Genomic DNA, 72089 nt, shown 5'->3' with positions numbered 1-72089 from the left:
GAAATCTTCTATCTTTGAGAGTAAAAACCATTTTAGGACATTTTTATGGGCTAAATTGTATCCAGAAAATTCATATGTTGAAGTCCCATTGTCTGGTACCTCAGTAAGCATATTTGGAGAGACGGTCTTTAAAGAAGCGATTAAATTAAGTCCAGTAGAGGGAGGTCCTAATTCAATATGAGTGGTGCTGTTACAAGAAGAAGAGACACCAAGGTCATGGGTATATTGAGAGAGGGCAATGTGAAGAGGCAGCAAGAGAACAGCGACCTGCAATTTCAGGAGAGAGGCCTAGAATAGACCCTGCTCTCAAGGCCCTCAGGGAAAACCAAACCAGCCAACACCTTGATTTTGGACTTCCAGCAGCCAGACTGAGAAAAATACATTTCTGCTGTGTAAATACACACAGTCCGTGGTACTTTGGCAACCCTAGCAAACTAATATAGATGTCATCTGCCATAGGGAAGAACCATATGCCATAGGAAAATAGTTTTTAATTTTGGTGATAGCTCAGTGTGAATAAAAAACAATTGTTTTTTCATCTACTATCAGTAATTAAATCCATTCCATTGGATTCTCAGGTATTCAGTTATGATAGGATGGGATTAAACATTTTAAAAACACGTTTTAAAGCCTCTCTAATGAGTTTTGACCCTAAAGTCTGAGAACTTAAATTATAAATCTACTTTTAATGGTTGACCATAAAAGTTCAAGCAATTAATTGTAGTTTGGTGAATTTAGATAGTCACATATTGAAGGTATAACTGTATAGATTTACTTGTAATCAAGTTCATTGATTATAAGATTTAAAATGTGTAGAGTATCTAATTCTTGATATGGCTGAACAACAAAAGTCATATTATAATGTTACAAACAAATAGATAAATAAAAGTAGTCACTTTGTCAGCAGAGTCCAAAATCTTGCTAGAAGGTGAGCGAACACTAAATGTATTTTTTAGCATAGGTGTTAGGTTCTTTGAAAATAAATAAAATTGACTTTATAATGATAACTTCTTGGGACCTAATTTAACCCAGTATCCTATATTGGGATGTTGTTAATTTTTTCAAGGAGAACTTTTTTATTTTTATTTTTTTAAGATTTTATTGGGGAAGGGGAACAGGACTTTATTGGGGAACAGTGTGTACTTCCAGGCCTTTTTTCCAAGTCAAGGTGTTGTCCTTTCAATCTTAGTTGTGGAGGGTGTTCAGCTTCAAGTTGTTGTCCTTTCAGTCTTAGTTGTGGAGGGCGCAGCTCAGCTCCAGGTCCAGTTGCTGTTTTCTAGTTGCAGGGGGCACAGCCCACCATGCCTTGCGGGAGTTGAACCGGCAACCTTGTGGTTGAGAGGACGCATTCCAACCAACTGGGCCATCCGGGAGCTCAGCAGCAGCTCAGATCAAGGTGCCGTGTTCAATCTTAGTTGCAGGGGGCGCTGCCCACCATCCCTTGTGGGACTCAAGGAGTTGAACTGGCAACCTTGTGGTTGAGAGCTCACTGGCCCCTGTAGGAGTAGAACCCGCAGCCTTCGGAGTTAGGAACATGGAGCTCTAACCGCCTGAGCCACCGGGCCGGCCCTGTTTCTTGTTGTTTCTTTTCTTTAGTTATTTTTACAATCATAATAAATGGAGTTGTCCACATAAACCATAGCTCATAATTTTCTTTTATACATTTTTTTAAAAATTAAATAATTAAATATTTGAATCATTTATATATCACATGGTTCAAAGTTCAAAAGACGTAAAAGACTGTATATTGAAAAACCTCCTTCCCACTTTTGTTCCCCAGACCTTTAGTTTTCCTCATCAGGAGCAAGTAATGCTACCAATTCTTTGTTTATTCTTCTAGAAGTTTTATATACATACAAACAGTGATATATCTCTATCTCTCCATTTGTTTTTTTAAAGCATAAATGATAACACACATTTCCCTTAACACTTAATTCAGCAATAATTTTTGGATATCATTTAAAATATATCCAAAACGCAAATATGTCTTACCACTTTCTCTGTTACCACGGTGCTTTGAGCCAGTGGCATCTCCTGATTCTATGAAAGCAATAGCCTGACTGAGGAACAAACAGATGAAATAGAGCAATCCTTTCAAAAAATTTTAGAAAGTCAGATCATGTCACTCATCTGTTCTTAACCCTTTGATGGCTTTTCATCACACTCAGAATGAAAGTCACATTCTTTGCCTTGGTGTACACAACATACTCTTGTCCTCCTGTTACCTCTCAGGTCTTATCCCACACCTGTCTCACCTCATCATCGTATATTTACTTATTTATTGCTGCTATCCTGTGTGAACAAGATTTATTTTTGCCTAGAACAGTGCTTGGCATATAATAGGTGCTCAATAAGTTTTTGTTGAAGAAACAAAAGAGTTGCCATATTAGTACATAAATCTCATTTTTCAAATGGTTGCATGGTATTCCATTGGTGTGTGGAAGATATGGATGAACCTTCATACAATTCACTAGTTCCCAGTTCAGGGCTATTTAGGTTGTTTTCAGTCTTTTGGTAACAAGACAATACTGTGAAGAGTAACCTTTTACATATACCTTTGCTAAATATTTAAGTGATGTAAATCTCTGGGGTAATCCCTATAAGTAGAAATGCTAGGTCAAAGGGATATGCCTTTGTGATTTTATTAGATATTGTTAAATTGCCTTCCATAGAGATTGTATCAATATATAATCTCATCAATCATGTATAAGAGTGTCTATTTCTCCACAACCTTCAACAACATAATGTGTTAAATGGTCTATATTCATGTCATATTACTTCTTTCCTAAGGAGACTATCCTGTCCCCCAAAGTTGAGTGAATTCTAAGGGACATATGGAGAAATGGTGTTTCCAAAATTAGCTTCCTAAGAAGGTGAAATGATTAAGGACAAACATGACATGAGACATCAGATTAAAAAAAAATTATTTGAGGAAGGTGATAAATGAAAAATAGGAGTGGAATTATTGGAAATATTTACCAACATAAACTGCATGCAAATAGGTATAGAAGGAATGAGACGAGATTTAAAAATTTTTAAGGTGTTACCACCTTATTCAGAGGGATAAAATCATTCTATAGGTCTAGATATTCCCCTTAGTTTTTATCACCATCCCCCCCATCTGTCACCACCCATGACTTTGAGGTAGACTTTTAGAGACTGACAGCTTCTCTTGGATTTTGTGCTTTAGCCATATACCAACAAGCTTTCTCAACTGGTAATCTATGGTAGAGTTATGCTTTAATTACCTAAGGCAGAGGTCAAAACAAACTTTCTGTAAAGGACCAGGTAGTAAACATTGTTTGGCTTTGAAGGCCATGTGGTTTCTGGTGCACCTGTTCAACTCTGCCATTGTAGCTCAAAAGCAGCCACAGACAAAACATATGAACATGGCTGTGTTACAATAACACTTTATTAACAAAAAACACATGAGTGACTGGATTTTGCCTGTGTGGCTGTAAGTTTGTCAACACATTCCCAAGGCATCGATTAAAGTAATGAATGAACTTCTCTCCTATGCAGTTAGATTGGTCCTAGCTGTCTATCACCCTTGGAGAAATTGAGAAGTCACTCAAATATTTTCCTGTAAGGCTAATTCTTTTACAAACCTAGATGAGAAAGGCTGTGGGATCTAAAAAACCATTTTGTAACTGATGTCAACTGGTTCCTTTGAAACCTGAAAGCTGTGCTCTGGAATAGCAGGCAGTGGTTCTCTTTATCCCTCCTTGGTGTCTTTAGTCTGTGGTTCCTGTGCTTGCAGTCTAGCTCTTGAAGTCTGGTTGGGAGCACCTATAGCGACTTCCTGTGTTCTCTTTCTATTTCCCAGGTCACCCATGGCTTTGTGTTCTCATAACTTAATTGATGCCAACAGAATTTTTAAATAAACATCTGGCCCCACTAGTAGTTTTTGTTAGCTTTGTCCAGTGGATAAAAAACTAATGGATGGAGCATTGGAGATATTTCTCTCTCTGGAGGATGCAATATGTGATTTCCAGGAGAAAATGAGTGACCAGAGACTCATGAGGCAAGCACAGTAGCATGGCATATAGGGTCCAGGTGGGCACACAGGTTGGGCACTGAAGAGTCACGAAAGGATTATGTAGGACAGGATTAGTCTGAGACAGGGGCGAAAAAAACCCCAACACTGTCTTTCTACATTTTCTTTTCCATTTTTATTTTCTGCAAGCCTTCTAGTCTTTTCCTTGTACTTTTGTATCTTTTCCAGAAGGACTTAAGGTTGAAAGAGGAGGAAGTTAAAACTTAAGCTAGTTGGTCTAGTTTCTGGTTAGCTCTTCAAATAATAGATTAAGTTTGAGAGAAGCTCAAAACCATTGAGTCAAGTTGTCTTTTGCTGTATTTATAAGCTTTAGTTATTCTTTCTCTATTTTCCGGTAGCACAAGTAATGGATTATTGGTTTACTCTTAGAAAAATTTACTTCAGTCTTCTAGTCATTAGGCAATGATTATTTTATTTGGGTGGATAAATGCAGGGATATCATTTTGAACCCATCTGTGTATTTTGTCACTGTCTGTAAAACAATGTGCCTAAAAAGAAAAGGTTTTCTTACAAATAAAGTGACCTGGAATTCCAGTCCTTGGCCTTTTTTCCCAAATCAGACCAAAGAGAAATAAAATACTTCAGTCTTTAATCAGTTAAAATACTGATAGTTTGGAAAATAACAAACAGTAGGTTGTTTTCCTGTCTATTGTAAAGCAAAATAAAATGTTTACTTATCGGGAACACTATATCTTCTTTAAGTCTCTCTCTCTCCCCTATCTTTTCTTCTTATTTTCTTGATGGAATCCTTCTCTTATCTGAGCAAACATTTTTCTTTGTTTGGCTTTTATTCTCTGAGTGGACAGGAGAACAGCCTATTAACTCCAGGGTGGGCTCTGACTGTTTCAGGAGTACAAGTTTGAAATACAGTTCTTATCCATCATATTTCTCCAATTCTTAGCTCTCCTATTAAGCCATTTAAACCCTTCACAAAATGGAAAACCATTTGAATAAAAACAGCTAATTCTTTTGGAGATGCACAGGGAAAAGCTGTGAGGAAAGGAAGGCTTTCTTTCTTTAGTATGTGGCTGCTTGAAAGTTGCCATTAAGTCAAGAGAACTTTTTTAGTAAGTGTGATTAGAGTTCGAACAAAGTCTATTTCTAACATTCTCATTAGGGAAAAAAACACAAGGGGTCTATAACTATATATTTATACTAAATGCCAGAGGGCAAATATATATTTAAACTTATATTAATTGCGCACATCAAAACAAGAGACAGAAGAGAAGGGTACAATTCAAAAGGTCTTAGGGGTGCAATAAATATTTCCAAATTCATATACTTATCCAGGATGGGAAGCTATGAGAACAGAATTTTTTGAGAGGATACTAATACTTTTCAGCCTCTGGGAGACTCCGAAGTTTCTCATTCATTTTACTATTAGTCTGGCTGTAAATCAGAAATGATAGAATACTTAAGGTAAAATGTGGAATGTTCATTAAAACTATTGAAATAATAATTTTGTGCCTGATGGGGATAAAGTTTAAAAATATGTTATTTATGTGAGATAGTTTGTTCATAATTTATGTGTAGGTATGAAATGGCATAATTCCTATTTGCGGTATAATATTTTTGTAATACAATCATGGTAATGAACAGTACGGTTGCTTCTGAAGCACCTTGAATTGATTTGGTAGATTGGTTATTCTCTAGGTAACAGGATCATAGCCTAAGGGTTTGCAGTTATTCTACACATGTTAGGGAGACTTTTATTTCCCATCTCCCCTTTATGCTCTGGCCTGAAAGAGTCTTAATTAATTGCTAAGTGCTTCCCATTTTCAGTCAACGCAATATTATGGGAGATGGGTTAAGGGAACTGAACTAGGCAGCAACCAAGTATTTGGAACCATGTTGTAGATTTTTCTGCTTTCCTGGAAAATCATATCAAGTATACTTAAAGGTCTGAGGGAATATCAATGCTTTCTAATAATAACAGCTAGCCTTATTGAGCAACTATCCTAGCACTGAATTATACATTTTATATACACTGTCTCTTATCTATTCATCAATCCAGCAAAGCAGATTTCTTTTTTTTAAATCCTCATTTCCCAGGGGGAACAGCAAGGCTCAGAGAATTAAGTGATTTGCTCAAGGATGTATATAATAAGGAAAGCTTGGAGCAGATTCAAACCCAGATCTGTTTGTCTTTAAAGGGCATGCTCTGTCCCTCTCTAACTTAGTGCGTCTTTTAAAATGTTTAGTATCCTGACCTATGACTTGGATAACTACTTGGTTAAATGCTAAATAGTATGTTGACAGTAATATGCATATCTAATTATGACAGGGAACCACTTTTATTAATTCTTGCTTGAGAGTGAAATGTACAGGGCAGGGATAAGTATAGATGAGTTGGATCTGTCACATTTCTGGAACTCAGTAGCCAACAGCAATATAGACCTAAGCTATTATACTTAGTAATTGCAGCTTAGGTATCTTGGGCAGTATTGTAATAGACACAGAATGACACTTTTTCCTCTACGGTAACACTTTACATAGTACTAGGATCAGAGATTTACAAAGACTGCCATTGTAAACCATATTGCTCTGGAGAACTTAGACGTTTGTGTTTTAAAATTCACTGAAGCAATGATGGTATTTCCATTTAATGTAAACACTTTAACATTTATGCTTTAAGCCTATAAAAATATATAGTGTTTTTTTCTCTTTTATGTTTATTTTAGATACAGAAGCAGTAATATAGTTAATTGAAGTTTTTCACCATCATGTGTTAGGAGAATTAAGGCTTATATGTTACCATATGAGCCTCAAGTTTTTTAAATAAAGTGATTAAAATGTATTGTTTTTTTCTCTTAGCAAATTGTAACACATGTATAATAGTTTGGGCTCTTTTTGCTCTTTGTACTATCTTATTATTGTGACCACTTTGGTTATATTCCTTTGTGTACTCTATTGCCCCTTGCAAGGTGTATTGCTCTTAACAAGTATAATAAATATTTTTGCATGAAGCTGAGTGACTAACATGTTATGAAACCCTTTCCTCAGTATTCAGTTCATTAATGGTTATCACCATCTTGTCTGATCAGTCAGTGCATGTTTTAACTTTCTTGACCCATCCCATCCTCTTGTTTACTCTGGGTAAGTAGCTCCCATGGATCAATCCCTCTGTCTCTTTAGTGGAAAATTGCTGTGGCTGAGGCATCATGGATGACAGCTCTGAACCTTAAATAGCTTCAATTTTGTTCTCTTCTTCTGAGGAATTTTTCTTCTTTCCAGACTTTTTAATTTTCTTTTTCTCTTTCTTTATTTGGTAGTCTTCCTCTAAAAAAAAAAAAAAAGAAAGAAAGAAAGATTGGGAATTAGCCATTTGCAAAAGTATAAATTAACTTTGGTTCTAACAGGACTTGGGCACTCACTAACATAGTTTTCCTTATTGGCTAAGGAAAGGAATTGTACCTAGGGAAAGAAGACAGCAAAAAGAAAGAAGAAATCTGACCACTGAGAAGAGACTATTCATTTCTTCCCTGGTCATGTTTTTGTTCAATAACACAAAGTCTAATAAGGTCCTTTGTAAGATGTGAACTGCCTGTGAACTCTGCGATCACATAAACTGATGTTAAAATTAACTGCATGCGAGCAACATCATCTGTAAATACAGAGGAGGCTGTGGAGGGCTGGGTGCTTCAGATAATCAGTGATAAATTCAGGGAGCTCTTGTGCTCAGATCCGTAAGTCTGGGGTCATTACCGTGTTTCCCTGAAAATAAGACCTAGCCAGACCATCAGCTCTAATGCGTCTTTTGGAGCAAAAATTAATATAAGATCCAGTCTTATTTTGATATACTATAAGACCGGCTCTTTAATATAATATAATATAATATAATATAATATAATATAATGTAATGTAATGTAATGTAATGTAATGTAATGTAATGTAAGGTAAGGTAAGCTAAGGTAATATAACATAATATAAATAATATAAATAATATAAATAATATAAATAATATAATTAATATAATATAATATAATATAATATAATATAATATAATATAATATAATATAATATAATACCGGGTCTTATATTAATTTTTGCTCAAAAAGATGCATTAGAACTGATGGTCCAGCTTGGTCTTATTTTCCGGGAAACACTGTATCATTTGGTCTGGTGTCTGGTCTCAGCCTGCTATGCGGTCCTTGGACCTACTATATGAACTATCAAGATATCATTTATTTAGATACTCATTAATATTTCTTGGGAAAAATAAGTTAAACACTATTTAGATGTAATTATGACAGTCTGCCAGAGCCTCAAGAAGTCTGGGCTGAGCCTAGGGAATAGGCAAGAGAATCAGGGAAAATTGGGGAAAACCACTAAGATAAAAGATCCAGATTTGCTTTCCTCTTTGCCATAAACTAGCAGTATGATCTCTGATAACATCTTTTTATTTCTCTGGTTGTGTTTTTTACATTTTTTAAATGGATTGTATTGGGTGAGCTTTAAAGCACCTATGACTTTGAAATTCTACTTCTATCAACATTGATCATTCTTACTATCCATTTACATTATTTAGTGCTAATGTCAATTAGCATCATTAACATTCATTCATTCATTTATTCAGCAACTATTATTGAGCACCCACCATGCATCAGGCTCTGCGGTGTATCAGTGACTAAAACTGACAAAGATTCCTGCTTTCTTCTCCCCACATCCCCCAAGTTCACATTCTTGCAGACAGATAGAAAATAAACATAAAATTATAAATAAGAAAGTGTACAGTATATTCGTAAACACTGTATAAAAAAAGTAGAACTTGATAAGTGGGGCCAGGAATACTGAGGTAAGGAGATCAAAATTTAAATGAGAGTTGAGGTAAACTTTATTGAGAAGGTGACATTGAGTAAAGACTTAAAGAAGGCAAAGGAGTGAGCCATGTGGATATTAGCTGTAAGAGAGATCCAAGCAAAGATAACGACCCGTGGAAAAGCTCTCAGGTAGGAGCATGTCTGTGTGAAACAGCAAGGATGGCCGGGTGGTCAGGGGGGTCTGGGGGACTGAGATAGGAGAGGAGATCAGAAGGCTGCCGGAAAGACATTCGGCTCTGTGGCCATTGTAGAAAGTTTGGCTTTTACTCTGAATGAAACAGGAAACCATGACAAAGTTTGAGCCAAGCAACGATGTGATCAGGTGAGAGATGGTGGTGGCTTGGACGAGGCTATTGGTAATGGAAGTTTAATAAGATGTGATCAGATTCTGGTTATGTTTTGAAGCTAGAGCCAATAGGATTTCCTCACAGTTTGGATATGGGGTCTGAGAGGAAGAGAGATTTGTCTTGAGCTTCTGGAAAGATGGAGTTGCCAACAACTTTGAAGGAGACTACAGGCGGAGAAGGTTTTGGGAGAAATGTCAGGAATTAAGTTTTGGTATTAGACTTTGAAGTAGAGATGCTGAGCAGAAAATAGGTCTAGGTTGGGGATGTAAATCTGTGAATCATCACTTTAGAGATACGGTTTAAAGCCAAACAGACGGGATGAAAGAGATCACCAAGAGAGTGTGTGCAGATAGAGAAGAGGTGCAAGGATTGAGTCCTGTTCCTAAAAGGAAATCTGCAAAGGAAACAGGAGGTAAGGGAGATGTTTTCATATATGTGTATATTGTGAAATAATCACACCAAGTCTAATTAACATCCATCAATGCACATAGTTATATATTTTTTTCTTTGTGGTGAGAAATTTTAAGATCTACTTAAACTTTCTTAGCAACTTTCAAATACAAAATACCGTATTATTATAATTTTCAAATACACAATATCTTATTAGCAACTTTCAATTATACAATATCATTTTATTAATTATAGTCAACTACTTTTCTGAAATATAAGTATTACACAGTATTAAAAAAGTTCTTCCAAATCAGGACCAGTGGGTTCAATGAACACTGGTGATATTTGTATTGTACTTCTCAAGAAAAGCAAGGATTTGAAAACACACCTGAAAAACACTTATGTAATCTTAAGTCTTCCTAAGAATACAAGAGTAAAGATTGGTAGGTTGAATTTTGGAAAGGATTCAACCAAAGAACTGAGCACGGAGCCTAGCCTGGGAATGGTATTATAGCCCTGAAAAATTGAGAATAACACATGCTCCAAGGTGGTGCATATGTACAAATGTACATTGCCAAAGATGTTAAAAGTACAAATATGTGTCTAAATGAGAACTTGATACTATGTTTAAAGACTTTCTCTTAAATGGCTGACTTCTTAAGGCACTAAAGAAACTAAAACAGAACAGGATAAAAAGCAGACTTATATCCTTGGGCAGCTGATAGTGTGCCTATGTTTATATGAAATGCATTTTCTAAAGAGGTAGGGATTTTGAGGTCAGGATTAAGAGATCTAGAATTTCCATTACCCAAGTAAAGTAAGTTCTAGTTCATGACATTTGAGATTCAATTGTCAAGGAAGAAAGAGCACAGAGAACATTGGGCCCACTCTGACTTATCCACAAGTTTTAGCTTTTTAAAAAGTGTTTATTTTTAACTTGGACCAAAAAGAAAGATATAAAGAAGGGAAAACAAGATAGTAAGGAAGGAAGGGGGTGGGGGGAAGGAAGGAAAGATGGAAGGGAGGAAGGAAGGAAGATTAAAATATCAAGGAAATACTAGATTTATTCTCTGAAAATGTTCATTTCTTTCTCTAAACACCTTATAATGGATATAAAATATCTTGGTACAACATTTAGTATCCACCCTAGTATTGTCCAGAGAATAGTAATATTGATTTAAATTGATCACAAATACCATTATTTTATCTTTTAAAAGTAGTTTTAAGAATTATTTAACGAAAACTCTGAGATATAAACAAAGAAAACTGAAAATTATTAAAATATAACCAGCTATCCCTGAGGGTAGGACTTAATGTTACTTCTCTCCCTTAATTTTTTATCCTCGAAAATTTCTGGAAAACGTTCTTTAGTTTGTGCTAAACATAATTGGTGTTAATTGCAACCTCATGGTTTCCCTAGAGATTCCAAGGACAGTTTGAGCTACGATTCCTATTGGTTTATGTATGCTAATCTAAGATCCAACATTTTTTTCTTAAATATCTTTGAATCCTATACATACTCATTTCCATTTTTACTTCTGAGTGAAATCAAGCAGGCCCTAAACTTTTTAACCCAATCTAAGCTGTCAGTTCAAACAAGGCAGTGACAAAACCCTTTGAGCAAAATTCAGTGCAGCTTTACTGGTTTGGATTCCCAAAAAAACCTACCCAGAAAACCTTGCCACTAGCATTTAGGCACAAAAGAAGAGAAACTCCAGTGGCTAAAGAGAGTACATTTTCTAGATAGGCAGCTTTTGGCTCAAGAATACCAGAATAAAGCCCTGGAATTCTAAAAGAAAATATGCCCTTAAGCTAAAATGTTCAAAAGTGAACAAATCTCTCTATTCCTAAGTCCTAGAGTTTCTGGCAATAATTCTGACTATTGAGTGGCAGAATTTTAATTACCCATAAGGAAATGTAGTTTTCAAAGTTTTTACATTTGGAAGATGTCATTGATGCATCCTTTTACCTATAACGTAGACCGGGCTCTGAGAATAGCTTCCAGTTGGCTCTTGACTAAAATTTTCAGTATCTCTTAGGATGGCCTAAGTATAACCCATTACTTAAAACTGGAGCCACAAAGACTGTAACTGCTGGTGGGTGGAAGTTGGTTTACTGGGCAAATGATTTAGCAAATGTCCTTCAACTAGGATTAAGTTCCTGGGAAATTGTGTCATAAAAGTAAATTTACTTTCCTCAGATCTGTTAAGTTGATTTTTCCTTAGGGTTATAATTTTTAGATATGGTTTAGATATGGTTTATTGTACATATATACTTTCTTAAAAATGCTTGGTCTCTTGACGATCTCAGATGGGGAACTATATATAGTTTATGCGGTCTTTAGGGACAACCGCTATCCTTTATTGTATACCATTTTTACTATCTACAAATTGAAGTTTGGGATGGGATTTAAGAAGCTGAGAGGATATGTTATCTGTTACTGTGATGTTCAATAACCCATTCCAAATGGTATTCTGCTTCTATCATTGTAAGAAAGTATCTCATTTTTATAATTCTCAAGACATTTGTTTCCATTTGTTAAAAAAGACACATGTAAAAAGCGTATGGAAAATATACATTGCCTAATTGAAAGTTGGATCTGATCTCAAGAATCTCATTAATGAACAAAATATTATTGAGTGCCTATATAAATAGTCCGTTGAACACGATTAGCATTATAGTTCCCAAGGATCACTTAAATGCATCATTTCATCAGATCCTTGCGTTATCTCCGTTTTGTAGAGTAGGAGATTGAGGCTTATGGATGTTTGATGATGGACCTTGAATTTCAGAGTTAATGAAGTTTTTGAGAAATAAAGCAATGTAAACCAACAAAAATAGCAAAAGAAACTCATTTTGGAGTGATTTTTAAATTCCTCTGTCCTGAAGAAATCTTTCTTCATTTACTAAATGTTACAAGACTATTTGTACTATTCAGGAGGTGAAAGAAAAAAAAGACACCACCCCCCCAAAAAAAAAAAAAAAAGAAAAAGAAAAGAAAAAGAAAAACCCTCAGGAACAACTGATAATAGCAAAGATCTTTTTGTCCAAAACTCAGCATTCCAAAGGTACCCACGGCACTCTATCTAATGAGTCGTATGAGGCAAGCTATGGCATATTCCTCTGACATGACCCCACATTGATCCTTTTTATGATTCCCAGGTGCAAAAATAGGATGTCGGATTTCCAAACTAGGCTTTCCTTATTTGCATCTCAATACCTGAGTAAGTTTGTGGCTATTTCTCACAATATTTTGACTTTGTTTTCAACAGGCGTCAATAAGCCATATTCTTCCATTTACTGGTTTAGTATAGGATTTCCATCCTTAAGAAATTCATTATGTAGAAGCTAATTCCTCCTGTTTGCAGTTATTTTGCCATCTTCTAAATGTTTTCTTATACCCAGCAAAAGTTTTTGTTTGCATTAGAAAAATACTTTATCTGTATATGTGAAATTTTCTAAGATTAAGGACCAATGGCGTGGAACAGTTGTATTTACCAACCACAAATTACACTGTTGTTTGTTTCAGAGTTCAAGCAGAAAGGTAGCCAGGCTTCGGTCATTATCTATAACTCGAAGCAAGCTTGGGAGTCAAGCTTGGTATATCTTTTGTCCTCTCATCATATTTTACATCGCCCTAGGGAGTGATGAGTAAAAAATTGCATGTTTTTTTTACTACTCCCACACTATTAGTCTCATCTCCCAGCTGGGTTTCTGACCCCAGCTGTCTTTCTTCATAGCTAGATCTACTTCTAAGTTTTATTTTTAGGGCCACCATTTTTATTTTGCTTTTCAGCAAATGGTGGGTGAGCAGGGAAATTTATTATGCTCTGGTGAGGGGAAATCATGCCTGGAATTCTTGCTATTTTCAAATTGCTGAAGCAGTATTTTGGTAGGTAATTTTAAAAATTCTATGTCGCTAAGAAAATAGATTTTAAAAGTTCTCATTACATGAAAAAAAAAATTGTAATTATGTATGGTGACAGATGTTAACTAGATTTTGTGCGGAGATCATTTCTCAATGTATGCTTGTATCAAATCGTTATGTTGTATGCCTGAAATTAATATAATGTTATATGCCAATTATACCTCAATAAAAAATGCATGTTTTCTGAGATTACAAAAATAATGTCATATATATGAAGTATGAATAAATGGCACAAAGTTGTTAACACCTTTGTAGACCTTCATTCGGTTCTTCCTCACTGTAAAGCTACTGATCTTTTTACAGTTCCTTTTTTTTTTTTTTTTTTTTTACTGTTTCTTTTCTCATCAGTTTACCAATGTTAGGACTCTTGATATACAAAGGCCTTTAGGACATGCCTGGCCCAGGACTTTGAGAAAAGGAGGAGGAGAAGCCATCCTCATTTTTAATATTAGGTTGGTGCAAAAGTAATTGTGGTTTTTGCAATTATTTTTAACCGTTTAAACTGCAATTACTTTTGCACCAACCTAATATAATTAAGGGGTTGTCTGTAAGAGTTGCATGTATTGCTCATAGTTTACTGGGAAAAAGGACAAAAGCTTTGATGTTTCCCTTGTCTAACATGGTGTCTGGCATGAAGTGAATTCCACAGGAGTAGCCCCTGAGCACAACAGAGCAAAATTATTATTATTATTATTTTAAAGATTTTTTATTGGGGAAGGGGAACAGGACTTTATTGGGAAACAGTGTGTACTTCCAGGACTTTTTCCAAGTCAAGTTGTTGTTCTTTCAAGTAAAATTATTATTATTAATTTTTAAGTTCTTTTATTTTTATTTATTTTAAATTTCATTTTATTGGGGAATATTGAGAAACAGTGTGTTTCTCCAGGGCCCATCAGCTCCAAGTTGTTGCCCTTCAATCTAGTTGTGGAGGGCTCAGCTCAGCTCCAAGGCCATTCATCATTTTCAATCTTAGTTGCAGGGGGTGCAGCCCACCATCCCATGTGGGAATTGAACCGGCAACCTTGTTGTTGAGAGCTCGTGCTCTAACCAAGTGAACCATCCAGCCGCCCCAAAATTATTATTTTTGTATTCAAGTGTTTGTAAAACATTTCCCTCTGCTGGCTGGCTGATGAAATTACTTCTAAGAAATCACATACAGGAAGCAATTTTCTACCTGCTCTCAAAATTCTCTGCATTTCCACCTCTAGCAACCCACTATTAAATGCTGTCTTGTGACTTTTCCTTCTTTTTAAATATAACTTTATTGATCTCCCTATTTCCCTAAATTAGGGGTGTCAGGAGTATTGATGCAGAGAGGATATTATGATTTGATTTACGACAAACTTGAAATTTGCCCTCAGAAATAAACAACTTTAGCCCTGAATCATTCTAGCCAAGTTCAGGATTTTCAAGGGAGAGAAACAGATAGGAGGATGTCAGACTCACTAGTGGCCATGCCTTTTTATCTTTGGACAATTTGGTTCACCAGAGCAGAAGGCTCATGGAGTCCAACAAGAACAGAAAATTAGTCTCAAAACTATGTGTAATAATAGTCAGTCTATAGATTGTCCGCAATCTTCACTTGGTCTTTTGCTAACAGGGACTTTCCTCACTGTTATGAAGGGAAGGCAGAGGCATCCAATTTGGGACGCAGACAGTTTGGCATTTTCCTCCCAACAATTTAACTGGAAATCCTGGTGCCTGTGGTCTTTGGCACCCACGGGACTATGCCGTGAAGTATTAGTTCAGCGTGCCCAGCAATTCACCCACGTAGTACGGAAATAGCCTGGGGTGACCAAAATGCAAACCCAACTCTAATTACCAAAGAATTGGAAATGAACACACACAGTCTTTATCTACATTCTTTAAGACCACACTGTTTTTGTTATACGTATCCTAATGCTGAACTTCTCTGGGACCAAAAGACATTTAATTTATGTTCCAACTTAGGTCATTTACTTCCAAACTTAAGTAATGGCAAACGCGGTCTTAAGGGAGGTAAGGAAACCCTCAGTTGACAATAACACAGTTGATGCTCTGGATTTCCACTTGTACCTTCCATTCTCAATATTATTTTACATTTTCTCTGAGTGGGAGGTCACTTTTTATTCGCAGAGTTCACTGCTATAGTCAACAATGGTGGATTGTTTTTGCTCAAGGATACCTGAGTTTAGATGTAAGGGTTAATTTGGCAGCTCATCCTCAGTCACACAGTTTGTTCTGAATCAATCTCACTTTCCACACTCACAGCTGACTCACCCATGTGGGTCCTTCACTCAGATAAAGCTCCTGCGTCTTCCTAGCTGGGGCCTTGGGCACATTGCTTCTGGGAGTTTCATTTTCCTCATCTCTCAAGTAGAGATAATAACACATCCCTACTATACAACGTGCTCATGCAGATCAAATTAGGATTGAACGTGTTAAGTGCTCAGCATGTAGTAAACACTTAAACTATTGTTACTATTTTCTCTATAGATTTCATCAATTCTTGAAAATGCATTATTTTGTAGACAACTCAAATTGTGTACAAAGGGGAATAATCTTGTATCAAGTAATCAAGTATAACTCCCTAAGTGTGTGTTAGTACCATCAAATTAATTTAGGATTATTAGAGGCATATATGACTGTATGTACACACACACATACACACATACTGTATACACACACACAAATGATATATATATGCTGTTGTTTTCGGTTTATTTGGAAAAGGATGTAGTGTGAAAATTTTTTTTTTCTCCATTTACATGGATTAAATCTATATTCTCCTTATTTTGGTTTTGCCTCATTACTCCTGAGGTAAGATCTTTTGACTGCTTGTTGACTCTGATTTGTGAGCCAGGTCTAGAAAAAAAATACTAGGAATTTTCTTAAATGACAAATGTGCTTGGTGCTGTTTAACATGGAAGCACTGAGGTCATTTTCTTTTGTGAACAGATATCTTTAAATCAGACCTTTATGACTGGCAGATGCATAACACGTGTAAAGCAGAGGAAAGTGTTCTAAGATCAGAAATATATTTACTTTACGATTCTCTGATTTCACGGTACTTGAAATTTTCAATGAAATTTATTTTTATTTTTCAAGGAAATTTCTTTCAAAATTCCATGGTGCTAAGTGGAAAGGCATCTGTTGCCCCTTCCTCATCTAGTCTACTTCTTGCCTGATGGCCTCCATCTCCTCGCCTTGCATCTCCTCCTGCCTTGTCCAGCATTGTCTTTCCATGATAGTCTGAATGAGCTCTTACAAATGTGTATCTAATCATGTCTCTCCCCTGCTTAAAATCATTCACTGTTGTCCCTGTGCTCATGGGATAAAATCAGAAATCCTGACCTTGGCCTCCAGCTCCCTTACTTCCTTTGTCCCAGCCACTCTGCCTGACCCTCTATAATCAAACCATACTTGGCATCCTGTTAGCTTCTTGTGCCTCTTTCCATCGAATGGCCAACTCATTTGGTCTTTGCATAGATGGAATGTGGTTCTCTTTCTTCCTTCTCCCCGCCATTGCCTTACATTAATCTCCATCGTCCTAAATGTCATTTGCTCAGAGACGTTTTTCTTGGTCGCTTATGGGTGATCAATGTATTGTCCATTTCTTGGCACATTGTATTTCTTCCTAGTAGCATTTATCACAGCTGTAATTAAATACTTATGTGGTTAGATAGTCAACGTCCCCAACATTTTGTATGCAAGCTTTAGGAGGGCAATTTTATTGATCAAAACAGGCATGAAATGAAATGAAAATGTTTTTCTATTCAGAAAGAAAAGGAGACTTTTCTATTCAGAAAGAAAAGGGGACTACTGCTCCTCAGTAGTGTGGAGCGGGTTGTAGTGAATCACAGCGAAAGGACACATGAGGATGAAGAATACCCAGAGAGAAAATGGCATGGACTATCTGAGTGACTCTCAGCACACCAGAGTTTTCTGAGTGGAGAGTTCCTCAAGTTTTGCTTATTTAGGAAGTGGAGAGGTCATTGCACTTGTGTCAGGATATGTGGTTCTGTCACTTGCTGGCTGTGTAACTTCAGAAACTCACGTATCTCCATTTCCTAGATACGGACGAACACAGGGATCCTCCTGCCTCCCCAACTAACACAGGTTTATAAGAGTCCAATGAAAAATGGGGAAGTACTTTGTAAACTCTAAATATCTACAGATGTATGATGATTTAATTGTGGAAGGATTTATAACATGTTGGTAGTAAAATAGTTAACAACCAGTTCAGAAGGGTATAAAGCCCCCTCTCCCAATTCTTCTCTTCAGAGTTACCCACTCTTGTCAGTTTCTGTGTATCGTATCCTTGTGCTTTTAACTACAATCAATAGATTGATCTATGTATATAGACGTATATACATACGTGTGTATATATGTATATTGTGTGTGTTTATATATATATGTATAAACTCAAATTCGATCTAATACTGTTTATCATTATAATGTTCCACTTACTGTATCATCGACATTTTAATGACAGTGAATATAAAGTTCTTTTAAGTACCGCATAGTAATCCACTGTGTGCATCTGCTATGATTTATCATTGCCACATTAATGGACATCTAGCTTGTTCCTATTTTTCTCTAGGATAATCAGGGCTTCAATGAACACCCTTGCCCAATTTGATTTCTTATCTTCTCTGCTTAAAATTATCCAATAGTTTATTTTTACACTGTACACTCACATCTCATGCCGTACGGCAGAAGGCTGGTGTTTATAGAGTAGCAGCAGAACCAAAGTTGTCTTTATGATATTACCTGTAGCTCTGGGGCAGTTTCAGAATTGTCTCTACTACAGCCTCCCTGCTCTGGCAAAGCTGACCTGTTCATAACATCTGACTTTCTGATTCTATCTTTTTACCTTTACCACGTAAATCCCTGCTTAAACATGTTTCCTTATCTCTCTCTCTCTCTCTCTCTCTCTCTCTCTCTCTCTCTCTCTCTCTCTTTCTTTTTCTTTCTCTTCTTCCTTCAAGACACAGTCAAAAATCTACCTCTTCCCACAAGTTTGTGCAGGCTAGTTCCATTACAATTTTTTGATGCCATCAATTGTCTGGTTATTAACTTTTTTTAAACAAGCATTTGTTGAGTTGTTATGGTGTCCATCTCACTACAGCAGAAATGTACATGGATATATGTATTTTGTAAGATTTATTTAGTTATTCCTTCTTTATAAATTGCCACAATCTACCTTAACAATGAATAACAAGTATGCCGTTGCCTACCCTTCGGAATCCTACTGCCAGATTTTGATCGCTATGTCAGAATTTGCTTTTGCTACACCTGAGTGCTCATAATGCTGCCTGTGAGATGGTACGATATGGTTCAAGTGGGATAAAACTTTTCCTTGTGAGAGGTAAGGGGAATTCCTTAACATCAGATTGGTACTGAAAGACTATGTGGTCACTGGAATATGCAAGAATTTTGTCTCATGAATATTTAAAAGATTGTGGTCAGGGCAGTGAACCCATCTGGTCAATAGTGACACTCATACCCGATGACCAGTCATTGAGTGAAGTAACTATGGAGCCGCGACTGTGTTGGAGTAATTGCTATTTGTTAATGCTGTTTTGTATTTGTTTAGTTTTCCTTTAAGGACACAGTCACACAAATTCCAGGATTTAAAAACGTGCCTGGAACAAATTTTTGCTTTGGCCAGTCAGCATGTCTTTCCAGAATGAAGGAGGGGTCTTTTCTTTTTTTCGAACAACTGTAATGTCTGCTACTGAGCTGAGTAGCAGGTACTCAACAAGTACTTCTTAGTATCAACTGGCCCGAGGGTCACCAAGAAAACCAACCCAACACACAAAACTACAACAAAAAGCAAGTTAGAATTAGTTTACAAGCCACTATAGAAGTGAGACTTACTTTAACATAACTCTGTTTGTTTCGGGTGAATAAACATCCTGTATAGGAGAAATGCCAAGAGTATTCTGTTATCAACAGCACGCTTATCAGCATAAGAGACAGCAGTCACCCGCCCTGCACCAGGCTGTCAGAGTTACAGAGCTGCGAACAACCCCACCTTACAAAGGGCAGGTTAGAGACACAAACCAAAGAACAGTCTGAATCACAACAAAAATAACAGTAACATAATAATGGTAGCAGCTATGATTTAATTCTTACAATAGGCAATCTTTGTTTTATATATATTATCTTATTTTAATTTTCACGACAGCATCATGGGGGTAATTATTATTATATAAATGAAGTGAGCCTTGGAGCGTTCATACAATTTACTCAAGTCACACTGCAAGCAAGTAGTAGGGATGGGATTCCAATCCATTCCTATCTGACTAACACATATATTCTAACCATTATTTTCTACTCTTCAGGTGAGAAGGGGGATAGAATTGTAGGGCTGTTTGGTCACATTGACACAGGTGGATAACCACAGCTGAAACATCTAACTAAATTCTTAACAGATACCAAGTTTGGGAACTAACTAAGGAATTCCAAGATAATTTAAAATTTATCTTAATCAGGAAGGGGGTGGGAGGGGTTCACCCTGTGTGGACTTAATTTCTCTCTCTAAAGCTCTGTGTATCATGGATGAAATCACCAGGGCTGTTCACCTGGCGGTTCCCATAGTCATCCTGGAAGGCAGGGTCTGGCACAGGGATGTTGGAAGGCTACTGTTTGTCAGGAGGCTGGACACACCTTTGATCATTACCTAACCCGAATGTCCTTATAATTCCCTGATGGGTCACTTACATTTTATCACTTCCTAGTGGTCATTAGTCCAGACAGCTTTCAAAGACAGGGCCTGGTGTGCAGGTGGACAATAGTGTAATTCAGGCAGGAAATAGCTGCTACTTCTGCATCACAATGTGCTATTCTCTAACGATATAAGGAGGCGTTACACGAATCTCTTCTAAACTGGAACTGCAGCTTCCCAGTGTTCAATTTAAAAACTGAAGAACAATGAAGTGCATGGAAAATGATTCCTCAGAATTCAAGGAAATAAGAGGAAGCAGTGGTTTGGATGATATAAAAAAATGGGAAAAAAACCATGTATATTTGACTTTGCCATGCATTACATAATTTCTTCTGTCCAGCACGCATACCCATTGTAGTTATGTTTTATTTGACTGAGGTTAGACATATTTTCAACTCATAGGTATGTCAAACCTGAACATTACAGATGGATGACCAGATGTACATTGAGTACAAAGAGCCTCTCTACATTGTGTTGTTAATCTGTGTTGTCTGTCACTGAGTTTTTAAGAAGAAGGTTTATAAATAGTTCAAATATTATCTTTACACCCAAACCAGCCTCATCAAGGCAGTTCTGCTCATTCACAAGTTCGCGGGACAGGAATCTGTTTAGAGACAGGATTCCAATTGATATTCTTTGGGGATTTTAGATACTGTATAGTAGAAATATCTACCTCAGAGGTTTACTATGAGGGTTAAATAATGAATATACCTAAAACAACATAAGCTATTAGTAGTAGTAGGAAAAGCTATAGAATAAATGAGAAAGACATGTATTATGCTAATAATATTTGGAACTCATATGTTGAGTTTGTCTAAAAATATAAGTTGTAGGTATTTATTCATTCAATATTGAGAACCACCTATGTCCCAGGCAGTGTTTTAAGTGTTGGAAAGAAGCAGTGACTAAACCAGACCAAATTTCTGCATTATGGAGCTTATATTCCAGGGGACGTGCAAAATGATTTTCCTTATTCTCTTTAAAACATTGCTTGTGGTGGTTTACTATCTTATTTCTTTTTTTCACTTTTCAAGGAAAAGCTTCATATAGACATGAAGAATTTCATTTTGATGTGAACAAGAATTATTATTTTGGGGGATGGTTGGTTAGCTCAGTTGGTTAGAGCGCAGTGCTCTTGACAGCAAGGTTGCCGGTTCGATTCCCACATGGGCCAGTGTGAGCTGCGCCCTCCACAACAAGACTGAAACAACTACTTGACTTGGAGCTGATAGGTCCTAGAAAAACACACTTAAAATAAATAAAAGTTTAAAAAACAAACAACAAAAAAAAGAATTATTATTTCGTATTTTTATCTATCTACATCATCTCTCCTATCAGATTCTAAAGTTTAAGGGCCAGACTGGCAGTTGGTTAATTTTTCATTCTTCACTGCCTAGGACAGTGTCTTCTTGTAAATAGCATGAAATACAAATATGTTTGCTGAATGGCCAACCAATTCCAATAACAAATTATGGAGCTCTGTCTCATTACTTTGTAGCTGTATTTTCTGTACATGCAAAGATAACTAATAATAGAAGGTGATAAAGTGCCAAGTTAATGGTATATAAAAGACGTGCTATAAAAGATCCACAGGGAGAGAGCTCATTTTGCATGAGAGTGATTACAGAAGAGAGGAAATAAATTTAGCCTTGAAGAATAAGATTGAGGTAAAAGAGGAGGAAGGCATTACTACTAGATGAGTGGAAATTTCCCGCTTGGAAGAATACCAAGAGCCTTGGGAATTTTTACTTTGTTCTCTAGGCAATGGTAAATTAGTGAAGGTTTCTCCCTCGGAAATTGACGTGTGGTTTGTGAAAATGGTCTTCCCAGCTATACTTGGTTCTATTGCCTAAATTTAGATTTTAGAAATGATCAGAATTTAATGAAATTTAATAGAATTTCATATGTCATGCAGTCTATTAGGTGGATTTCCATCAGCATTAAAAAGGTGAAAAATAGAACAGAATACAAAGTATTAAAGTATATCACTTATAGTAGGCTAAGTATTGTTTTATGAAACTTCCATTTTAGTTGTGCACATGTGGTTAAGTGTGTACGGAGGGCTCTGGAAGTGGATTTCAGCCAAAAATGTTTAAAATCACTGAGCTAGAGTCCTTAATTAGGTTCTTAACCTAGTGAGCACATCTTTCTTTTCTCCGTAGCAGAAATAGTTGTATTCCTACTAGCAAGTATATATATATTATCACATACATGTCAGATTCTCATATACAGAGGCCAGATTGTGTTTTGTCAAAGACAAAACCCAAAAAAGTAATGATATTGATTTTATTCAGGCTGTTACAATAGGGAGAGCACCGTAGATGTGAAGTCAGTGTTTTGGTGGTGTGGTTTTACCTGACACGGTTATAGGGAGAAATAGAAAAGTTACAGGTGGGGTGCTTTACAGTTGTTTTGTAATCAAGGGGAGTCTCAGTCAGTTATCTGTGCAGGAAATGTTTATCCGCGTGTCTAGCTAGTTTGGGGGTTGGGGGGGCAAACAGTTTTAATCTCAGCTAAATCATTTGTGAGACAACAGGGAGTTGAAGGGTCTGTGTCTGTTCTTGTCAGCAGGTTCAGGCAAAAGGGGAAAGGTCTGTGTTTGTCCCTGTCACAGGTAAACAAAGAAGTCATTGAGAGTCTTATGGAAGTCATCAGGAAGAGTGAATCTTATCTATGCCATATGGGGAAAGGTGATTTTTTTTGTGGTAAACTATTTCCCAGAACACAAGAGTGGGGGGATTTTTGAACTCTAGCTGTTTTCCAGAAGCACAGAGCTCAGGTAAACTTTAACATTGTCAGTTTTCTCTTCTGGGTTGGCTTTAAAGAAAGCGTAGAACCAAATTTCTGACCACTTGCTACAAGTGGTTATTCTTTTTTCTTAGATTTTTTTTTTTTTAATTGGGGAAGGGGAACAGGACTTTATTGGGGGAACAGTGTGTACTTCCAGGCCTTTTTTCCAAGTCAAGTTGTGCTTTCAGTCTTAGTTGTGGAGGGCGCAGCTCAGCTCCAGGTCCAGTTACCGTTGCTAGTTGCAGGGGGCATAGCCCACCATCCCTTGCGGGAATCGAACCGGCAACCTTGTGGTTGAGAGGATGTGCTCCAACCAACTGAGCCATCCGGGAGCTCAGCGGCAACTCAGCTCAAGGTGCCGTGTTCAATTTTAGTTGCAGGGGGCGCAGCCCACCATCCCTTGTGGGAGTCGAGGAGTTGAACTGGCAACCTTGTGGTTGACAGCCCACAGGCTTCAGAATTATGAGCATAGCGCTCTAACCGCCTGAGCCACTGGGCCAGCCTACAAGTGGTTATTCTTAAGAGTATGCATCCAACCAATTTCTTGGATAATAGTTGATGGTGACTAACACTGTTGAGCATATAATTTTGTTACAGGAAACTTCTTTTTGCCCTGAGAATAATTGGTACTGAAAAAGATCATTTAAAGTGAATCTACTTTCAGGGCAAAATGTAATAGAAAACAGCAAAAACAAAGTTTGAACGGATCTTTTTCTTGAAAAATGAAACTTAAAATGATGAAAATAAATTGACTGTATCAATTATTTAACAGCATGCAATTCGTAATCACAGCTATAAGCTAACTTTAGAACAAAGAATGGGTGAGATGTTGATTTTCCTGACACACTTGTATCATAGCTTCACAATATGCTTCCCTTTGTGATTTTCACTGCACAATTTTATAGAGGATACCATTGGCCAAAAATATTCAAGGGCTTCATCAATTTTATGAAATGTTTTTCAATTCTTTAATATTCACTTTATTCTTTTTTGAAGTGCCTGTATTTCCTGCTCTTCCTCTTTGATAGGTGGTCTAACTCTGTTAAATGCTCATCTGTCAATGGCTTTGCCTGAGCAATTCCAGCAGTCCTTACCTTTTCCTGCCATCAGATTTATATTTGTTGTATGTGATGTCACCTTGTAGTTGATTTGTATTGAATGTATGACATTGTTGGATATTTAAAACAAAGACATTGACCCAGTGTGTGGGTTATTTAAGTGACTACAAATTGTCTTGGTTCTGTAGTCAGTATTTTCCTTTACTTTATGATGACCCTCCTTGCTGTATCTAAATTTCTAATCATGAAAACTTCAAGAGAAAACTCCAATAAAAGCCATTCTTCTGCAGGTTACATTCTTTATTTTATGTAATTCTCACCTCGACTCTATGATGCAGGTGATATTATTATCCCCAGTACACAGATGAAAAAAAACAGTCTGAGAATTTGTGTAATTTGCCCTAAGCCACAGAGTTACTAAAGGCTGGGACTTGAACTCAGGAATGTTTAATAACACAGTTTGTACTCTTCAGTGAAATGGTATGCTAGCTTCCTCCTCACCAAGCCCACCCATTTTTATTTTCTCTACCCTAATTTTTCTCTTTGCCTTGATTTTCTTATCTACTTATTAGAAATTTAGTTCAATCTTGTTACATAGTATTTTTAGCCAATTTAAGTCCCTTGTAGGAATAAAGAAAGGTATATATGCATTTTTTCCCAAAGTAAGTATCCTTTTTAAGGTAATTTGGAGAGAAAGTGTGCTGGTTACGTACACAGGTTCTGGAGTCCTATAAACTAGAGTTCAATTTCCGACTCTGTCACTTATTGGCTGAGTGATCTAACGTTCAGGTTTAAAGTTTCAGTGTCCTCACTGGTAAAATGTTGAGGTTAATATTACCTGTCTCATAGGGGTGTTTTAAGATTAAATACAGTCATACAACTAAAGTGCTTGGCAGCCTGCCTTTTACATGGAAGGCACCTAATAAACATTGCCATCATCATTGTTTTTATGCTGACAATAAGACGAAAGGGGATAATCCAGGAAACAGTGACCTGGACTGAGGAAAAGCAGCCCTGCTTCGTTCTACGTCCCGCCACTCCTATGTTACTTTTATTTCTCTCCATTTTTAAGTCATCAAGAAGAGACAACCATTATTTTTTCCAGGTTGAGTGACTTCTTAACACTTCTTTGGAAAGGCATCATCTAAACGAATTCTTTTTTTTATTTTATTATTAAATTTATTGGGGTGACAATTGTTAGTAAAATTACATAGATTTCAGGTGTACAATTCTGTATTACATCAGCTATAAATCCCATTGTGTGTTCATCACCCAGAGTCAGTTCTCCTTCCATCAGCATATATTTGATCCCCCTTACCCTCATCTCCCACCCCCCACCCCCCACCCCCCTTACCCTCTGGTAACCACTAAACTATTGTGTCTATGAGTTTCTGTTCCTCATTTCATCTAAACGAATTCTATCAAGTTACAGATATTTTATCAGTTTAAAGATAGACAATATAGCACTGAAGTAGGTACTACCTATGAATCTCAAAGGAAAACGATAATGGTCTTGGGCTGACTCATTTTGGGTGCTTGTGTAATGCTAGATTATGTTGGTGTGACTAGAAAGCCCACAGGGGACAATGCTTTGGATCACGGTGGTATTAGATGAAGCTTCCTTGCATAGTCAAGAAGATTTCTTTTGAGCTACATGATTCTATGGTGACTAAATTCTGTTCTTACTTAGACCCAGATTTGCAAATAAGAACTATATTTTAAGTTTCAACTTTAAATTTTAAAACATATTATATGGTCTTGAACAAAAGCAACATTCTTAAGGATGTCTGGAAGGTCCAAGATGATTTCCATGTGTGGCCAGATTGCTCAGTTGATTAGAGTGCGAGTTCTGAACAACACGGTGGCCGGTTCGATTCCCACAAGGGCCAGTGAGCTGCGCCCTCCACAACTAGATTGAAGAAATTAACTGCCGCTGAGCTGCCGGAGGGGTGGCCAGATGGCTCAGTTGGTTAGAGTGTGAGCTCTCAACAAGGTTGCTGGTTCAATACCCACATGGGATGGTGGGCTGTGCCCCCTGCAACTAAAGATTGAAAATGGCGACGGGGCTTGGAGCTGAGCTGCGCCCTCCACAACTAGATTGAAGGACAATTACTTGGAGCTGATGGGCCCTGGAGAAACACACTGTCCTCAATATTCCCCGATAAAATTAATGAAAAAAAACAAAAACCCAAAACCCTATAAATTATCCTACTCAAACAGTTCCAGTCATGAATTTAAAAAAATAAAATGATCTACATAAATTCATTTAGGGATCAAAATAGCCAGACCACTCCTTCCAGTGAGAAGATTGTTGAATTGACAGTCTTTGAAAGTTTTCTCTGGTGACTCCTTATGGTAACAGGGACTGAAATGTGGGTTTTGGTCAATTTCTCCACAAATAAACTTTCCTGAAATATCTAAAGTCTTTGTCATAACTTACACCTTCGTTTAACAAAGACAGTTGTCTTAACTCTTCCCTTATAAAAAGGTGTAGAGTAAGAAAATTAAGAATGTCAATTACAAATGAGACAGTGGATTCATAAACTATTAAGAGTTGCAGAAATCTGGCAATACGAAAATATTCTCACTTTTAAAAAATGACTATCAACTCTTCTTAACATATAAAATATTTTTTACATAACATATGTAATTAAAATAACATATAAAATGGAGGCCCATGCCCCCTTCTCTTCCTGCCTCTGTCTCTATCCTGCACCATGTAGGGTCTTGCTTGCAGGCATGTGGACACCCCAGCCACATATCCAAGGTCACTTCTCACCTGCTGTACACAGATGAACTTGGCCACCCCTGGGGACCAGGAGTATGCACAGGAGTGGCTTGGCTCATCTTCTGGGCATTGTCATCACTTGGAAGCTTGTTAGAAATGCAGATCCCATCCGGACCTACTGAATAATAGTCTACTTTTTCATAAAATCTCTAGGCGATTTGTATGCATATTAGAGTTTGAAAACCTCTGCTCTAAAGTGGAGGTAGAGGACAGGGGCCTCCATATCTTAAGTGTAAGCGTGGCACTATTAAAATACTCAGTTCCTCTCTTGACCTCTGAAGGGACTGAGAAGTCTCCAGCCAATGAACAGTTCTGTTCAATTTCTTGTTGTATTTATATACATTTCAAATTACAGCTGATTTTCTATCACGTATATGTTTAATTTTTCCAGTTGGGTAATTTAACCTAAGCTGTTTTCTTATGTGGAATGTACCCCTCCCCGTCCTACTCTGTCAATATCCAATTGCATCAAGATGGCCATGTCTTCTGTGAAGCCCATCTCAATGCCCCCTAAAGAAGATCATCCCATTGTGACCCCATCATCCTTACTAGAAACCTAGGAGACCATTTATTGAGCTCTGCTCCGGTTATACGACTGAACCTCCCACTAGACTGTTGCTTCCTGAGGTAGAAACTGATTCCTACTCGTCTTTGGATCTTCCACGCTTCATAGCGTGAGCCCATTAGATTTATAATGAACATGTGTGAAATTAAATCTGCATCTTTTAAGTGGAGCCTGCAATTCTCTGCTTGTGCTGAGAAAGGAAATTGAAATAGCCCTGCTATTTTAGTGAAGGTAGATTTTTCTCCTAGATCTTACCACATTTGGGAAAGTGTATACCTTTCGTATTCTCGTGTAAAATTATGCTTATGTCTGACTGGATGGTCATGAAGACAAGCAAGTGCTAAAATGTGTTCTCTGATGGGAGCTCTTGAGCAGCTACCGTGTTTCCCTGAAAATAAGCCCTAGCCAGACAATCAGCTCTAATGCGTCTTTTGGAGCAAAAATTAATATAAGACCCGGTATTATATTATATTATATTATATTATATTATATTATATTATATTATATTATATTATATTATGTACCTGGTATTATATTATATTATATTAATTATATTATATTATATTATATTATATTATATTATGACCTGGTCTTATATTATAGTAAAATAAGACCGGGTCTTATATTAGTTTTTGCTCCAAAAGATGCATTAGAGCTGATGGTCTGGCTAGGTCTTATTTTCGGGGAAACACGGTAGTTCTAGTTCTGTCAGTGTGATAGTATTCAAATGGAGGACTCTCTGGAGCTTGGGAAATAAACAACAAATATAGGAGGAATGGAGTTGGAGAAAAAATGATGGAAAATGAAATATGAAAATGTAAAGGAAAGCTAAATTTCTATGACTGGTCTAATCCGTTGGCTCCTCATGCTTATGAAGTACAATTAGGGAAACGAGGTGGTATAGGAGATGAGGAAGTAAACTTGAAATTGGGGGACCTGTGCGTTAGCTTTGGCTCTTCAGTTACTTTGCTGAGTGCCTGAGAAACTCACTAAATATTTTTGGGTCTCTGTTGTCACACCTGAAATATAAATAGTTAGATTCAGTGCTTCTTAACCAGAGATAAAAGCTCCCCACATTACGTGGGGAGTTTGTTTAAAGACCCATGGCCCAGTGTAACACCAAGAAATACGTACTAACTAGGTTTGTGATGGGCCCAGAGCATGATGTGTCTTTCTGATATTCGTTTCTGGTTAAGAATTGGTAGGTTAGATGCTCCCTTAATGTTGCTTCTAGTTCAGCTATTTCCTGATTTAATGACTACCAGCCCCACAACGACTTTTTGGAGTTAGGAGTGGTAAAGAGTCTTATGTATCTGGCAGACACTGCTGGTTGTACCCTTCTTCCTTTAGGAATACAAACCTAAAATTTTAGCTGGGTACAGCCTTCCAGAATAAAAATTACGTTTCCCAGATTTCCTTTGGGTATGACCATAGACTAAATTCTTGCCAAAGGGAAGTGGTATGTGCAAATTCTGAAAGTGCTCTTAAACAAAAGAAGTGTGCCATTCTTCCTTCTTTTTCTGACAGCCATGCATAAATGATAGCGAAAGATGGGTCAGCCGTGTTGGTCCATGACAAGGGAGCTGCGAGTTGAAGATGGAAGAGAACCAAGACAGAAGTAGCCTGGATCCAAGACACATGGAGTGCCATGTCAGTCACGAACTTACTACTTCCAGGCTTCCTTTCCATGTGAGAGAAATACATTATTATCAAGTTAAAGTAACTGCTATTTTGGTTTTACTCTTTCTTTCAGCCAAACCCATTTTTAACTAACACAATGTGGAGCAGGAAAAGACTTTATGGACTCCAATTCTGTTTCCCAATGTACATGTCAGCAAGAATTCGAATGTCTATTTTACTGTGGCTTTTCTCCCCCTACTTCTATAAGTGTTGCATAGCTATAAGACAGAGAATAAAATTTATTTCACAGAGAGCACTTCTTTTATAGCCAAAAATTGATGGAGGGTATCACAATTGTAGGAAACAATTTTCTACTTATGATTTTATCTTTTTATCTAGGAATATGTATAATTTCCTTGGCCTCTCTCTCTCTCTCTCTTTCTCTGTCACACACACACACACACACACACACACACACACACACACACACAATTTGGCCTCAAAAATGGCTAGTTATCATCAACTTGTATGAAAATTGGTGGGCCCCGAACTACAGCGAAACACCCTTTAAATTACATACTCTGTTGCTAACAATTGTTATTACTTGAAAATGAGCAAACATGTGGTCCTGAGTTTTTAAAATAATTCTATATATTTTTCAAAATTTGGGTTTGACAAAAACTCATTAGAAAAAATTTTAATCCATTTCCTGCCCGTGTGTAGTTGAATGAACACACACACACACACACACACACACACACACATTCACACCATATATACTATAATGAAATTTGGACTTTTTGTACCTTTCAAGTTTCTGATTAGGGACAGGGATGGGATGATGGTGAAAGTAAAATTAGATAAATGCATATGTATATATTAAATTTGGCATAAGATTTGCCAAATTCTGGGAACAGAAGTCATGTGAATGACTTTTGCTATTTCCAAACCTTTCTTAGTAAATAGTGGTAGAGTGTGACAGTGGGTATTTCAGGAAATTTAATAAGCTCATTCTCTCTCTCTTTCGTACACACACACACACACACACACACACACACACACACACCCTAAAACAAACTCATCCTCACATATAGAATAGAAACCAAACCATACCAAACCATACAAAAAGAAGTAAGAAAGGGGAGGAAAAAGAAAATAGAGACTAAGCCCGAAGAGCTCTCTCTTTTTACCTTCATTCCTCTCGTCCGGGTTAGTGTAGATGGAAGCCACAGTAAATAAGGAAAATATAACAAAGGCCAATAAAATGAATGCTACTTCCAGGTTGGTGAATGGAAGCTCCATGAACCACCACAAATGTCTTCACCTTCAATAGAAACCAAACATGGGCTTAGCACACTCTCATCCAGAGAAAGCTAGTTCAGCGATTATTTATTTTAGAGTCAAAACACATACGAGGTTTATAAAAACTTGTTAAACTACTTCTGTGCACCTGGAACAATACATTTGGGACTAGCAAAAATGAAGCGTGCTCTCATTTCTTAAAATTTGGCATAACAATCAGTGTGTGTGTATTTTCACCTTTACTAGGTAGACTGGAATTCTGAATGGCAGAGTCAATTTGTGTTTATACACACTTGTGAGTTTTTTGGACACAACTCTGGAAGTGAAGACAGAGTATATTTCATTTCATGAAGAAAGAAGTAAGTAATGTTGATATCTATCTGGCATGACTACATTCAGATTCAAAGTAGAATCTCTGGTTCCTGTGCCTGAAATGACCTGCCATTTGGTAGCCAGGTGATATTTGTATGTGTGCAGGTGCATGTGTGTGTGTGTATTTTCTTTTTTACATAGAAACTTATTTTGTGGAGACTATACAACAGTTCAAGCACTTTTCTTCTTGTTAATTATGAAGTTACCTCCATATTAAGTATTTTAAGAAAGGTGAGATGTCTCAACAATCTGATGCCAGCTCTTAATCCTGTTATCAGTCTTCCCCCTGGAGAGACTCTGTGCATATCTCCTGTCATGATGGGTAAAAGCAGCCCCCAAATTCAATACTGAGCCAAATAGTGATCCTAGTTTAGGAAGGAAAGAAGGCTTCAGGGGGAAATTTGGATCTTCAGGTTGGCACTAAAGAAACCCCAGCTTTCAGTAGAGAAGAAAAGCAAAGTCAATCCAAAGAGAAAGGATCAATTAATTCAACACATGTTTTTTTGGCCTTGGCATTATGCCAGATTGTTTGTGTGGTGCAGTGAGGTGATAGGAGGAGAAGGCAGCAGCAGAAGGACTTAGGTGACATGTAATTAGCACCCAAAAAAGATCAGGCATTATTTCAAGAGCTTCACAGCCTTTATCTCTTTAATCTTCATAATAACTCTATATGGTAGATACTCTGATTGCCTCCATTTCATAAATGAGGGCCCTGTAATACTGAGACATAAAGTAACTTATCTTAAATGATAAAATAGGATATGGCAGAGCTGGAATATCAACCTTGGCAGCCTGGTTCCAGAACCCTCACTCTTAATGTACTCTACTGGCACTCAACCAACTAACTAAGCAAGCAAACAAAACAAAACAAAACAAAACAAAACAAAACAAAACAAAACAAACACTCTCATAGTAAGAATCCAGTTTTGCAAAGCATTAGGTGGATTAACTAGAAAGAAGTGTTTATGTTAGATAGTGGGAGAAGATAATATTGGTTAGGCAAAGACAATTGAAAGAATGTAATGCCAAGGTGATTTGATTCAGACGCTATTAGAAGATGAATAGAAGGTTTTTAATACTTATAGTACAATGATATGATGCAGCAGTGTTTTGAGACTATTAATTGCATCTCCATGTGAAGAATAGATAGAAGGAAAAGAATGATAAATGGAAAAAATCTCGGAGTCAGATGTTTAGCCCTGTATTAGGTCCTATCTACAGTGGGAGCAGAGAGGGAAGGCCGAAGCTAAGAGTCACTTTCAAGGATGGGCACGAGGGTCTAGAAGTTTGCTGGGTATATGGGGTTCACAGGGTGCCCTGACACTAGTAAAAATCCAGTACAAGGAAGAAGAGGAGAGAGCAAGATCTCTAAAAAAATTAAAAAAGAAAATTAAAAATCTACAGATTCTTGTGTAAACCAACAGTAGAGAAGATTAATTCCTCAACTTTCCTCCTGATTAGTAGAGATGTAGACTATACTTTCATAAATCTTGCAACCCTTCAATATTTGGAATTAGGTTGATCATGCTTGTGCTTCTCCAGAGAATATGAAGACTACTACGACTGGTAAAGCGGCTCAGGAAACAAACAGTTGTTTTTATTGCCAACATCCTATGAGGACTATTTCCTCATGAAAAAATAAAAGAAAGCAAAGCAAACTGAAACAGAGCAGAACGAGAAATGGTGCCATCTCGTGGTGACTACGTGCTATAGGTCAGAGAAAGAAACGAGGATGAATTACTCAAGCTGTCAAATGATGTTTCATTACCATGTACATGGTGTCGTATGTGGTATCACACACCTCTGCCAACCGGTTTCCCATATTCTACAGTTTTGTTTCAGTCCCAGAATATTCACTAATTTTAAGGTAGCTGTTTCTAGAAGGAGGCATCCATTGATGTTTTCTATACAGATACATCAAATGCGGTGAGTTATTTCTAGCTCATCATACTGGATGCTGTTATTCTAGGCATAAAAAAACATAAAGCAATGACCTTTGGATTTTCAGTAGAAACTGACAGTTGGGTGAAAAGATGTAGTGGGATAACATATACTGTCAGATATCTATGGCTATGGAACATAGAACCTACTTATCTCCTTGTCCTGTGCTCAGGGCTGAGCCCCTTAACCAGGAGCTCTGGGTCTCAAAACCCGTCAAAAGTTTATTGTCTAAAGGCGAAGATGATGTCTTTAGATGATGGTGTTATCTGCACTATCCCTACTCTTGAGTCTTCTTGTGGGAGCATCTGAAAAACAATTGGTTGTACAGCCTTCATTTTTTTTTTTCTGGGTTTTGTACCTACAGTCTGATCTCTCGACACTTGTCTGCCTCAGTTTACTTGGTTTATAAATAAATCACTTGTCCCTTGTAGCTTAGTACTGGGTAGGACTAATTGCAATCATTATTTGGTAGCAGACAAAAGAACTCGTTTTCATTTTTCAATAATAAAAAATAAATCTTACCCCTTTTATCATATTGTATATCACATCCTATCACATATAAGCTTATCTAAATTTATTTAAGTTGCAGTCATTTACTAATAACTAAAGCATAGTCACCTTAACTTGTCATTTTTACTTAGATAATCCCCAGAAACCGATTAAACGCACACATTATCTTCTTTTTTTTGTTTACTCTTTATTTTATTTTATTAAATTGTTTGAGGTGACATTGGTTAGTAAAATTATATAGGTTTCAAGTGTACATTATAAAAAACATCATCTATGTACGTGTACTCACCACCCAGGGTCAGTCCTCCTTCCATCACTATGTATTTGATCCCCTTTTCCCTCTTCTACCACCTCCTCAACCCCTGTACCCTCTGGTAACCACTAAACTGTTGTCTATGAGTTTTTGTTTCTTTGTTTGTTTGTCTTGTTCCTTTGTTGCTTTCAGTTTTTTTTTTTTTTTAACAGGACTTTATTGGGGAACAGTGTGTACTTCCAGACCTTTTATTTCCAAGTCAAGTTGTTGTCCTTTCAATCTTAGTTGTGGAGGGTGCCGTTCAGTGTCAAGTTGTTGTCCTTTCAGTCTTAGTTGTGGAGGGCGCAGCTCAGCTCCAGGTCCAGTTGCCGTTGCTAGTTGCAGGGGGTGCAGCCCATCGTCCCTTGCGGGAGTCCAACCGGCAACCTTGTGGTTGAGAGGGCGCACTCCAACCAACTGAGCCATCCGGGAGCTCAGTGGCAGCTTAGCTCAAGGTGCTGTGTTCAATCTTAGTTGCAGGGGGTGCTGCCCACCATCCCTTACGGGACTCGAGGAGTTGAACTGGCAACCTTGTGGTTGAGAGCCCACTGGCCCATGTGGGAATCGAACCGGCAGCCTTCGGAGTTAGGGGCATGGAGCTCCAACCGCCTGAGCCACTGGGCCGGTCCTGCTTTCAATTTTATATCCCACATATGAGTGAAGTCATATGGTTCTTGACTTTTTCTGTCTGACTTATTTTGCTTAGCGTGATAATCTCAAGATCCATCCATGTTGTCACAAATGGAGATATTTCATCTTTTTTATGGCTGAGAAATATTCCATTGTGTATCTGTAACACATCTTCTTTATTCAGTCATCTATCAAAGGACACTTTGGTTGTTTCCATGTCTTGGCCACCATGAATAATGCTGATATGAACATTGGAGGTACATATATCTTTATGTATAAATGTTTTCAGATTTTTTGGGTAGATACCCAGGAGAGGGATTGCTGGGTCATATGGTAATTTTATTATTAATTTTTTTCAATTTATTTTATTTCATTTTTAAAAAGATTTTTATTAAAATATAGCTAACATAAACATTATATTAGTTTCAGGTGTACACAATAGTTATTGAATATTTATATACCTAAAGAAGTGATCACCATGATAAGTCCAGCAACCATCTGACACCGTACCACGCTGTCACAATATTATTGACTCTATTCCTTATGCTGTACATTACATCCCCATGACTTATTTGTTTCATAACTGGAGATTTGAACCTCTTATTTCCCTTCACCTTTCCCCCCTTTTTAAATTTTTCAACTACAGTTGGCATTCAGTATCATTTCATAGTAATTTCATGTGTACAGCATAGTGGTTAGACATTTATATAACTTAAGAAATGATCCCCCTGACTAGTCTAGTACTCACCTGTCACTATGCATAGTTATTACCATATTATTGACTATGTTCCCTGTGCTTTACTTTACATCCCCATGACTATTTTGTAACTATCAGTTTGTATTTCTTACTCCCCTCACCTTTTGCCTCCTGGCCCCCAAACCCCTCCCATCTATCACCCCAACAAATCTAGTACCCATCTGACACCATACATAGTTATTACATTATTGACTATATCCTTATGAAATTTCCTACATCCCCATGACTACTGTGTAATAACCAATCTGTACTTCTGAATTCCTTCCCCTTTTCACTCATCTCCATCAGCCATCCCCTCTGGCAACCATTAAAATGTTCTCTATATCTATGAGTTCGTTTCTGTTTTGTTTGTTTATTTTGTTCTTTAGATTCCACATATAAGCAAAATCTCATTGCATCTGTCTTTCTCTGTCTGACACTCCACTCAGCACAATTCCCTCCAGATCCATCCATGCAGCCGTAGATGGCAAGAACCCATTGCCTTCTCTGGCTAAGCAATATTCCATTGTATATATGTACTACTTCTTTATTCATTATTCCATCAAAAGACACCCAGGCTGCCTCCACACCTTGGCCATTGTAAACAATGCTGCAATGAACACATGGATGCACTGGTCCCCTTGAAGTAGCATTTGAGTTTCTTCAGATAAATACCCTGAAGTGGAATTACTGGGTCCTTCTTTGTCTATTGTTGTAGACTTTGTTTTAAAGTCTATTTTGTCTGGTGTAAGTATTGCTAACCCAGCATTTTTGTTTGTTTGTTTGTTTGTTTCATTTCCATTTTCATGACATATCTTTTTCCATCCCTTTACTTTCAGTCTCTGTGTATCTTTCAATCTGAAGTGAGTCTCTTGTAGGCAGCATATGTAAAGGTCTTGTTTTCTTTTCTTTTCTTTTTTTTTTTTAGGTCTCATTTTCTTATCCTTTCAGCCCTACCAGGTCTTTTGAGTAGAGTATTTAATCCATTAACATTGAAAGTAATTGTTGATAGATATATAACTATTGCCATTTTATTATTCATAATTTTGATCTTTTTTTTTCCATCTTGAAGAAGTTCCTCTAACATTCTTTGTAACACTGGTATGGTGATGATGAACTCCATTAGCTTTTTCTTGTCTGGGAAGCAATTCATATATTGATATCCTAGCCCCCAATGAGATGGTATTTGGATGTGGAGCCTTTAAGAGGTGATTAAGGTCATGTGGGTGGAGCCCTCATGAACGGGATTAGTGCCCTTATAAAAGGAGACCCAGAGAGCTCCCTTGCCCCTTCTGCCGTGGGAAGACACAGTGAGAAGACAGCCATCTATGAACCAAGAAGCAGGACCTCACTGGGCACCGAATCTGCCAGCATCTTGATCTGGGACTCCCCAGCCTCTAGAACTGTGAGTAATCCATATTGTTTCAGCCACCAAGTCCGTGGTAGTTTTATTATAGCAGTCCCAATGGATAAGATGCTCATACAGGCAGAAACTGGTCTTGGTTGCACTTGCTGAATGACAAATGATGCTCCCCAGCTCCTGTCGCTGTTGCTTCTACTTCACATTTTAACCTGCTACGTGTCTTGATTTTCTTGATCTTAATTTTGGATTCCCTGTCATCTTGACTTCTTCTCTTTCTTGGACAACTCCATATTTTAAGCCACCTTCTCTTCAAACTTTGGCTGAAAACCCATCTCCTTCCTGAGAACTTTCTTCTAAATACAATTTCAGATTTGGAAAGAAAATTAAAGATCAATTGTCCAAACACCATACAATGACTGAATTCTCCCTAAACAGTTTTGGCAGAAGAGATACCCAGTCTAAGCTTGAATTCCTCTAGTAAGAGGGGACTCGCTACCTTTGGAAGCAACCCACTTAACCTCAGGATAGCTCTGCTTGTTAGAGAACTTTGTCTTCAGATGAGCTAAATTCCCTCTCCTTGTTACCATTACTCTTCAGTTCTTCAGAGCAGAACCTGTAAGTTTCCCTTTCAGGTGAAGACTCTTCAGCTTGAACTTCCTTTGTCTTAACAAACATTTCTCATGTGACATAGTTTGTATTCCTTTTCCCTCATGATTTCTCTACTTTGCTTCCAAATGCTTCCAAAGTGGAGTGCCCGATTGCAGACAGTGTTTCAGATGTTTCAAATTAGGTTGCCCTGGGTCCACTAGGGCAGCAGCACCCACTGCATTTCAACTATTCTCTTTTGTCAAAGATCTGGTTGCCAGTTAGGCCTCATTTTTAAATATTATACCTACTGTCAGACTAAACCCCCTAAGTCTTTTTTCATCTGTATTGTTACCAAATTTCCAAATCATAGTTTCCAAATCATAGTTCTTTTTTTTTTTAACTTTTTAAAAAAAATTTTGTTGGGGAATATTGGGGAATGTTGGGGAACAGTGTGTTTCTCCAGGGCCCATCAGCTCCAAGTCATTGTCCTTTAGTCTAGTTGTGGAGGGTACAGCTCAGGTTCAAGTCCAGTCACCATTCTCAATCTTTAGTTGCAGGGGGCACAGCCCACCATCCCATGCGGGAATTGAACTGGCAACCTTGTTGAGAGCTCGCGCTCTAACAAACTAAGCCATCTGGCCACCCCTCCTGCAGCTCAGTGGCAGCTTGCTGTCTTCAATCTAGTTGTGGAGGGTGCAGCTCACTGGCCCATATGGAAATCAAACCAGCCACCTTGTTGTTCAGAGCTCGCACTCTAACCAACTGAGCCATCTGGTCGCCCTTCCAGATTGTAGTTCTTGTATTCCATACTTTCATAGTTTGTTGCTTGGTCCTTAATGTTTTTACCCACTCATTTCATATTATTAGATTTAGCCCATTTATCCTACTTAAGACCTTTTTTGGACCCTTCTTTTACCATTCTACATATTTGCAAATTCTTTCAGCTTTGTATTACCCACAAATTCCATGAGTGAGTCTTCTATGCCTTAACTTAAATCTGTGGTGCAAACACTGCCTAGAACAAAGTTATCTATTCCATAAGAACAAGCCAAATATACTGTGATTATTGGATTTGCTTAATGTTTGACATCAGAAGTCAAATTTTGGGAGTTTTAGGAAGACCACATGAGATAGAGCACCCACCTTGAATAGTGTCTCACATTTGGTAAGTGCTCAACAAATGGAGTCATTGAGATATATTCCCCCTTCCTGAAATTCTTAAGTTGAAATCACCTTTGCAGATCTGTTCTTTATGAAAAATAATCCTTTAATTTCTATCTGAGTCTCTATTTGGTCCATTTTTAAAAATTCTCAGGTTTGAGCAACACACTTTAAAAAAGATTATTCTCATCCTTTCCAATATGTTTATTGGTTTTCAATTTATTTATTATCACTTTCTGGGTTTCTAAAGGATGATTTAAAAAATAACATTTGTTATTTATTGTGATTATAAAAGGTATAATATTTGTTGGAGAATTTTGGAAAATTAAAAAAATAGGAAAAAGAAAAATCATGGAAGGGTCTGTGTTTTCATTTGGATATTCTCAGGGAATTCTTTAGGCAGTGTGCTTTATACTGCTGAAAGAAGCGTTGCGAAATTTGCAATTCTCTAAGGTGTAGGTTTTGTACGGATTTTCCCCCCTCTCCTAAGAGTATGTACCCCGTATCTAACTCAATTTCATGCTAGGAATACTAATTATTTTTCTCTTTATTCCTTTTGTCTCTAGCTAAATTTGTCTTTACCTAAGTAAAACAATCAGAATCCCTTCATGATTGCAAAATAATAGATCTCCAGAGTCTTTTAAATTCAGGGCCATTTGAGATCTATTTTTGCCCAAGGAGAGCATGAATGCCTGGATCTTTAGAGTTTCCTCTTTGCTTGTTCTTCAAAGTGTTTCACTCCTCCAGGTCGAAAAGCATCACATAAATCCACCTATACATGAGTAACTCCAAGATGAATTGTGCACTACATATAAGCAAATATTTTATATCTGGTTTTATGGCAGTATCATGAGGTCTGACTGGGTGCTGTTGAATATTTCCAATTATTTTGCTTAAATTAAACATTAATTCAATCATTTTGGTTGTATTAAATATTTATTAAAGTAGAAGAAGCTTTTATTTAGGACATTATATCAAACTAGTTCCAATGACTCGAATTCCAGGTTGATGTTTGGTGTATCTCCAGTCTTTGGCTCCCTAAGACTTTGCAGGGGCTATGCTGGTTTTGCCCATGCTTCTTGCCATTTTAAGGCAGACGTATTTATAGTCACCTCCCAGACATAAACTTCAGATTGAAAGTTTCTATTTAAAGATAAAGATGTTTTAACCCTTATTTACCATACATTTCCTAGTCACCTTCCCACAACTTACCCCCTCCCCAGAAGTTCAAATCCCGTCTTCCTTTGTGTTGTCTCTTGTTTATACTATATCACCCTTTGTTAAAATGGGATATAAGTCCCTGAGTCTGACAACATATTTGGGGTTTTCACCTCTTTCTGTGAGGCCCTCTTGTGCATACAAAATAAGCATTTTTCCTGTTTTTTTTTTTCTTCCAAAGATAAAGATGTTTTCCCATTTTGTGACCACTAGGCTATGCAGAGTGTGCACTATGTGACTGGTGGGGGTGGTGAAGTTGGGGTGGGGTGGGGTGGCTTTCTATGCATGTTCTCCCTCCTGTTAACCTTGGCTGAGCTCACTAGAGCCCTGGAAGTGAGAACCAAGACAAAGCATTAGATACCTCATTAAAATAAGTCTTATGTCTAGGGTGGAGGTTACATGTCGCACCTCAGGCGTAACTGTAGTAGTGGGCCCCAGGGCTGATGAACAGTAGAACCTTACTGACTCCATTTTGCAACTACAGAATCTTACTGACTCCATTCTGTGCAACTATTGTAGGCATTCGTAATTGACCTTGGCTTCTGCTATTGTGAGTTGATAATGTGATTTCTAGATTGGTAGATTCCAAACGGCAGAAATTGTGTCTATCTTTGTAACGGCATTTGTAAAATTACAAGATAAGCCCTAATAATATTCAAGAGCAGTATATAAATAATTTATGGTGGTAACAATGATGGCTTAATAATAGACATAAGATGATTATGTGAAGAATAGAAATCAATTCAGGAAAACTATTCAATTTGTTATATGGAACTCTTAAAATGAAAATTTTAGTTTACTTCTTTGTATTAGTAATAGTCATAAGAATATTTCTCTGATAAAGTTATACTATGGCATGAAGCTCAATTACTAGTAAATCCTGTGATTTGTTTTTTAATGAAAAGTTGGCATTCCAATACTATAAATGAAAATGTGGCAGACCTCAAAATGGACAGAAAAATAATCAAGGCACTTCAACACTTTGGCTAATAATAGCAATAAAACTTATCATAGATGAATAATTGTGTTTTGAGAACATATGTAATAACAATATTTCTAGGCTGTAAGAAACGTAAGAGATTTCATTAGACGATGATCTCACGCATCGTTGGACTATTTTTTTTAAAGATTTTTTTTTTAATTGGGGAAGGGGAACAGGACTTTATTGGGGAACAGTGTGTACTTCCAGTAAAGTTGGGGCGGCTGGATGTTTCAGTTGGTTGGCACGTGAGCTCTCGGCAACAAGGTTGCTGGTTCGATTCCCACATGGGCCAGTGAGCTGCACCCTCCACAACTAGATTGAAGAAAATGAGCTGCCGCTGAGCTGCCAGAGGGGTGCTGAATGGCTCAGTTGGTTAGAGCATGAGCTCTGAACAACAAGGTTGCTGGTTCAATTCCTGCATGGGATGGTGGGCTGTGCCCCATTCAACTAAAGATTGAGAACGGGCGACTGGACTTGGAGCTGAGCTGCGCCCTCCACAATTAGATTGAAGGACAACTACTTGGAGCTGATGGGCCCTGGAAAAACACACTGTTCTCAATATTCCCCAATAAAAATTAGAAAAAAAAAAAGACCAAGTAGTGTTTATCCCAGGTTATGCTAAGGTTGGTTTAACATTTGACATTCAATTAATGTAATATTTTATATTAACAGAATAAAGAAGAAAAACCAAATAATCATTAAGATAAATGCAGAAAAAGCATTTGGCAAAATTAAACACCATTCACAATAAAAAATCCCCAGCAAATTGAAATAGAAAGGATCTTTCTCAATCTGATAAAGTGAATCTCTGAAAAAAACTATAGCTAACGTCATACTTAAAGGTGAAATATTGAATGCTTTGACCCCAAGCAAGAATATCGACTTCAACCACTTCTATTCAAAATTATACTGGTGATCATAGCCAGTGCAATAAGATGAGAAATAAAAATGAAACAGCCCGAAGATCATAACAAAAGAAGTAAAACTATCTCTATTTGCAGATGAGATGATGGTTTAGGTAGAAAATCCTAGAAATTCTACAAGGTAATTATTAGAATTTATGAAAACCTCAGAATACAAGGCCACTATACAAAAATCTGTTGTATTTCTATTAGCTTCAAAAATTGTAAAATAAAATATCAAAATTTCATTTAAAATCGAATTTAAAAGCTTAGGAATAAATGAATAAAAGATGTATAAGAGCTACATTTAAAACTAGATTTCTCTGAGAGAAATCAAATAAAATATAAATAAATTGAGATATGTGCCTTGTTTATGGATTGGAAGACTCAATATTGTAAAGCTTATTCCTAAATTAACCTATAAATTCAAGGTCATCATGGTCATAATCTTACTATGCTGTTTCGTACAAACTGACAAATTGATTGTAAACTTTCCATGGAAATGCAAAGGAGGTAGCATATCCAAACACTTTTGAAAAAGAAGAGTAAAGTTGGAGGACTCATATTACCTGATATTAAGACTTACTATAAAGTTACAGTAATCAAAACAGTAGGAAGAGACAAATTGATTTATTGAACTGAATAGAGGATCTAAAATTAAGAGCCACCCTTTATGGTCATCTGATTTTCTACAAAGGTTCTAAAGAAATCCAGTGCAAAAAGAAAAAAAAAAATTTTTAATGGTAGTGGAACAACTAGATATCCATATTAAAAAAAAAAAAAAGAACCTCTTCTCCTGCTTTACACAACACATAAAAAATAAATCCAACATAGTCTTAGAACTAAATATAAAAGCTAAAATGATAAGGTGTCTAGGAAAAAACCATAGGAGAGTATCTTTGCAACTTGGGGATTAAAAGAACACATTTTGAGATAGCACCCAGAGATTAATAGCTATACAAAAAATAGGTAGCTAGACTTATTCAAAATTTAAAGTTAGTGGTCATCAAACTATACCTTTAAGAAAAAGAGTGGGAAAGGCACAGACTGGGAGGGAATATTTGCAAAATATATATTTGACAAAGGACTTGTAGCTGCAATATATACTTACAAAAGCTTCTCCAACTCAATAATAAAAAGACAAAATATCAAATTAAAAAAAAATGGGCCAAATATTTAAATAGACATTTAACAAAGGATGATCTGCAAATGACCAATAAGCCCATGGGAAAATGCTCAGCAACATTAGTCATCAGGGAAATGCAAATAAAACCACAATGAGGTAGCATTACCCAGGCTCCAAAACAGCAAACATTAAAAGGGCTGACAACCTCAAAACTGGCAAGTATGTGGAGTAACTGAAATTCTCATGCAATGTTGGTGAGGATGATAAAATGATAGAAACACTTTGGAAAAGTCACTCTTAGTGTCTAATAAAACTATACTACAGTATGACCCAGCCGTTCTACTCCTAGGTATTTATACAAGAGGCTGAAAACATATGTCCAGAGAAAGATTTATGTAAGAATGTTCATAGGAGGCTTATTCATAATAGCCAAAAACGGGATAAAGCTTAGTGTTCATCAACAAGAGAATGAATAAACAAACTATGGTGTATTTATACAACGTAATACTACTGGAATACTACTCACACAAAAAGATGAATAAATCTTAAAAACCATCACGTACATGTACTGTACAAAGGAGACAAAATGTTTGCCTGTAGGGTTGGGAGCAGGGACTGACTGGGCAGAGGAATGAAGATGATGTTTTGTATCTTGACAGGGGTTTGGAGAAAAAAAAAAAAAAAAAATATATATATATATATATATATATATATATATATATATATTTATCAAAACTTATCAAATGATGTACTAAAAATGTGTGCATTTCACTGTATATAAATTTTTTTCGCAAGGAAAAAGTTAAATAAGTATTGAACTCTTGTTAGTGATATACACCCCAAGTGTTAGGTAAAGTAGGCTGAGGTCTGAAACTTTAAAATACATCACAAAAGTAAAGGAGATGAATTGATGGATGGATATTGGATAGTATGTGAAGAAGACAATATAGCAAAACGTTAATTGTAGAACTGCATAGTAGGTATTTGAGTGTTCATGGTATAATTATTTTAATTATTCTTTATGTTTGAAAATTTTCATAAGTAATCGGAACAAAAAGTCTTCGCTGCTGAAGTCCTAGAGAAAATGACTCTTGGTTGGACTTCTAGATATGAAGTGTATGCTTACATAGATTAGTTATAAATATTGCATCCCAGAGAATTTTTGTTTTTAATTGTTGATAATGTGATTACTGCGCTGTCTCAGTAGAAAGGAGCCTCATGAGACTGGGTGAATTTTCTACACCTTACTATACGACACAATATATGACTCAGTAACATCAGTTTGACCCAATTTGAATTTTCGAGGTATATCCCATGACATTTTTTTACCTTAGATAGACTGGTTGAACATCTAGAATAAAATAATGTTAGTCACCGATTTATATAATCAGATTTATGTTTTAAAAGTCTTTAGAAATAGTCAGGAGGAAATGTTAGCATTTCTCTGGTTTTAGTCTTAAATTAAAAATAAATACATACTTATTTAACTGTATCCCTCAGAAACATTTCCCTTGAATTTATTTCTTGTATTTACCAAATTCAGTACCATATTTTCAACTATAGGAGAGTGTTAGAACTGAGTGAGGTCTTGTGATTTAATTTAATTTGCTTAATTCTACCTTGGAATTCAAGGAAAATATATATCTTCTAACTTGGGGGACAAAAAAAAAGCTAGCACAAAGAAACCAATCATGGCAAAGGAGAGTGTACCACAAAGTAAAGATTTCTTCTCCTTCCCCTTTTTTAGCCGTATTTGTTTTACACTAAAAAAAAAAAAAAAAAAAAAATCCCCAGGAAAGAACAGTAAGTGGAGTTTCATATACGACAATGAAATATACATTGCTAGTCAATATAAAAGGGTTTCATTTTGAGGCAAAGAAGATATGAGGATTTCATAAAAACTTACCAGAAGCATTCCTGTCCCTGAGAGTGGCTAGGAAAAAACCTGTGACCCCGACTCAAACAGTCTTCAGTGTCTTGGGGAACAGGCTGTATCAGTTAATAAACATTTTCACTGAACTCGACCAGGCCATGAAAACGTAGGCACTCCCTGAGGCTACTTTATTAACCAAGGTTTACTATCCCTCTAGCTGGACTTTTAATTAGGATTTGTTCAAAGAGAATATGTACCTCCGAAGGGAAAAAAATAAAATCCCCTTCTGAAGAATCAAGAAGGAAACAGGAAACATGAAGTTATTTACTTTCTCTATCACACACCCTTCTGTAAATACCACTAATATATACAGCTCTGAGCAAGCAAAGATTGTCCCCGGCTGACACACACTTGAGATTCAACAGGTGGTTTATAGGAGTGACGTAACTGAACACAGGTCAATTTCTCTAGCCTTCTTTAACAATAGGCCAGGCTGAACTAGAGTTTAGTCAACAATTAACTTTCCTATCACTGTTTATCTTGGGATTTTATAGCTAGTTTGCCTTGGTTTTCATTGTTGTATTTTAAGTAGCCCTTGTGTTTACTCCACCAGGAGACCTCATTCCTTTACTTTCTCCTTTTCATTATTATTATTACTTTTTATCTTAAAAGCATTAATTCATTAAGGAGTAAGAGCAACACTTGTGGAAAGACTTTCGCAATATATAAATGTTTCTAAACTGAGGCCTTTGAGCAGAGGGAGTTTTTATAAGTGGCCGCTAAGCTCACGTCTACCACAGAGTATAAGTTGAGAATTCTTGGTCATGTGTACTCGCCAGTCTTTTAAATGCGTGAAGATGCTGTTCATTAGTTATTTAAAAAAAAAAAGCATTTGGGGCAACTGATGTTCTGAGTAGCATGTTTTGGCATATGGCGCTTAGCATTCCCTTTCTTCCTCTTTCATGGCTGTACCATTCCAAGCAGATGACTGTCTAAATCTCCATAGACCAACACTAAGCATCTCCCTGCATTTTAGTTCTATACCTCCAAAGATTAGCTTTATAGTTTTACATAGGTGTCCTGTTGGTTCCTTAAACTCACTATTTTTTTTTAGAACATGCTATTTTCTCTTCAATTCAGTCTTTCTGTGCTGTCCAGTACAATAGCTGCCAGTCACATGGGACTACTGAGAATTTGAAATGTGGCTAGTCCGAATTAACTATGAAATACACAATGGATTTTTACATTGAAATTGTATTTTGAATTAAAACGTAATATTAAAATTCACTTTTACCGTTTTCTTTTGCTTTCTTGTGTGTGGCTACTAGAAAAGTTAAAATTACTTATGTGCCTCTCATATTGTTACTGAATAGCACTACTGTAGACGTCCCTGTATCTCTCTCACCCAGGATCAAAACCTGATGCCATCTTGAATTTCTCTCTTCAAACCCAAGACTTTTCTCCTGGTTTCTCTCAGATTTAACCTGTCTTGTAATTTACATTGCTAGAACTCAGCTCTGTGATCGTCACACCTGGGCAATTAGTCCCAATATTCTCATTCTGTCCCTTACTATTTCAACTCTAGCTCTGACATCCATTGCTATATTCAAAAGGTGTTCCTCTGACATTCTTCCGGAGCTATTGCGATGTGTATATAATTTATGTGCACATGGAGGTACATTTTTATATATTCTTACTTAATGGATCTATCAATAGATTTTTCCATGTAAAAAGTTTCTCTTCCATCTGATAGCTGTAGACTTATTTTCTCCATTCTTCCTTTCTAATATCTTTCCCTGTCCCCCTCTCTGCCCATACTAGGGCTCATATTTGGTAAAAAGCATAACAACTCCTCCTGTGTTCCTATTTGTGGCTTTCATCCCAAGCTGAAGGAAGGTGGTACCTCATTTAGTTGTGATGGTGATTGACCTGGAGGCACCTGAGTTGGTGCTAATGTTTACGGATCTAAAGAGAATGGCATGGGTGGATTAGTCAGGACATACAAAGTGAGAAATCATGTCCCATCACATTTAATCTTAAATTACAAAGTTGAAATTAAAGTTTAAGTTAAAAAAGTACACACCCACATAGAGTATATTTTTTAAAATGCTCAGGTTTGTAAAATTTGGAGTGTATGAAAGTCTATCTCCTAAAACACCAGAAATACCACATTGGTGTCTAAAAAAGCAAGAGAGGTTGAGACAGAGAAACTTGAAGCCCTGTTATAGCCCAGCTTCTGTGGGATTCTAATATCAACCTCCTCGACAAAAGCTCCGAACAAATAGGAGCATATGGGATATTCCTCAATTTGATAAAGGGCATTTATAAAAACCAAGAGCCACCATCATACTTAAAGATGAGATATTGAATGCTTTTCCCCTAAGGTAATTCAGCCATTTCTTTTCAACCAGGTACTGAGGTTCTAGCCATTGCAACAGTGTGTGTCCTTCATAACATTTCCACATAGGTGTTCCCTTATTTCACGTGAGCTTTGCAGTGTTGAGGGATACGTGCCTTCTTGAGATCGTCCACTCCATCTTTGTAGAATTCTGACTGTTAAAAAAGGTCAACTTAAATCAAATTTTGTCTTCCTGAAATTTCTACCAACAGAGGTTATTTTTATGCTTTTAGGTACACAGACCATTTCTACTTCGTCTTCCAGCGGAGAGCAATTAGGATATTTGAGGACAGCGTCACCATTCCATCCGAGACTTCAGTTTTCTCGTCCTTTTATCTGCTTGTGCTTTATGTCATGAACACAAATTCCCTCAGAATCCTGGTTGTTTTCATTTAAATCATTTCTAGTTTGTTAAGTGTCCACCTAGGAAATGTGGTGTCCAAAAGTGTATGCCCCATCCATGTGGGTTCTGCTTAGACACAACAGGAATTTTGCCTCTTCATTCTAGGTAATGTGTTTTTTTTTTCCTCCTCCTTAAGCAGAAATATTATTCTTACTATGCACTAATATCCTGAGTCTCTTTTATGCCTGCTGCAGACAAACCAGACCTTCCTATCCTGCCCTAGTAAAACTTGTTTCTTTGGAAGTAAGTGGAGGTCCTTACATTTCTTTCTTCTAAATTCTATTTTAGTAGTTTGCACATAATGTCAGAGCCATCTAATTCTTTCACTAACTCTCACAGCTTTGTGTCTTTCACAGATTTGATAAGCATATTGTTTTCTCTATCAAGTTCCTGAGAAAACTGTTGAAAAGCATGGGCTGACTTAGTGACTTTTTCTTATGATTACAGAGGCTATAGTGTTTAAATTTAGTGGTATCCCAGATATAGTTATCATTTGAGTTCCAGCACTGAGTCTATGAAGCTATGACAATTGAGTGCATTTTAGGAAATGCTAGTTATTTAGAGCCTGTGTTGTAAAGACACAAAAGTTAATTAGCACCCTTTTTATTTTTCTGTTATTCAGATTCATTTAGTTGATAAATTTAGCTATATATACTTATATATAAATTTTCAGTATTAATTTTTTATTAACATTAATATAAAATTTTTGGATTTACAATGGGATCATATTATGGACCTTTGTCTTTACATATATATTATATTACATGTGTATTGTATATAATATATAATATGTGTTATAGTGTAATATGTGTTATATATAATTGTATTTTAAATTTATTTATTTACTTTTATTTTCTCCCTGTGTCTAGGTTTTTGTTTTGTTTTGTTTTCCTGTAGCTCTCTTTTTGTGTGTGTAAGTGTTCAGCTTTTAGTCGTCTGACACATAGGTTTTAGTTTCTGTCTCTTGCTAATAACTCAGCGTGGGCCTTGTAGATGGTTTAGGGGGAAGTGGATGGTGAAGCGACCTGGAGGCCTTTCTTTTAGGCAGCAAGCTTTCACCTCAAGGCTTCCCGACCAGGGACCCAGGTTTGTACCTAGAGAGTGGCAGCAGTCTCTCTCTCGAGGATACAGCCAGTCCCTGAGTCCAAATTACCAGTCCTACCCCCCCACTTTTTTTTTTTCCTGTTAACTGTCCCCAACTGTTGTTTATTTATCCTTTATGTGTTTGCAGGATAAACTCCTCATGGTCCCTAGTGGCTCTGTCTGTGGGTGGTGGCCTCCTTCTCGAGGGTGTCTCCATTGTCCTATAAAGATTCTAGATCCACTTCCAAGGAGACTGACAGTGGCCTAATCAGTCGTTTTGAGGCTCTGTGTTTTGAGCGTAAGGCCCCCTGTGTGCTGGTAAGCAGCACTCTGTGTACAGTATCCCAGTACTTTAGGTGCCCGATCTCCTCAGGGCTCTTAGGCAGAGATGAAGGATAAAGAAGGCAGTGCGCCCTCTTTGTTTCCTTTTTTGTTAAACATTGTGCCACCTGTCTCCAAGAATGAGATCTTTCATACCCTACCGGGTGAGGGGACAACCTGCAACAGCAGCAAAGTGAGCAAGGACACAAAATTTAAGTGCAAACAACACCTTTCACAGGGTGCCATGGTTTCAGAGGTGGATGTCCTCACACTGACCTTGAGTTCTGAATTTAGGATGAGAGTTAACAGGGACACCCAGCCAATGCAACAAACAGCACTTGCAGCCACAGCAGACGCCCACACCAGCTAGCAGGGTGGCTTCCCAGCCTGCCACTGCCACCTCGTGGAACCAGTTAGTAAGGCACCAACAATCTAGTGACACCCTAGTCCGTCATCCACAGTGTCACCTTTTGTGATTTCAGTTATCTGACCTGCGGTCAATTGTGATCTGAAACTATTACATGGAAATGTCCAGAAATAAACAGTTCATAAGTTTTAGATTGCAAGCCATTCTGAGGAGCATAATGAAATTCCATGCCATCCTGCTCCATCCCACTCAGGACGTGAATCATCTGTCTGTCTTGAGTATCCCCGTTGTATACGCTCCCAGCCTATTAGACACGTAGTGGGCTTGTAGGTGAACAGATGGACTGTCATGATATCACAGTGCCCGTGTTCATGTACCCCTTATTTTACTTAATAATGGCCCCAAAGCACAAGAGTAGTGATGCTGGCAATTTGGATACGTCAAAGACAAGTCTTAAAGTACTTCCTTTCAGTGAAGAGATACATATATATATAGGAAAAACCCATTGTATATATAGGATTCAGTACTAGTATCTACTGGGGGTCTTGGAATGTATCTCCCATGGATAAAGGGGGACTCTTGTATCTCATTGCCGTTCTGAGGCTAAAGGATCCTGCTCACTGCACCAATTGTTTTAAATCAAGGCTTTCTTATTATTTAGATATCACAAGGCCAACAGATCAGCAGACAAGTGCCACTGAAAAGATAGTTTGTGATACCCAGAGATCCCAAGAGAAGGAGCAACCACGCCACAGAGGGCCACATGAGGAAGCTCCAGGTCAGTTAGATGGCAGAGCAAGTGGGTAAAATGTGGGCAAGAGCTTTATGGTGTGCCAAGTTTCTCTGTATCTCTTACACGGACATTTGTCATTGGATTTAGGGCCCACCCAGATAATCCAGGGTGCTCTTCTCATCTCAAGATCTTTACGTTAATGACGTTTGCAAACACTTTTATAAATGTGGTAACATTCACATGTTCTAGGTATTTGATGTAGATATATATATATATATATATATATATATATATATTTTTTTTTTTTTTTTTTTTTTTTTGAGGGGCCACCATTCAACCCACTGCAACTACCTTTTAGATACATCACAAATTTGACCAGATCTCACCATCTCCCCTGCTACTACCTTGGTCCCAGATGCCATCATCTCTCCCTGGACAAGTGCAGAACTTTCTTACTGGCCTCTCTGCCTCCACTCCTGCCCCTCGAAGGGGTTCAGAACAAACATTCCCAAAATATGCCACTTTGGCAGGAGGCCTATTTTGAGCTAAAGGAAATCAAGACCTAGAAGACTCAGGAAAAGGTCTTTACCTCCCCTTTAACTGCCTGAAACAAATATAAATTTCCCTACTTATGGAGGAAATCTGCAATAATCAAGGAAATTTGTGTTGGAAAGGGTCCTGTACCGGGAAGAGAGCTGTTGGGAGAGATAACCTGTTTATCTAAGAGACTTATCTGCGTAACAGGGCAATCTTTGCTGAACATTTCCTCCTCTGCCTTCCTGTGAAAGTCCTTCCTCCTCTTTACAGCCCCAGACCTCTATCTTTTCTTAGCTCAGGGTGGTATATTAGCCTTGATTGCCTGCCTGAGTCTCTTATTTGTATGGGGCTCCTATGCATGCACGTGATTAAATTTTTCTCCTGTTACTCTGTCTTATATAATCTTAATTGTTAGACCAGTCACAGAATCTAGAAAGGCAGAAGGTAAAATATTTCCTCCCCTTCCCAACCTTAACCACATATAGAGGGTGCCCCCCCAAAAAAGCATACACATTTTAAGAAAGGAAAAAAACTAAAAAAATGTATATACAATATATACCAAAAAAAAAAAATGAAATACAGTCATCATTTGACTCCTGCAAATACAAGAGTGCTCAAAGTGGTGACCATCAGAGTAATTTTAATACAGTTTTTTTTTTCTTAAAATGCGATACATTTTTTGGCACCTCTGTATTCTCCAAAACACAGCCAAGATCATCCTTTTAAAACCTAAGTCAAATCATGTCTCCTCTCTCAGAAATTCCATAGGCTCCCTCTCTTGAGGAATAAAATAAAATGCAGAAGGCTTATCCTGACTTCCATTATTTGGCCTCTGGATTCCTCTCCAGCTTTTATTCTCTGCGACTGTCTCCTGTGACCCAGCCTCTCTGGCTTGCTTGCTGTTCTCCCAGCAAGCCAAGAATGTTCCCCGGCCCTCCCACGTGCCCTCCCCTCCAGCTGGACCTCTCTTCTTCAATATGTGTCCCTGGCTCCTCCCCTCCCCTCATCCAGGTCTCTACTTACTCAGATCTCATCTCTTCATAGAAGCCTTCCCTGAATACCTTACCTAAAACAATATCCACTCTAATTCTCTATCCTGTGACTCTTTCTGAGCACTTGTGAGTATGGCATGGTCCTGGCACACATGTTCATTGTCTGTGTTCCCCAAAGGCAAGCATTCCTCTGTAACCAGCATAATAGGGCATAGAACAGTGGCTGGCCCCCAGTAGACACTTAAGGAATACTTCTTGTTGGAAAGAATACATGGATGAATGCATGCATGCATGAATGAATCTATCGAAGGTTTTTCTAATTAGACTTACATTATCTTTTGTCAGAGTATCCCCAGTGGCTGCCCCATTTCTGAACGAAAACCCACATAAAAGCACCATCTATATTCAACGGAGCAAGGAGCACATTCAAAAAATAATTTTTATTGAAGTATTCTTTTCTTTTTATTTATTTTGTAAACAGTAGAACTGGGCTTGTTGGAGGAATTACAGGTTATTACTTAGGAAAGTGTTGAGCTGATACCGTCATTATTCCCATATAGACAAGAAACAACCGTGAGCACAATTCCATCCTGCTTTCCAGGGATATGGGAAATGGCCATTTCTGACAATTGGTCTGAGTTCTCTGTAATGGCTAATGCTGTGGAAATGATTATTAACAACTTACCGAGCATTTATTGAGTCTGTAGGTACTAGGTTGAGAAAGGAAAAAGGATAGACATCCTATGGAAACAGTTATGTAAGCAATATACAAATGAAGTAAAGGAATGAAAACAGGAGAGAGTGTGAAGTGATACAGTAAACACGACTGAGGGTGGCAGTTGGAGATGAGCTGCTCAGAATCGGGTTAAAAGTGTTCAGTGTTAGGGAGTGAAGGGCTTAGCTCAGCAACCCTCTGTAGACCCAGACTCCCACCTGCCACTCTTCCCCGACAGGGCACGCATCTCAGTCGGTCCACTGTTCTCTAGCTACCAGGTGGGCACAGCGCGGCCTAGCGTGGGCACAATTCTTAGAACCACAAGATGCTGCCACGTGATGGCTGGCTCTCTTACCATGCCCGGCTTGCAGTCCCTTGCCAGCTTCCCCACTGGCTGAACTGACCTTCTGACTGCTTTTCTGAGCCATGCCCGAGCCTCACATCTACCTAGACAGTCCTGGGGCTCTCGGATTTCTGTGCTGGAACTGACCTCTGCTGTTGCCTTCATTCCTGACTGTCCTCTGTCCCCAACTCCCCCACATGAAGGGGCTCTGCCTATACCTGGCTGCCCTCCTCCTCTCCCCCCCAGGTCCCATCAACCGTCTCATTTGTGTCACGTTATTGGCCCTGAGCAGAGCCAAACTCCCTCTTGGTCCTGTGCCCAGCGTCTCTTGTGTTCCCCAGGAGATGGCCAAGGCCTGGAAGACCCTGCTGTCTGTGTACTTCAGACAGACCTCCAGGCCAGCTGCAGGCAGGAAGTGCCCCAGGGCATCTGCCTATCCTGGAGGCTTCTAGTGACAGAATGGATCAGTGAGCGGGGATGGTGAGTCAGGGCTGGACTCAGTGAGACATGGCAGTTCCATTTTCTCACTTCCCTGTCACTTCCCAAACCTTTCCTCTGTATCTCTCTTGCCAACACCTCTCATGACCTCCTTGTGCCCAAATCTTACGCAACTAATACTCAGTCTTAATTTTTCTTTTTTTTTTTTGCCTGCTGTGTTAGTTTCCTGTGGCTGCCATAACAAAGTATCACAAGCTGATTGGTTTAAAGCAACAGAAAGTTATTCTTTCATAGTTCATGAGGTCTTGAAATCAAGGTGTCAGTCAACAAGGTTGGTTCCTTCTAGGACTCAGGGAGAATCTGTTCCATGCCCCTGTCCTAGCTTCTGGTGGGTGGCCAGCCATCCTTGGCATTCCTGGGCTTGTGACTGCATCCCTCTACTCTCTGTCTCTGTCTTCACATGGACTTTTTTTTCTCTGAGTATCTGTGTCCTCTCCTCCTCTCATGGGGACACCAGTCATTGGATTTAGGGTCCATTTTAATCCAAGATGAGCTCATCTTAATCTTTATCTAATTCTATCTTCCAAGATCCTATTCCCAAATAAGGTCACATTCCGAGGTTTTGGTTACACGTGAATTTGGGACGTAGGGGGAGACATATTCAACCCACTCCACCTTTCTAGTAGCATTTAACAAACTTTCCGCACTCCTTTCCTCCATCTTTCTGGCCAACCCTCTCAATATTTTCTCTATCTATAAAAGCCATTAAAGAAAATTCACAGGTACAGTTTCTCTTGAGAAATCACTGAGCCTGTTTCCCACAGCTGCTCCCTTTAGATGATGGCTGTCCTCTCAGGTACACTACCTGCCTGATCCTAAGAGCATTTGAGTTTGTAAGTCCATCACATATAGAAGACTTTCTAAAGTCAGGATCAAGTTTCCTGAAATAGTAATGGCAGCACAAAAGACTTCTGCCATGCTGGACAAATCTATTTATTGATTTCATTCATCTATCAGATAATACCTAAACCACAAATGCCCACTATAGGTTAGGTACTATTTTTGGCACTGGGAACACAATTTTGAGCGGCTATAGATGTTCTTTCCCTTATGGAGTTTGCTGCCTAATGGGTAAGAAAAATAGAAATCACATAAATGAATGAAAATTATGATTATGATCAATCTTATAAATGAGAGGTTCATGGTGTTGAGAAGGTAGCATAGGAGGTTATTTTAATTAATCTGAAAAGTTAGAGACAGTCAGGATATGAAGGTTGAGGAATTTAACTAGAAGAGGAAATCCATGCATAGGAAACAGTATGTGCAAAGGTCCAATGGCTGGGGTGACCATCTAATAACATTAAAAGAAGAACTTGTAGTTGAAGTGGGAGGAAATGAGGGCGAGGCAGCAGCCAGACCATACTGACCTTTATCCTAAGAGCAATGGGAAGCTGTTCATGTGTTTTAAGGAACAGAATACGTTCAGATTTGTCTTATTAAAGAGATTACCCTGGATACCATTTATAAAACAGGTGTGAGGGTAGATGTGGGCAGGCCAATTGGGATGCTTCTGCTACAGTCTAAATGAGAAATGATGGTATTTTGGAATAGGGTTGTCTGATGGGGATGGAAAACTATGGATAGATTTGAGAGAAGCCTAGGAGGTAAAATCCACAGAACTTGGTGATAGATTGGAAAGGGGGAGCTAGGGTAACCCCTGGTATAGAAATGTATAATAGACACTAATCTCTGAAGCAGGAAGCACTGGTCTCAAATGGGGATGTGGGGAGGCTGAGCATATGCTCGCTTTAGGACTTGTCGAATTTGAGGTGCCATTGAAACATTCAAGAGGAGATATTGAAGATGGTGACTTGAGTCTAGAGCTCAGAGAAGTTGGGGTTAAATTAGAGAACGTGCGTAAACCGCTTAACTCAGCATCTGTTCATGAGTGCCACCCAGTGGTATTATTTTCCAACAATATCTTTTTTTTAGAGTATTTTTTTAACTTATTTTTCAGTATAGGTTACATACTTATTGTATTAGTTTCCCAATAGTATCTTTAATGTGGTCAAAATTGACATGATTAAATGTGTTAACACATTTCAAGTACTTAAAAGTTTCTAGCACTAGTAACAGCTGCATAAAAGTTAGGGAGGAAATAAAAGAGATTACATCTCTGAAAAATCCCTCTTATTTCTGTGTGTCAGTATAAAAATTTATTACAGCATTCCCCCCTTACTGTGGTTTTGCTTTCCTTGATATCAGTTGCCCGTGGTCAATTGTGGTCTGAAAATATTAAGTGGAAAATTCCAGAAATAAACAATTTATGTTTTAAATTGCATGTCACTCTGAGTAGTATGCTGAAATCCCTTTCTGTCCCACCTAGGACTTGAATCATTCCTTTGTCCAGGGTCTCCATGCTGTATGTGCTCCCCACCATCAGTCACTTAGTAGCCCTCTTGGTTATCAGACTGACTGTAGAAGTATCACAATGCTTGTGTTCAAGTCTTATTAAAGAGATTGTAGCCTGGCACTATGTCATAATACCTACGTCATTCACCTCACTTCATCTCATTGGGGAGGCACTGTATCATCTCACATCATCCCAAGAAAAAGCATGAACACAATACAATAAGATATTTTGAGAGAGAGAGACCACATTCACATAACTTTTATTACAGTATATTGTTTTAATTGTGAGGATGAAAAAGGGGGGCTGTAATAAATCTAACCGAAAATAACCTCACAAGGTGATCTGATCATCATTTCCTAACTGGGCAGGTCACGAGGGTAGTCACGCCCCAAGAATATAATAACTTCTTTAGTAAAAGGTGTATATGTGCCTTAAGCAAGCCCTGTCCACTGTTTCTGTGCATCTAGGTTTGCACACCTTTGAAATGTCTTTTTCATACTCCTGAAGCATTACCGCTCTCAAGAGAGCACCTAATCTTGTCGACTGTTTTGCAGTCCAATCCCTACCTTGCTTTTCCCCACCTTTATTTACCTTCCTTATGTTCCTTCCTTAATTCCAGATGCATGGAAGAAACTGCAAAAACCGTCGCTCTCTGGAGAATTTGAGATCTTGCTTCCAGGCAATTGTCATCAGTTTGGGCTCAAATGAACTCATATTAATTCTCAATTGCTCTATTTTATTATTTGTTATCATTGTTAATCTCTTACTGTGCCTAATTTGTAAATAACATTCTATCATAGGTATAGGAAAAAACATAGTATATATAGGATTTGGTACTCTCTGCGGTTTCAGGCATCTACTGGGGGTTTTGGAACGTATCTCTCGCGGATAAATAATATTGTGTGTATTCAAAGTTTGACCCAGCTTTGAGAACCTCATAGAAAAGGGGTAACTATTTGCACTCATTATTTAGAAAATCTTACTTTGCTTTCCAGATAAAAAATTTAATATTTCCGAAAATAGCCCTCGATACTGCTCTCAGTAAAAGCACTGCATAAGGAGAAGAGAGATGTGATTCTCATTCTTAGCCCAACCCTCCTTATCGTGTGACCTCCCTTAGGCTTCCTGAATGGATTGTATAAGATGACTTCTTTACACTTTAAAATGCCTTGTCTGTTTTCTAAACATCTTAGCAGAAGAGGACCTCTCACCCTCAGACAGGGGAGCCCGCAGGAGAGCCACAGAGAAGCTGGACCCCAACAGCCAGTCTGGCCCACGTGCTCTATTATTACATCTCCACACACGGATGGCGTGATCATCTGATTAATAGGAATCTTGGATGTCTCTCTCAGTGTTTCCTTTTAAGTCAAAGGTCAGTGATTTTCCCTTTTCCTGCCCCTGAGGCAGGCAGAGGAAGATGAGAAACACAGAAATAGCAGGGTTCAGGACTCTGGTGCCAGGAGACAAATGGGAGCAGGGAGATGGGTGTACTAAGGCCCGACTTTGCTTTTCCAAACCCTTGGGACCTCTGAGTCCTGGGAAACAGAGGAGGCAATGGAGTGAACTGCTGAAAGCAGATCTAACTTAAGACCACCTCCCACCAGACAACACTTTCCAAGAGGAAGCAAGCCCTTAGGAGGACACTTGGGGACATGTACTGTCCACAGCGACTTACTGACAGTGTTGTCAGAGCAAGGCTATAGGCCACAGAACTTAGGGAAGAGGACAGGCCTATGGGGAAGGAGGCGAGTTTACATCCCAGCTCTGCCACCGACTCTGCAGCCATAGACAAGTCACTTTCTGAGCCTTACCTTCCTCATCTACAAAATCTTTATAACTTACCTGATCTACCGTGTTTCCCGAAATAAGACCTAACTGGAAAAAAAGCCCTAGCATGATTTTTCAGGATGCTTGTAATAAGCCCTACCATATTTCCCCGAAAATAAGACCGGGTCTTATATTAATGTTTGCTCCAAAAGACACATTAGGGCTTATGTTCAGGAGATGTCATCCTGAAAAATCATGCTAGGGCTTGTTTTCCGGTTAGGTCTTATTTTGGGGGAAACATGGAACCTCACGGGATTGCCATAAAAATGATATTACAGGTGAGAGAACAAAGCACAGTAACTAGCACACTAAGGGCTAATTTCTCAATGTACATCCTAGATGATCTCCAAAGCAGAAATAAACTTCATTTTGCTTCATTGCATTCAACAAGAAACGTCACCATTTGGATGCTCATTAGAGGAAATGTGGATACATTCTTTTCTTGGTCCTTGTTCCCATGGAGCGATCCTCTCACAGAATTCTGCTGGGACCAATTATGGAAAAAGACTAAAGGATAAACAGAGAGGCAGAGAGGAACAGGACCTGTACCAGTCAACCCCAAACTCTGGAGAGCCTGAAAGGCTTTAAGCTCAGTGGAACCTTCCATTGCATGTTCTGCCTGTATTTTCAGCTATGCAGAGGCCCAGACATGTTTTTTGGATCACAGGTCTTTTGGAATGTATTTGCAGGAAAATTTTTTGCTGTAAACAGAGCTATCCTGAGAGTGTGCCAAATCACGGTATCTGTCCCGGGCCTCAAGGAATCCAGGAAAATAGAGCTGATGGGTAAACAAAGTGGTTTTGTCAATTTCATATAAATCTTTGAAGACATAACAATGTCTTACACTGACTGATCTGCAGCAAGAAAAAGTGTTTTCAGGCACATCCTCTTTTAATTTTCCCCTTAACCTTCTTACGCTCTTACCACGTGCTAGGCACTGTTTAAAGTACTTTACATGTGTTGATGAACTCATCATGTAAATTTAATCAGGCCAGTTTCCGTTAGAGAAAAAGGGTGAAATGTTCCCACTTCCCTCATGTCCCCTGCTGGTTGATCTGACAGAGAGCCCCCGTCCAGCTTCCTGTGCTTCCCTTGCCAACCACACAGCTGTTAGAGTAGCTTAGGGGAAGGTCCATGGAGCTCCCATGCTTCTGTCAAGACCCCTCCCCTCCCCCACACCCACAGCCTCACCCCCACAATCTACCCAAGACCACCAAGGCTAATCTACCAATGTACCTGTACATATCCTGTAAAGAAGAAATATTTACTACTTTTGATTGGTTACAGGCAACAGTCCTCAAAATTCATGCATGTGCTGGATGCTGTGGCATCTAGTGGTCACCACAGAGGTTGAGGCAAAGCTCCAACCCACATTCAGGAATGTGAGCAGTCCTTTGTTAATTGGCTCACAGCTATAAACTGGTTGAACACTCTTGTTTCTTTCTTTCACTCTCCAGCCTGCTGTCATTTAATTAGGACTTCTCAGAATTTCTCTTGTACCCACGTGCTCTGAGCAGGACCTAGCACATTGAAGGAGTCCAATATGAGCTGAATAAATAAGTGAATGCATCTTCCCTTGCATAACTATTTAGTGATGATTTTTCTTCCTAAAGCTCCCCTAAATATCATTTGAGCTGGGTTCCATGTGCATCATAACTCTTAGAGGGCCTCACGTACTATATTTTTCTAATCACATTTCCTAGCGATGACTCTGAGTTCCTGAGGCCCTCTAGAGATGCCCTCTCTCTAAATTAGTTTATAACAGCATCACTTCGTAGGAGAATCCTACTTGGAAAAGTCACTAGTGGAAATAAACCACAAACAGAGTGCCCTGGGAGCACACACACTTGTATATCAACAATTTGGCTCTTTGGTAAACATGATATTTTGTCACCGAGTCAAAAATATGTTCTTTTAGCTTCTAAAAATGTTTTAAACAAAAACCAAAGAAGTTCAACTCCATAGGGATCCTTACTAAAAGTAGTTGGCAGATTTGATATTTAAAACTAGGTCATCCACAATGTAGACATGACTAAACACAAAACAAAATAGAACAGAACCAAAAATGCATGCATTCATGTAACAAATTTGTATTTTTAAGATATAACTTGATACATTTTAATAACGTTGATTTTTCTTTTTTTAATTTTCAAAGTCCTGAAATGCCATGGTAGGAAGTTACAACATTACCTGACAAACATGCTGTGTGTAGCTAACAACTTCATAACTCAACTGATGAGATATTTCTATAGTTTCTATATGGAGTCATATTTTATGAATTTAGCCCATCTTGGAACTCTGCATTTATGCCGTCAGATATAATAATCACAGCTGTGTCTATAGTGTTTATGTTTTAGAGGAAAGGAAGTAAAGTAAATTAGTCTAAACATTTGCTCCTTTCTCTCTTCTATTTTTTTCTTGCTAAATTGTTAACATGCTCTTAAGACATTGTGTAGTGTAAGCCTTGACAGTTTTCTTTGTCCTTTTTGTAATGCAAGTACCTGAATTAAGCTTTGGTTGCTGAAGCATCCACTTCAAAGAGGGCTATCTTTTTAAAATTTTTATTATTAAAGTTTATTGGGGCGACAATGGTTAGTAAAGTTACATAGATTTCAGGGTGTACAATTCTGTCATATACCATATATATATATCATATTGTGTGTTCACCACCCAGGGTCAGTTCTCCTTCCATCACCGTATATTTGAAAAGAGGGCTATCTTGAATAACCAATTTGCCAGCCTCAGGACTAGACAACAGCCAGGCCACAATTGCCCACACCTTTGTTTTAGAGATCTTGGTTGATTTCAGTAACTGACCATTTGGGCTGTGGTATTTTTTCTCTACTGTGCTTTACATTCACCAATAGAGTGGTCCTGTGAAACCCTATGCCCCCCACCCTGAACCCCAATAAAAACAGAACCCCAGGCCTTTCTCTCTCTCTCTCTCTCTCTCTCTCTCTCTCTCTCTCTCTCTTTCTTTCTTTCTCCCCACACCCCAACTCTGTGGCCCCAAGTGTGCTACCTAATTTCAGCACTTGTAAGTAATAAGCCTTTCCCCCTCCCAAAGTTTCCTGGTGATTATTGCTGAGATTATCTTGTAATCATAATAAATGCCACAAATTTAGCAGCTTAGAAACAGCACACGTTTATCATCTCATAGTTTCTGTGGGTCAGGAATCAGTGCACAGTCTCTGCCTTTTTGCAGCTTTCCATATATTAGGTTGGTGCAAAAGGAATTGTTGTTTAAAAGGTTGAAAATAATTGTAAACACTGCAATTACTGTCACACCAACCAAATAGCTATGGAAAAGAGACAAGTGAAAAGACTACTAATAATTCAAGGCATTAGATAGTGAAAACAAACAAAGAAGACCTTAACAATTTTAAAAATAGGTACATCAACTTAAGACCATTCAGTTTTAGTTTAGGGACAAAAAGGTCACCTCTATCATTTCAAATGTACTTCCTTAGGCCCAGACTGGAATCGCTGTTATCACAGTCCCACCAGGATTGTATTTCTGCTAGTGACCCTCAGTCATACAGAAAAGGTAGACCCTGCTGGATGCGGTCTGTACAGAAGGCGAAACGCCATATTTTTAGGCTGAGTTCTATCCTAAACAGCTAGGATTTGTTCTCATTTTGTGTTTCAAGGCATAGACCTTTCGGTATTACAGTATAAATTGTCCCTCAGAAACAGCTAATTTCCTAAGGTTCTGAGTATTCAAAATTGGACTATACTTTGAAGCTGGGGAGGAAAGGCCACGAAAGTTGCCTTGGAGAACCATTAGAGGGCCATGTCCCCCAGTGTGCGTGATCCCGACCTAGCTGGGTCTGCAACCCCGTCCCAGCTTCTGCTGGATGTGTAGGTTCAAGGAACTACTTCCCCTTTTCTCCTGAAACTATTTTTCACTTTTTTTTTTTTTTAAGACAAGTGGCAGCATGATTCATGCAATTACTTCCCCTCCCACAACGTCTTTAGAAGAGGCCTTCTAGACGGAAAAAAAAAAAGACTCCTACAGCAATTTAGTGGCAGGCTAGGATTAGTTTATTGACTTAAAAAATCGCCCCTTTTTATTCCGTGTTTTTATTCTAAAATGGGAAGAGTTGGGTGGAATGTAAGTCAGCGTTTATGTTCCGGTTTACATGCGTGCCCAATAACTTGCATTCCTCGTACCTAAAGGACAGGGTTTCATCCATCCAGTGATACGCAGTTATGAGTGGCAGCTTTCATTAGGATGTGGATATTCCAGCATTTGTTAAACATTTTTCTTTCTAGTTGCTGAAAGTAAATCATTATTGTAAGGCAGGTTTCAAATGAGAAAAAAATATATATTCATGGTAAAATGATGGTGGAGCTCAGAAATGTTACTCTCTCTGATTGAGGGAAAGTCACCTAAACTCAGTGAGCCTCAGTTTCCTCATCTGTAGAAAGGAGGTAAAGAACATATATTTTACTTACATCACTGGCTTATTTTGAAGGTGAAGTGAGAATTATTTTCTAAGGTTGCTTAATTATAAGAATTACTCGAGTAGCTTATTTAAAAAATATATCTAGGGCGGCCGGATGGCTCAGTTGGTTAGAGCGCGAGCTCTGAACAACAGGGTTGCCAGTTGAATTCCCATGTGGGGTGGTGGGTTGCTCCCTGCAACTAAGATTGAAAATAGCGACTGGATTTGGAACTGAGCTGCTCTCTCTACCACTAGATTGAAGGACAACGACTTGGAGCTGATGGGCCCTGAAGAAACACACTGTTCCCCAATAAAAAATAAATATAAAAAATATATCTATTACCCAGATTCCTGTGCTTTCTAGAGAATTGAATACTATAGTCCCCCACTTATCTGTGGGGGATATGTTCCGAGACCCCCAGTGGATGCCTGAAACCACGGATAATACCGAACCCTATAAATATTATGTTTTTTCCTGTACATACACACCTGTTCACTTAAAGGAAGCACTTTACGGCTCCTCTTTGGTGTATCTGAATTGCCAGCATCACTATTATTGTGCTTCAGAGCCATTTTTAAATAAAATAAGTGTTCCTTGAATGCAAGCACAGTGATAACATGACAGTCAATCTGACAACTGAGATAGCTACGAAGTGACTGACAGGTGGGAAGCATAAACAGCGTGGAGACACTGGACCAAGGGATGAGTCATGTCCCCAGGGGATATTCACTGATATGTGAAAAATTATATGTGAACAGACAAGAGGACACCGGATAATTTAAAAAGGAGACATATAAGAGAATGTGATATGAACACAGGAAAGGAGATACCTTGCCAGAGCAGTCAGGAAAGGCTTCATGAAGGCTTTATTGTCGTTCTTCTTTTTATTATTTTTAATGACAAAAGTTTTGTTTTATAATAAAAACAAAACATTTGCTTTTAAAAATCAGTAGAACCCAAGAGTAAGCAATGAAAAGTAAATCCCCCTCCTCTACTAGAGTCAATCATCCCTTCCTCAGAAGTCATGAATTCTGCAACTTATTTTCCAGAAATAGTCTATGCACAGACACACACACACACACACACACACACACACACACATACCCACAGACAAATACCATGAACACTGCTCTACAATTTCCTTTTTTCCTTAAGACATCTCATTAACTTATAAATCAATCCATTTCAGTGCATAGAAATCAACATTGTGTTTCACATCTGTAGTTTCATACAGTTACACCATCATTTACTTAATCATTTCTCATATGGATAAACATTTGGAGGTCTTTCAGTTTTTTGCTTTCAACTAATCACTGAACAGTCCTTCAATGAATGTCCTGGCACAGATGTCTTTGCATGTATTATATGGGTTATGGGTAGGATAGTTTCCTGGAAATGGAATGACTGGGTACATGCATGCAGAAAATTTTGAAAGACGTTGTCAAATTGTTCTCTCTTTAAGTGGTAGCAGTGTAAGAGTATACTATTTGCCTACACTCGTACAAATTCTGTTTATTAACAAACTTTTGATCTTTGACATTTTGATAAAAATGGAGCTTCATTGTTTTCATTTATGTTTCTTATAATAAGGCTGATTTCGAGACTCTTCTAAGATTTTTACTTCCTTGTTTTCTGCAGTTCTTGTCCATGCCAATTGGTCATTTTTATGTATGATTTGACTAGCATTTATTACCATTTGACTATCATATTAAATATAACATTTTTTATTCACATCTCCTTTATGTGGCTAGTCTGGGAGTAAGTGAAATAGTGTCTATAAAATGCTTGGGACGGTCAGTGGCCCAAAAGTGCTTAATAAATGCCAGTCACTGCTATTGACATCTTTGTTGTTGCCGTCTTGGTCGGTACAAGCTGGTGAAGCCTGGGGTTTTCTGTTTACACACACACACACAGCTTGAAAATTTTCACATCTGCGTACATCTTTTTCTCAGTTACAGACATCTCAGTTTGGTTCTTACTCAACTCCACCATATTTGTTAGGAAATTAAAAATAGGTTTTATCTATCTATCTATCTATCTATCTATCTATCTATCTATCTATCTGGTGTCCTTAGATACTTTCTAAGGACCACAGAATTAGTTAGAGAATGAATTTGAGTTCAACCTATTAAGCCTTGGATGGAGGTGCTGGTGAGACGAGAAACTGAAACAGTAGTGTAAAGAGGAAGAAAGAATTATACCACAAAATGAGGGAAACGCAAAAGACCGTCAAATCATTCTACCCAAAGTGTGCTTCTCTGGAGAGAACAAACATTCACATTCAAAATGGTGGCAGCACGACATGGCCCTCAGTCCTGCGTTCCTATGTCTGTAAGGTGCGGATACAGAATTATCAGCTCTTCTTTCACCTAAAAGGATGTGTCTCTAGCTTTCTTTGCCAAATATAATGAAATTCCTTTACCAGGGCTGTCAAGGGAGGAATGGTCATGTATTTGAGGAGCATTTGGCTCAGCAATTATGAATTGTGACATGATTTTCAGAGAACCATCCAGCGGTATCTTGTTTGGATAAAAAGTGAATGTGTTTCGTTTGTTTGTTTGTTTGTTTTTTAGTGGAAAAGGGAATCTTACAAAATCAGGCCAATTCCCTATGCTTTCTCTAGTTCACGTCCCCTGGGAATAGGGGAGAAGCATAGAAATATTATGTCTTCATGCTTCCTAATAGGCAGGAGAAAATAGATTTTCACCAGTGAGTGCTTTAGCGCCCACATTAGAGCGATCTCTCTAATCAAAATAATTCATCAGAATTGTATGTCTCACAGTCTCTCTGGGCGGGGGGGGGGGGGCTTCTTGGCTCTCTTCTTGCTGTTCTCTTGTTTCCTTAGTGCAAACGAGGCGAAGATACTGAAAGAGCTCCTTGGACTTCTACACACTCTATCCAGGTTGTGCAGTGTCCTTAATTTTGAGAGAGCAAACAAAACCAGGAGTTGCAGCGACAACACAGCAACAGTACTGCAAGATCTCACACCCTGATTTAAGTTCTGGTTCTTTCAGGCTCGGGGCATTCATGCAGCCTCCTGGCCAGTTTGCCTGGCTCTCATCTACCCTGCAGAGCCCTGCCAAAATCATCTTGGACCATCACTTTCACTGGGCTTCTTTCTCTACCACCAGTGAGATGAAGCCAGCTCCCCACAACCTCATACCACTGGCCCCGTCAGCGTGCCTCTCCTTTAGATCCCATGTCTGCTCAACAGGAAACTTCTTTCCTGTCCCACTGCCTTCCTTCTGCCCACTGTCGTTTGGGCTTTGCTCAAGGTGTCCGTTTCTGGCTTTCCTAAGATGTGTTTCAGAGCTTCTTTGCTCAATAGGAAAGTCAGCTCCTTTTTGAGAGCGCAACTCAAACCTCACAGCTTCCATGGCACCCTCATTCGCTCAAAGTGATCTCTCCGTCCTATGAACTGTTTCAGAAATTTTCTGTATTTTTCACTTCTGTCAATCAGTCAATTTCTTACAATTGTGATCATTAGCAAAGTTATGGACTGAATGTTTGCATCCCTCCAAAATTCAGATATGGCTGCCCTAACCGTCATTGTGATGATATTTGGAGATGGGGCACTGAGGAAATAGGGTTAGATGAGGTCATGAAGGCCTGATCTGATGAGACTAGTTCTTTTATGAGGAAAGACATCAGAGAGTGCGATTTCTCTCTGTCTCTCTGTCTCTCCCTTTCTCCCACTGCATACATGCAGGAACTGAGGGTGGACCATGTGAGAACATGGGAAGGTGGTGACTGTTTGTAAGCCAGGAAGAGGGCCCTCACCAGGACCCCACCAGGCTGACACCCTGATCTTGGACTTCCAGCCTCCAGAAGTGTGAAAAAATAAATTTCTGGTGTTTAAGCACCCAGTGTATGGTATTTTGTTATGGCAGCCAGAGCTAAGATCGAAAATATAATAGTTAAAGTCTTTTGCTGGGTAACTTTTCCTCTTGCTTTACTTCCTACCTTCCCGACAGGCTAGCTCACTCTCCTGGAAAGCAAGGGTTTAAACACCGTAGCACCCCCACAGGGCTTGATATTCATAACGTGAGTTAGTCTCATTTGAATTCAACTTAGCATTTCAGGCCAATTGAAGACAGATCTGTTTACATATATGGAAGTATATTTCTTGGAAATAATTCAAGAAGTCCAATTTTATGTCTTCAAGATCATAGTCTAATTAAAATAATGCTTCCTAAAAATATTGTTTAAGGAAACTTCTTTTGAGACTTTAATGTGTAAATAGAAATTATCTGTTGATTCCCTTAGTAACTGGATATTAATGAGTAGTCCTTACTTTTGACAAAACTTAAAATTAATTTTTTGTCCTCCTGTTGTAGTTTGAACCTCCAACCTGCGATCTTGTCTACATGATTTCTTCACAACAAGAACCCTTTCTTTATAATCACAAAGATACAGGTCAGCCCATCCTGCATCCTGGAAGCTGAATCAGAATTGGTAAGGTTTATAAAATGAGTTATTTTCCCTTATCAGTCCACATTTTGCAAAAGCTTTATCTTTTTTTAGTGTTCCCACTACTATGTGGGAAAGAAAAATTTTAAAACAGTCAAAAAATAGTTGCTGAGGACCGATTTTTCCACCCCTCCCTTACATCGGAGGTGGGATTCTGACTCTTTCTCTGAAACGTGTCCTGGAACAGTTCTAAGAATAACAGGTAGGAAGGGACTGACTTCTGGGAACTCATTGCACCTCCACTTAGAGATTTAAGGAGGCGAGGTGACACAGAGGTCACAGCAATTCAGTGGGGCTGTCGTGTCCTCATTGGGAACAAGGATTGCAGTGCATGTCCTGCCCTCAAGGGGCTGTTAGTGTGTTGGGGGAGTTATCCATAGGAAGCATATTCTGAACAACTCAGTCTATTGAGGACCTCTCCTAGTTTGGTGTGCCCTTCCATTCTCTCGGCTCTATAGCAGTGGCTGCTTCCTCGTGATTCTGTTTCCTGCCTCATCTCTCTGTCTTCTCCCTCTCTGGCTGGTCACTAATTGGCCCCTAGTGACAATGCTCAGAATCCTTGTTCAGAAACATGTGATGGTCCCTGAAGTGTCTCCAATATTAATTCCAAATGTCTTCAGAATAGTGTAAGCCCACCACAATTTTTTCTACTTGCAACTTTCCAGACTTCTCTCTTATTGTGACCTCTGATACACGTTATTCATAACCCCTGTGGGTCTAAACATACTCTAATGTCTCCTACCTTTCCTTCCACATGTCCCTCCCTCTTTACCAACCTGGCCAGTGCCATGCTGTGTGTCAAGCCATACTGGAGTCGAGGCAAAAGGAAAAATACATGTCCCCCATACACTTTTGTCAGACATGCTCTCATCTGTGGCATCAAATGCGAAAGTTAATAAAGCTCTCCAATCAAAACACGTGACTATAAAGCCCTGTCGCAGGTCTGTTTGCAGGTTACTGTCAACCCTCTTAAATGCTTCTGATTAGGGGACTAGGGACCAAGAACTGATTGAAACCGACTGTTCCCATTGTCCAAGAATGCAGGGTCATGAAGCACACGTCTTGTCTTTGTGGAAATGTTGATATTCTGTTAATCGTAGATTTTTCTTGGCATTTGTTTTTATTTTTTAAAAGGTTTCATTAAAATGTTACTAGCGTCGATCACTGAGCTTTTCAGCAGTCCTTTGCATTCTGCACCCTGGTTAACTGTTCACTCACCTGAGCCGAATCCCCACCCTGAAGCCGGCAAAACAGGGCTTTGAGAGTCCTGCTTACATGCTGTCTCCTCTAATAAACCTTAGCAGATTTCCCCACTTGGACTCGATCTGTCCACGTCTGATCTTTCTTACTGAGGCTCATTGAACCTCTGGCCTGGAGATCCACTCTGCTACAGAAAGGGCTCTGGAAAGGAGAACCCAGAGTCTCCAAGACCCAAATGTCCCCATGATGAGACTTGCGTCTACTGACATTTTCCCTAGGTGATCTGAAGATATTTCTCCATGCACTTAATGACATATTTTTGCATGCTCAAGTTAGTCTCTGCTATGCATAAGAATTAAAGCAACTCATAATAGTGAAAACAAATTTCTAAACCAAAAGAATGAATTTGCAGCCAAGAAAGTCAAAGCAACGAGACCTCAGTGATCTGTGTCCTTGAAGGTGAAATATTCCTAGACTCTGGAGAGGAGAGGAAGGGATAGTGGGGCCTGTTCTTTCCAGCAGGGTACAAGGTTTTGCTGGCTACTTCTGAAAAACAAACAAAAAAATCTTTCAACTGATCAAGGCCATAGAGGAATAAAATCAGGGATAAAGTCCCTGAAATCAAGGACCCTGACTGACCTAATGCTTCTGCGAGCCAAGAAACCTGCTGGCTGTTTGGAGGTGCCTTCTTAACTCAGTGAGCAGTTGCCACTGCCTGCTACAAACACCCCACTGCAAACGCTCTTGGCTGCGTGACACAGCTTCCTGGTGACTACCACTGATTCAGCCACCCAACATGCAGCCCAACCCACTGAGCTGAGCCCAGAAGTGCCTCACGAGAAACAAACTACAACCCCATGAGTTAACTTGAGTTAACACCATACGTATGTGTTCTGTTCAACCTTTTCAACAGCCAGTTCAACAGACACCCGGCGAACGTCACCAGGATGCCCTCTTTCTCAGCCCCAAGTTTAGAAAGCTGGGTTTCCAGGTCTCAACCGAGCAAACCTGCTGGGTGGTTTTGCTAGAATAATTCCCTAGTTGGCCTCTCCCAGCCAGAGACAGGCCCTGCAAGAAGTCTTTCTAGGAAATGATTTTCTCAATATTCCAAAATCCACTTACCTGCTTTGTGTTCATGGGCATGGAATGAAAGTGACATGGGCATTTGGAATATTCTGTGAGGTGGGTGCCAACTTCCAAGGTTGATGGGTGTCAGATACACACGGAAACATACATGCTGGCCCACACATTCACCCTGCCCTGTCCGCACACTGTGATCCGCCAGTTTATCTCTTTCCAAACCTATTTCCATTGTTACTTCATGTTCACCTTTTCCTCTTGAGTAAATGAGCTAAATCCAGTTACTTTTACTCTCATGTGTCCACCTCCTCATCAAACATGTTTGGAGCACCGTCTTTATCCAAAACACTGGGCAAGTGCTGCACGGGGCTTGGGCATGACTCCCAGAGCCCCAGAGAGCCCTGCCGGCTGCCACTCTCCCCTCCCTGTCAGGCTCCCTCACTGCCAGCACCCTGGATGTTTGACTCTCCCATTGTCCTCACCCTACCCACAATTCCCTGTATGAATTAAGTTTACCTTTTCAGTAGGAAAAGTTTTGGAGACCATGTCATTACAGGAAGGGTACAAGTAAGATTCCTAAAACCAGCAGACTGGTGTTTCAATTAGGAAAATGAAAGTTCAGGTTAGCTAAATATTGCTGGGCACCCGAAACAGTGTGAGGGCAGAAAAATTGTCTCCGGGGCCTGTGCTGGGCCACCTGCCTCTCATCTCCTTGTCGGAGGGCAAGATGGCCAATGTCCCGACTCGCCAGGGTGGGCTTTCTGAGAAAGATGGTGGACCAGGAATTTTCTGATGAAAAAAATGCTGTTTTCCCTCTGCCTGGCTCTCCAACTCCTTCCACTAAGCCTATGAATGAGGGAGCTCGTCAGCTGAGTTTTTGAGCCCTCAGGCTGTCTAGCTTTGTATTAAATATCAAGCTAATTGTAGTAACCAGAGGCTCCATTTTCTGGCTGATGCACAGAGATGTGTGCCAAGATGATCACAGGTACATGGAAATGAGTAAACACCAACCGGTTCCGGCAGCCGCTGAGAAGGAAGAAATCTCATTGTCCTCTTGGCACCCCTTATTAGGCATAAGTGTGAAAATAGGAACCTAGAATCTGTTTGCCATTTCTGAGGCAAAATTTTGGGTGTTTTCTCATGGAGTATTATTAAGCCTCATCACAATCTCTGGAAGGCAGATGTACTATCATTTACCCAGGGAGAAAACTGAGGTGCCAGGGTGATCTGGCTTGCCAAGTGTGATTGTTGGCAGGACAGGGGCAGGTACCCAATTTTGTTTGATTCCTTCTCTCAGACTTTCCCCAGAAATCAAAACCCTAACACAATCCCCTCCTCTCAGACACACAGGAGCCAGGGCTGTTCACTCAGGCCAGGGGAAGCCCACAGCACGCTGGGCAAAATTTCAGGGGTGCTGCTGAATGAAAGTGTCCCTCACTAGCTTCCCAGCAGTGCTAGCAACTCATACCATGATTGTTCCTTTGGTTGTTTACATTATAAATATATTTACCTGGAGTTACTGTCGTCCCTTTTGTTGGCTTCTTCCCCTCAGCCATGTCTGCATGTCTTCCTGGCCTCTAATTTAAAGCCCATCCCCTCTCCTGCTCTTCCTACTTTATTTCTGATCTTGGCCAAAGGCATCGCCATAGAAATCATCTCCTAAATTGGAGTCACAAAGCCATATTAGTTTTTTTGTTTTTTAAGATTTCCCCCCCATACATTTTATTGGGGAATATTGGGGAACAGCGTGTTTCTCCAGGACCCATCAGCTCCAAGTCGTTGTCCTTCAATCTAGTTGTGGAGGGTGCAATTCAGTTCCAAGTCCAGTTGCTGTTTTCAATCTTTAGTTGCAGGGGGTGCAGCCCACCATTCCACATGGGAATCGAACCAGCAACCCTGTTGTTGAGAGGATGTGCTCCAACCAACTGAGCCATCCGGCTGCCCTGGCCCTATTTTTTTTGACACATCCATCTATACCTCACTCTTCATTTTTACAAAGTCCTACAAATTCTACTTTCATCAGCTCATCCTGTCTCCTCCACGATCTCTGCTTCTTCCCCTTTGGGTCTTTCTTTTTTCTCACTTGTAATGAAAAGACTCCTAACTCATGGCATCTGCTCATGGTATCTCCACACCTCGGTGGAAGCTCCATGTGGCTGTCAGAGATCTTTTAAAAATATAAACGTGGCCACATCAGGACATGAATAAAACCCTTAATTAGTCCTGACTGACTATAAATTAATGTCTGAACTCCCTGGCTGGCTTTTAAGCCTCTTTACAAAAAAACCCTGCAATCCTTTGCCTGGTGCCCTCAGCCATGTTCACATTCCCCAGCCCTCCAAGACCTCAGAAGGGCCTGCCGCTCGTGAAAAGCCAGCCCTGCCCTCCATCCCCCAGTTCCTCCCCCCAGCCCCCAGCATCTTTGCTGTTTACCTCCCCTTCATGAGAAGCACACTCTTATCCACGTGTCAAGACCCACCTCGAATATCCCCTCCTCTGGCCAAGTCTTGTTGAACTTAGGTGGCTTTTGTGGCCACAGCAGTTGAATCCTCTGCGAATGGAGCCCCACCCCAAGGTCCCTCTTTAACACTGAATCGCTGAACAGATAAGAGCCAGCTTTTATCTAACTTAGTCCAGTAACTGATACCTCATAGGAGCCTAATATGTGATTATAAAGATCATGAAAATATATCCATGAATGAATAAACGAGTGCATTTAAATGGTTCCTCAAGGACTTTCAGGAAGCAAGGAAAGGGACGGGGGCAGGTAAAGGGGAAGCCGAGTTAGTGAACAGGTGGCATAAATCAGCTTATTGATTGAAATGAAAGGGCCAGGTAGGTTTTATTTGGCAGAAAGCTGGCTGGCAGCTCAGCACTGGGGAACCCCAGGCCAGGTTAGAAGCTGCAGTGAGCCGACTCCTGTCCTGGAGGTGGGAGTGGCGATACCCAGTCTCTGTGCATTCTGAACGGAAAGGGGATAGAGAAGTGACCAAAACAATCCCTTCACAACGCTCCCTTGAGCCTTTTGATGGAGTTACGACTTCCTGTGTCTGAAGAAAACTCCCTGAAATTGGAAAAGCAAAGCAGAGAAGTGCGTTTCCAACAGTGTGGTCAGGGCTCCTCCTGGTGGCGCTACATAAAAACAAGTAAAGAATCTTCCCTAATTCGCTCCCTCTGACCTAGTCATTCAACTTTCTCTCCATCAATTTTTGTATCTGTATTAGTTCTATATTGGTACAAACTTAGAGCTGAAAACAGCACACATGTATTATCTTACAGTTCTCTAGGTTAGAAGTTAAAAATGAGTCTTATTGGGTTAAAACCAAATCGTTGGCAGGGTTGCGTTCCTTCTGGGGGCTGGAGGCTCTAGGGGGAAATGCATTTCCTTGCCTTTCTAGAGGCTTCTAGAGGCCTCCCACTTTCCTTGGTTTGAGGCCCATTCCTCCAACTTCCAGGTCAACAACATGGAGTCTTTCTGACTCTTCTTGTGGTGTCTCATTTCCATCTGACTCTCATCTCAGCTTGAAAAGGTTCTCCTCTTTCAAGGATTCTTTCGATTAGTTGGGACCCACTGGATCATCCAGATTCTTAATCCAGGTCACACAGAAAGTTATCTGAATTCCTCTCCAAATACTTCATGTGCCGAGGTTTGGTTTCCTCCACTGCATTTTAGGACATCTGAGAACACAGGCTGGCTCTTACCCCTGCACCCTCTGCCAGCTTTGGTGACCACACTAGCACCAGACACCGGGGAGGTGATGCCTGTGTGTTCTGCCAGGTGGGTCCCCGAACACATGCAGACATGAGGTGTGTGTGTGGATGCTGAGCTGAATCGTGACTTCATGACTGCAGACAGGGGTCACCGAAGCCCTGGAAATACCTCATTTATTTATGGGACTCGTGTTTCTCCCTTGGTACCAACACATACTAATCACATGGCAGTGGGTCAAGCAGAGCAGGCTTCCCCTCTGCTTAGCTGGACTCATCGTGACTAACAGAAGGGTCTGTAGTGACTAGTTCAACCTGTGAACATGTCTGCTTTCCTCCTTCCCAGTGCTGGCATCCTAAAGCAAGATCTGATCTTCAGACTCTGCGTCTCTGTTAACAGCAGCAGATGCTGAGAGGCCAGTGTGTCCTACACACAGGGGCTTTTCCTCCCTCCCACCATTTGTCATCCCTCTGGGTGACAAGCCAGCCTCCAGAAGACCCAGCTCAACTCACAATGATGTTCTGGAAAAGAGGAAACTCT

The sequence above is a fragment of the Rhinolophus sinicus genome, linkage group LG07, assembly GCF_036562045.2.
Source record: "Rhinolophus sinicus isolate RSC01 linkage group LG07, ASM3656204v1, whole genome shotgun sequence".
NCBI lineage: Eukaryota > Metazoa > Chordata > Mammalia > Chiroptera > Rhinolophidae > Rhinolophus > Rhinolophus sinicus.
This window is presented reverse-complemented; position numbering follows the sequence as displayed.